Here is a 67,699-nt window from a genome sequence, read left to right as displayed (position 1 = left end):
ATATAGTGAGTAATATTCTAATAACCATGTTATGGTGTCAGATGTGTATGAGATTTATCAGGATGATCACTTACTAAGTTATGTAATCTCTAATCACTGGGGTGTACGCCTGAAACTAATATGATAATGTATGTCAATTGTCATTGAAAATAAAAAATAAAGATAAAAAAAAGAATAAGCGCAGTAACATTTAAAAAAATTTTTTTAATTGAAAGTTTTTTGGGGGGAGGACAACTTTAATGAAGATGGTAAAGTGTAATATCTATGATATGCAAAGAGTTCTTACAAATTAACAGTAAAAAAATTCACCAGAACAAAATCCCAAATATATGTAAAAATGATTAATAAAATATATACTCCAAATGGCTGACAAATGTGAAATAATATTCTCAAATTTAGCTAATAGTGAGAAATAAGAATAAAAGTAACACAGAGATATCCTTTCACATCCATCAGACTGAGAAAATGACTGAAAGATTGATAACAACGATTAAAAGAAAGAATATGGGTAAAATTTTCCATCTGCGTTTTCACGACACAAATGCATTCTGGCAATACATATTAAAATAAAAGTTATATAACCTTCTGATTCTAAAATTTCTGGGCATCTACCCTTAGAAATACAATACATATTTTGGGAGCCTTCTTTGAGAAACTCTGAACCTTCTAAAGGATAAGTAGGCAGTAAAGAAAGAACAAAGGTGAGGACAAGCGTGGCCATGCCATCAGCCTCAGGAGCAGTAATAATATAAGAGGATAGAAATTGGACTTTCAGAAATCAGTGGAACTTGGCATTTGATTTTGAGCACCCATTAAATCCTCCCCATGGCTGAATGGAATGATCCTGGTAATGAGGCTACTTAATTAAGCAAAGGAGGCAACACTAATGCTGAAGATGACGGATTTAGGCTGTGAGAAGCACCTTCCTGCCAAACCGTGAGAGTATCTGGGAGTCAGACAATCCAGCTCAGCAATCAGGTGGCAGCTTTTCCTGTCACGGTGACAGTTGCTGAGTGTTCTGACAGCCTTGGAGCAATGCTCAGGATTCCATGTTCCCTATGGGCCCGCGCCAATGGCTGCCAATACGCCCAGACAGCACGACCATTTGTTTTCTGACAACCTCTTAGCGTGGATGTAACGAGGTTTCCATGTTGTGGCTGGACATTAGAGCACAGGGGAATATGTGGGAGGTCTCTGTAAGGAGCAGGTCTTGGCAGTGCACGGGTAGCCAGCTGGACATGGGTACGCAGTGGGCCAGCAGGTGTTCAGGGATGCTCTTTCAAGAAAAGAGAGTAGTGGCTGAGCAAATATGGGGACAACATCAGCAGGCCAGAGAGGCCTGGGGTTCAGTTTATTCCATCTGTTCCTGTTGGCTTTTGATGACAACCTCTGGTTGGCCAGAATTTCTCGGTCTCTTACTAGGAACTTAGACCTAAAAATCTCAAGAGCAGGAGAGCTTATAAAAATCAGGTGTGCAGGCTGTCACCTGTTCCCAGTAAATCAGAATCTCTGGGGATTCAGGCATCAGACTATTTTAAAGCCCTGCAGGTGTTACCAAGACAGTCACTCTTGCCCAAGACAGCTCTGGCTACCACTTTTCAAAACAATTAGGAAACTGTTACATGATGTTTAACATTAAACATAATGTTGGTGTTTAAAATTATGTCTGTCACAAAAGGAGAGCGAATCTTACTTAAATAATAGGTTGCAGGCCACCTAGCTTTTCATTATAATTTTCTTGCCAAATTAAACAAAAAAAGAAGCCAAGGGCACAACACAGACCAATTAAGTCAGAATCCCAAGATGTAGGGCCTGGGTGTGCATAATTTTTTAAAGTTCTACAGGTGACTCTTAGGGGAATCTTAAGGCTGAGAACCATTGTGTTGATCAGAAGATGCTCCTCTTTGCTGAGTGTGGTGCTGCTGAACGAGTGGGTAGCCCTGTGGGCCAGATAAGCATCTTAGCAGGCTTTGGATTTGTCAAGCAAAAACTTAGCTAGGATCTTAAAGCCCTGGGCTGAACACACAATAAAGATACCACCCCAAAATTGAAAGTCTTTTTGTTCTGTTTTCTCTCCTCACCCCATGACTGTTCTGATTGTACATGTTAAGTTTTAAAAGCAACACATGGGGGATTCAAAGAAAACATCTAGAAGTATCTCCAACAAAGTTTGAAAGTGGAGAAGGGCGTGGGAGGGCTAAGGTCACAGTGGTTGGGGATTTAAATGCTTTGCTCTTTACTTCTATTCCTATGGAGCTGCCATGCTCACCACAGGCAATTAGAGCTATTAATTAAGAAGAAAAAGCATCGCTCTTCACCCCACCACCAGGAGGGAGCCTGCCCACTCTATTGGCACATTTCCTTCCATTGGCGGTTTTCTATGGGTTATATCCTAGGCTCCCCTCTCTCTCTGCGCCTGCTGAGCCTACTTCATTCAGTAAACATTAAAGCCCACAAATCTATATTTCAGAGCTATATTTTAATGTCAGGGAAATATTCCACCTTTCAATGCCTAAATAAATGCATTCCACCAATTTCCTTCTGCTGAACACTTACATTAATTCTAAATGTCGGCTATTAAAAACCCTGCTGCATTAAATCTATTTGCACATAAAGGCGGACTGCATCGTGACAACTTATTTAGGGTGGATTCCCAGCGTAGAAGTTTTGTAGAGGCCTGGTTTGGCAAGCCAGCGCCTTTTCCATCAGAGCTGGCAGTGGCCTTTGGGTGGGGTGCGGGGAGGCTGGCCCAGCTGAGGGCCGTCCTGTGCCAGGAGCTGACAGGTGGCTTGATGCCTGGCGCTTACAGAGGACACACCTGCAGTCACTCCCCTGCCTGCCTCAAGAGGAGAGTGGTTTCCTCATTTTAGCCCCAAGGAAGTTAATTCCTTCTCAGCCTGTCTCCCAGGGTCGTGTTCAAGCCCAAGCAAGATAAGGCATTTTCAAATGCTTTTTACATGGAAACGCTCCAATCAACAGAATCTACACCTCGTAAAGGTGGTATTTTTCTGATTATAAGAGTCATTCTAGCTCACTGGAGCTTTTGGAAAGTGCACAAAGTAAAACGGACTCAAGGTTCTCTTTTTTTAGAAGAAATGTTTAAAGACAAGGGCCACATTCCTGAATTGTGCACTTTCCTATGTGTGTGTTTTTACATCAAGGAAAGATGAGAGGGAGAGAGAGAGAGAAAGAGAGAGAGAGAGAGAGAGAGAGAGAGAGAGAGAGAGAGAGAGAGAAAGAATCATCTACCCTTGCAGGTCCCCCTTATTCTCTTAACGAAGCCAACCTGCTGAACACGACAAAGCGCTTTCTCCAGCCCTCTTCACCATAAGCTCAATGAATTCTAAAGGTGATCTCTATTGTTACTCCATTTTTTGGGTAGTTGACAAAGGTTCCCAGGGCATATACGACCGGTAAGTAGCACAGCTTGCCTTGTCTACCAGTCCATTGCTCAGGCCACTCTCAAGGCAAACGTGGCCTTCACATAGTGAGAGGGGTGATTGCGCAGCAGCAGGCTCTGAGGTGACCCCAGGTATTCACACCCTTGTGTAACTGGCTGCCCTTGAGTGTGGCTGAGCCCAGGGACGCTGTTCTAACTAACAGAACACTAGAACGTGGCAAAAGGGATGGGATGTCACTTCCGAGATCAGGTTACAAAAAGAAAGATCATCAAAAGGATGTCCGGTCTCTCTCCCCACCTTGCCATATTCTCTTCTCTTCTCTCTCTCTCTCTCTCTCTCTCTCTCTCTCTCTCTCTCTCTCTCTCTCTCTCTCTCTGTCTCTCTCTGTCTCTCTCTCTCTGTCTTAGCTCTGGAGGAAGCAAGCAAGCAAGCCATATCATGAGTAGTCCTATGGAGAGGTCCATGTTCCAAGGAGCTGATGTCTCCAGCCAATTGCCGATGAATGAAAACATGAGACCTGCCAACAGCCATGGGAGTGAACTTGGCAGTGGATCTCCCGCACTTCAGCCAACACCATGAATGCAGCCTTATGGAGACCCTGAGCCAGAAGTCACCTAGCTCAGTCCCATCTGGAGTCCTAACCCACAGAAACTGTGAGAAACTTGTGTCTTATTTTAAGTCCCTAAGTTCTGGTTAATTAGTTACCCAGCAACAGGTGACTAATACACTTTGCCAAGCAGTTGTTATTGGAAGTTTGCTGGGAGAAATAACATTCATGAAGACCTCTTGACTAAAGAATTTGCAGTCGGTGCATGTCCCTAGACGTTCTACTATATTGGTCTTTGTAAAGAACCAACTATTGATTTTATTTCCTTCCCTTTAGTCATTAACTTTTTCTTTTAGTATTTCTTTTATTTTATTGGTCTTTTTCTAGCTTCTCAAGATGAATGTTTAGTTCATTAATTCTTTATCCTGTCTTTTTATTAATAAATGAACTTAAGGCTATAAATTTTCCTCTGACTATCACTTTGGGCACCTCTGATAGCTTTTGGGATTTTCTCCTCAGTATTCTAAATGTTACCCTTGAATTACATCAGATGATTGCTAAGTTATTCTCAGCACATAGCAAGTACTTAATAAATAATTATTGACTGACTTACTGAAGAGCAAAAAAATAATAATAATATTAATGGTCTTTGGGGAAGAGTTGGAAAGTGAAACATCCATAATACAGGATTAGCTAAGTAATGATGCTATGAAACTATGAATGAACTATTATGCAGCCATCAAAACCCACATTTCCTGGAGACCGTCTGTGGCCATGTTTCCTTGCTCCTGGTACAGTGTTAAGTGAATAACGCAGCTACAGAAGCAGGTTCCCAGGACTTCATGACGGGCCCTCCCTGGTTGTCCATGCGGCCACCTGGCCGCCCTGAGAGGCAACAGCGAAGAGCAGCCACAGCAAAGCTGCTGGTGTGCACAGCCCTGGGGTGCCCGGAGGGACATCACCTAGCTGGCCACACAGAGTCTCCTTCATGCGACACAAGCACATATGACTTTATTCAAATGCGTGCCGCTGAGGACCACCGTAGAAGAAAAATGTAAAACACAGGCAGGCCCTAAAGAGACCAAGTCTAGCAGGGGAGACAAGCTGGGGCACAGGAAACAACTAGAAAATAATTCACTGCACCCATCAGAAGGCATCAGAAAGTCCCAGACTCCCAGGGCAGGAGGGGAGTCCTCGAATGTCATTGGAAGGACGATGTAGGACTGGAATCTTGGTTCCACCACTGACTAGCTCCATGACTACAGGCCTGGTTAGTTAACCTCTCCTCTGTGAACTGAGAACAATGAGTGTTGTGAGGATTAGGGAGATAAAGCCTGGCATTTTGTTAATAGTTAACAGATGATATTTATTATCATTATCAGGAGCCCAGTGTCCCAGCTGTGCCGGCTGTGAGGGAGGCAGCTCACCCCCACCTGGCGTGGCATCTGAGCCCTCGGTCCTGCAGGAATGTCCTTCTCTCAGCCTCCCAGGTCCTCATAATGACTTTCCTGTGCCTGAGGGACTTCTACATTAAAAAAAAATATGTATATGTTATACATAGATGTACATAAACACACATATACATGTAATTATATTTTACAACTGCATCAAATTAATCAATGTTACATATTAAAACATTTTCTTCAGCCTGAAAGTTCATTTTCTTCTTCTGATTTAATGAGACATGAGAACATTTCAGTGGCCCCTAAAGTGTCCTGGGTCTGAGGTCTTGAGTCTACCGCACCTAGTGGAGACATCAGCCCGTGGCTTCTGGTACCTTTGCCCGCTGGCCTCCTGCTGTTGGGTAACCTTGGTCCTGAGGTCTCTGAGACCCCTGCCTATCTCCTTTCCTGTCCTTTTCCTCCCAAGGAACAAACAGATCGACACATCAGACATAGCCGGCCCTGCTTCCTTCCCCGCTCACCCCTCCCCAACATCCTCTTTCAAAGATGACAGTGAGCAGGAAGGCCAGGGCGGGGTGGCACAGTGGCACGGAAAGCACTGAGGGTGAATGTCAAGCATCAGAAGGGTGAATGCCACCCTAGCCAGGTAGCTCAGTTGGTTAGAGCATCTTCCCGATACCCAAGATTGTGGGTTCAATTCCCGGTCAGGGCATATACAAGAATCAACCAATGAATGCATCAATAAGTGGAATGACAAAGCAATGTTTCTCTCTCTGTCTCTCACACTCTCCTTCCTCTCCCTCTCTAAAAATCAATAAATTAAAAAAAACTTTAAAGGGTGGATTAAGTCCTGGCTTGGTTGCCTACAAGTTGAATAGCCATGGTAAGTCACTTTGAACCTCAGTTTCTTCATCTGTGAAAGGGAGCTAATAGCACCTTCCTCACGGGGGAAGTGTGAGAACTATGTTTTTAATTAAAAAGCAACCTATGTAGCATGTGGGGCACATCATAGATGCTCAAAAAATAATTTAATTAAATGCATTATTCCTTGCTTCCTTCATCTGGGAGAGATTTCTAAATGAGTAAAGGTTTCACCTGGGATGACAAAGGCAGGTGTCCAAGCAGACACTCAAGGGGAATTTACAATGAGGAGCAGATGGGACCAGCATCCAACAGCCTGCACTCTGGTGGGTGAGCACCTTCTTCCCCCGCCCCTGGAGGACAAGTCTCCTCGGGAAGCCAGTGCCCATGTTCCCAGAGCCCGGAAGCCTGGGACCAGATCATGGGGGAGTGAGGAGAAAGATGCGGGCGTCAGGCAGATGTGCCACCCCCCATCGGGGAGGCCAGAGACTCACACCAGCAAGTGAGAGGCCCTGACTCCCCTGGACAGAGCTGGGGCTCATGATCTGTGCTTCCCAGTCTGCATGAAGATCAAAATCCGTCCTGTTCCCAACGTCTTTCTTCAGGTGCATCCGCCTTAGGCCCAGCCAGGCCTTTCTCTAGCTGTGTGACCTCGGGCAAGTCGCGTAACCTCTCTGGACTTCAGCGGGGCCACCTGTGAAATGGGAACTGGAACTGTCACACGTGACAAGGTATATGGGAACCTTAAGGGCGGATGTATGTGAAGCGCTGAACACACTGCCAACCCACGGTCAGTGCTGAATAAATATTTGCTGTTATTAACTAGTATTTTTAGGCCTGCTTGGATGTCCAGGCTGCCTGAGCGGTTGTCTGGTCCTGCTTCTCCAGCTCTGCCCAGATGGCTGTCTGTCCTTCTGTAGACATCCACAGAGCCCTTGCCTCCCCGGACCAGGTATCTTCCTTGTTTAACCTGATCGCCAGGTTCGATGGCCCCACTCTGAACCCCAGCTGCTGGCTGCACTCCCGGCTGGCGTCCCTCCAGGATTGGATAGGTCCCCTGGAGCTCTTGGGCCATCCTCACCTTACCTAGAATTGGTGAGAGGCCTTGAGGGAGGAAGGAATTTGGAGAAGTAGGAGGAAGGGATGGGCCACAGTCACTTAGCTGTCCCCCTTCTCTACTCCTGCCCCCACAATCCTTCCACCACCTGTGGAGGTCACTGTGATACGGAAATGATAACATCCTGCTGTCCTGCTCTAAACCCTCCGGTGGCTTCTTCTCACCCTTAGAACAAAATCCAAGCTCCCCTCCTTGCTGACAAGGCCCACCTGATCTGGTCCTGTCCTCCTTGCAGCCCCATCTCATCCCACGTGCCCGCTGGCTATCCTGACTTCTCTGTCCCTTAAATTCACCAAGTTTGTTCCAGCCTCAAGCCTGTGTCCTTGATGTTCTCTCCACCAAGAACTCTTCCTCAGCCCTTGGCTGAACCTGATCGTGTGGATCTTAACACTAAGATGGATGGATGGATGGATGGATGACTGGATAGATGTGTGATGGATGGATGGATGGATGGATGTGTGGATGGGTGGTTGGATGGTGGATCAGCAGCAAGAAGTGCTCATCATAGAGCCCCGAAGGACGGGCATTTTCAAAGGCTGCAGTCTAACGACACTAAGCCTCACCACTTCCTCCTCACCCCATTCTAGCCTATTATCTGGGCACTTTGAACCAGGGAGTGTCCTTCTCATGGTCACACCTCCCTGCACACATACTTGGTGCTGGGTGGGTTTACAGAAGAGACACCCGTTTGCCCTGAGGAGGATATGGTCCTGCCCTTGGGTTGTAATCCAGATGTTTCCACCCCCATGGATTCACTCCATCAACTGTGACCAGGTCACGAAGGTGTACCAGACTTGGTTTTAAACAGGAAGACTGGGCGCCTTGGGCCTCAGAGCAGGAACCAGGCTCAGGGCTGGGGTCTGCCCTCTAGAGGAAGAGCAGCCCAGGACCACCAAGTAAGAGAAAGAGCTGACTTCCCTTGTTTAATTTTTAGAGAGATGTTCTCTATGGAAAATATTCCTCTTGTCACTTATAAGAAGCAGAACACAGAATATTATGGTCTCCTCTGGGCTTGGCATACAGAATCTGATACATGGTAGGTGCACAACTATTATTATTCTGTAGTTAATAGCTAATTACTGGCATTTGGTGAATGTTTCCCAAGCATTGGGTCATTGCGAGATCCCTCACCTCTGGGCACAGAACAGCCCCAATCCTGGGTCTCCCCCACTTGCAACGGGAGGGGCTGGGCACGATGACCTTCCAGCTCAATATCTCATGATCTCTGGGTCTCGGTTACTCCCTCTGTCTCCACCACCCACCTCACAGGCTAGAGATCCCACCTGGTCTGCTTGCAGGCTTGTGAGCCCTTCTCCTGCAGAATGCTAGGGGCTCCTGCCCCTTCCTCCCATTCTTTAGACCCAATGTCCTTGGTCCAGCCTACAAGAATAAGGGATCTCACCATCTGTTCACCAGAGTAGGTCCATTTCCTGGCAAGCAGCGGACCTCTGTTTTGTTTTTCAACCCTCACATATTGCTGGTAGGGATGTAAAATGGTGCAGCCATTATGACAAATAATTTGACAGTTCCTCAAAAAGTTCAACTCACAATTATTCTTTGGCCCAGCACTTTCACTCCTGGGGGAGTTGAAAGGAATTGAAAACAGAGCCTCGAATGAGTACTTCTACACCAGTGTTCACAGCAATGTTATTCACAACAGATAGAAGATGGAGAAAGCCAAGTGTCTGTCACAGGTGAATTCATAAACAAAATGTGGTGTATATATACACAATGGACTATTACACAGCCCTGAAAAGGAATGAAGCACTGATGCATGCCGCTACATATTACGCTCAGTGAAAGAAGAGAGACACAAAAAGCCATACAGTGTATGATTCCAATTAATGAGCTATCTACAATAGATATATTCATAGAGACAGGTTACCAGAGGCTGGGGGAGTTGGAACGATGAGCTATTGTCTTACAAGCACAAGAGTTCTGTTTAGGGTGATGAAAACTTTTGGAAATAGATGGTGATGGTTGCATAGCATTGTAAGTGTAATTGATGCCACTGAATTGTGCACTTAAAATGGTTAAAACAGAAAATTTTTATGCTATATATATTTTGCTAAAAATTTTAACAATAGTGTAATAAACATACTGCTAATTACCATGTACAGATACCATGACAGTGAAGAAGACTGTTAGAATAAAATTGATTCATTTGAAATATAGTGTTGGAGGAGGGCTCTACTGATCCTCTGGCCCACCAGGAAGATGAACAAGTAGGTTGTAGAGCAAATGAGACCTGAACATTGCTGGACACAGAAATGACAGAACTGAAGCTGTCCTACTTCGGGCACATCACGAGGAGGGAGGATTCTTAGGAAACGACAATAATGCTGGGGAAAATGGAAGGCAGCAGGAAAAGAGGAAGACCAAATATGAGATGGATTGACTCCATTAGCCCTGGCTGGTACGGCTCAGTGGATTGAGTGCAACATATGAAACAAAGGGTCGCTGGTTCAATTCCCAGTCAGGGCATATGCCTGGGTTGTAGGCCAGGTCCCCAGTTGGGGGTATATGAGAGGCAACCACACACTGATGGTTCTCTCTCTTTCTCCCTCCCTTCTCTTCTCTCTAAAAATAAATAAATACAACATTTAAAAAATACCGCCATAGCCATGAGTCTAGAGGAGCTGGAAAAGGCTGTTGAGGACAGGACATGGTGGACATCAGTCATTCACTGGGTTGCCAGGAGTCAGAACCAACTCAAGGATATATAACACAAACATCCAAAAAAACATTGAATTGTACACTTTAAATAGGTGAATCCCATGCTATGTGAATTACATCTCAATAAAACTGTTTTTAAAATCAGAGCTTCCCTGGAATTAATAATGCCAACTCATTTCACTTATTGTCCTTTTAAGCTCCCTTCTGGGGTCGGGTTCCAGCCACAGTGCGTCACCACGTTTGTAGGAGGCAGTGGAAGAGGTAACCTCTCTCCAGGAGAGAGAAAGCACTTGCCTCCTCCTGCTGGCCACTAAGAGAACAATCTAAATCAGGAAGAAAAATAGCTTGTCAACTGCTAGACATCTTCCTCAAAAAAAAAAAAAAGAAAAAAGAAAAATTAAGATAGACGTGTGATTAAAAAACACTTCACAGCCCTGACCAGTGTGGCTTAGTTGGTTGAGTGTCATCACACAAATCAAAAGATCATCGGTTGGATCCCTTGTTGGGGCAAGTACAAGAGGCAACTGATCTGTTTCTCTCACATCGATGTTCCTCTCCCTCTCTGTCTCCCTCCCTTCCCCTCTCTCTAAAAAATGTAAATTTAAAAATATTTTAAAAAACACTTCACCAAAGTCAAAAAGCTTTTGCAGGAACAGCAAGTCTCCCTCCTACCCCAACTGCCAAGCCACCCAGAAGCGAGCAACCATCTTACGCTTCTTTCCAGATATGCTAAAGGCCCCACAGGGGAGAGCATGCCGTACGCACGGTTCTGTGCCTTGGTTTTATTCTTGTAACAATATATCTTGGAGAGTGTTCCATATCGGTAAAGCACTTTCCTCCTTCCGAAGGCTGGGTCTGACTCATCTAAGATCTGACTAATGAAAAATTGAGTTGGACGTACATTTAGTTTGAATTTAGTGGGTTGTGCTTATAAGGTTCACAGTCATTTCTAGGAATAGTTAGGTGGTTGCTAGCCCTAGTCCTAATCTAAAGAATGGTTTCCTTTAAAAAAAATTTTTTTTTTTTTAAATTTTTAAAGAGAGGGAAAGCGAAGGAAAAAAAGAAGGAGAGAAACATCAATGTGCAAGATACATTAATCAGTTGCCTCTCGCACGCCCCCAACTGGGGATGTGGCCCACAACCCAGGCATGTGCCCTGGCCAGGAATTGAACCAGAGGCCTTTCGGTTCACAGGCTAGCACTCAATCCACAGAGCCACACCAGCCAGGACTAAAGAAGGTTTCTTAATGCTCATATCCCCTCCACTGATTCACCTGGTGTCCTGACATAAAGGTGCAGGGACAGAGGTCACATCACTATGTCGGCACAACATACATCCTAGGCACTCAGCGTGGGAAAAATGCGACCTGAGGAGGAGAAGCAAGGTCTGCATTGTATGGAGCCACAAGCTGGTCTCAGACACATAAAATTACAAGTGGAGAAGTCAGTTCCCACTGACACCTAGTTACAACAGAACCCCACGCCATTGGGAAGACGATCATAACACAGAAAATGTAATTATAAGTGCTCCACATGCTAGGTTCTTTTTTGCTGGGAGTCATGGGCAGTACAGTTGACCAGAACACCTCTGCTAGAGGACACAAACCTGTCACAGTGCTGCAGACAGCAAATATACCTGGGTGTGACGTAGAATGTTTTCTAGATTGTGACACATGGGGCTGTGTCTCAGCAACTAACACGTTTTGTTCTGACAAAAATCGGCAGCTCCTGATGAAACCACATAGAAAATTTGGCTTTCCTAAATCTGACGACATTAAAATTTTAAGATTTACGTGACGTTATTCATGACAGATTATGAAGCTGAGAAAAACTTTTCTAAAACAAAAAACATTTTTGATCGAACATGCTAAAAGTCTGACTTTTCTTTCTCCTTATAAAAAACATAATAAAATCACCTCTATATAAAGAGTACGCAGCCCGAAATTATAGAAGAAATGTATTAGAGTGGCATGTCAAGTAGTTAAGAAAAATTTCTTATTGTTCTGATGTTCTGATTATGGTATTTGTCAGATTTTTAGTTTGTAATTTATAGGAATTTATTTCCTCACTCTAAATACATAATTTTATATGTGCAAGTGTGTGTGTGTCTTCTCACCTGAGGACATTTTTCACTGCTTTTAGAGAGAGAGAAAGGGAGAAAGAAAAACATTGATGTGAGAGAGAGACATCGACTGGCTACCTCCTGCACGAACCTGGACCAGGGACAGACCCACAATCCAGGTATGTGCTCTGACCAGGAAGCAAACCCACACCCGTTCAGTTACTAGGCAACGCTCCAACCGAGCCACACTGGCCAGAGTGAATATGACATATTTTTCAAAGAGGACTCCAAATGTTTACAAACTTCAGGCTCCATGAAACTTGAGTTCACCTGGTCCTGATGTAAAACGCATTTCTAACAATGGATATCTGTACATTGAAAAGTTCCGGACTAGATAAATGATCTCAAAAATTTCTTCTAGTTCCGGAATTCTCTTAACTGTGGGAAACACACTCTATCCCCTTCCTCCCAGCAGCTGCGACTCCAACCAAAAGACAAGGAAGTCCTTTCCTGGAGCTTATCCAAGTCTTTCCTGCTGTATTTGGAGTCCTTGTCCCTTGGGAAGACAGGAAGACAAAGCGCCAGTGTATCAAGTTCCCAGGGGAGAAGTGAAGTCAGAAGCCACGAAGGTATAAGCTTTGGGGGGAAGGGAAGATAAAAGAGTCGAACCAAAGCCCCAAACCTAGGGAATAGAATTGAGGGCTTCTCCCAATGTAACAATAGTAGTCACCACTTGGAGCTTGCTTTATTTAGCATTTATTAAGTGCTTCCTGTATGCTAGGTGTTCTACATGTTATCTGGAATCCTCCGCCAACTGGGGTTCAAGAGGTGAAGTGACTTGACCAAAGTTAGGTAACTGCCCTCTCCTGCCGTTTACACCCTTCCCTCCAGCCACGACGTAGTTCCTGGTGCCTAAAGATGTGACTTCTCACATACTGTCCCCTCATCTTAGGGAAGAAATTCCTCCTCCTTCTTCAGCTCCCTGCTCAAGCGCACCTCCTCTCTCTCACCGCTCCCTCCATCCGCACGGTCATTGATCTTGCCCCCCTCTGGAGCGCTGAGAATTTACCCGTCCAGCCCTTGTCACAGCGCTGCGGGCTCACAGCGCCCTGGGGTGTATCTTCGCCGCAACACCCGATCTGAAATTACATCGTTTGTGTTTATTAATTACTAGAATGTAAATTCCACGAGGGCAGCATCTTGCGTCACTTACTCACTCCTGTTCCCTGACACAGGACTCGGTGGGGGCTCATAAATTGTTTCCAAGTGTAACTTCTACCTCCAAATTATGCTACAAGCTCCAAGTCCCAGAGCACGTGAATGAATGGTTCATTGGTCAATTAACGAGGGCAATATTTGCATATTGCCTTCCTATTGGTGAAATCCGGGGTCTTTAGTTTTCTTCTAGCCAGTGGGGGGTCAGAGTGTAGGCCTCTACGGCCACACCCCCTGCAAACCAGATACCCGCCCTCGGAAAGCGGTGGGGGGAAGAGGTTGCTCAGACTCTTCGATCCCCAGCCCCTTATTCCTCCTTTTCCCCGACCCGAATGGCGAGCAAGTAGGACACGCTTTGTACACCCGAGCACCAGAGCAGCGAGAGGCTGATGTTAGAAGAGCCGGGTCAGAGGAAGGCCAGGGACCCGGGTCCTACTGAGCTGCAGAGATGGTCCACACTGCACAGCCAGAACTCCTGGGTGAGTCTGTATCACCCTAGTCGTGCCCATCGTGGACCTACGGTTTTTAAGGAAGCAGGGCACGCAGGAGCTGGGGGCTCGGGGAGCCAGGGGTGGACTGAGCACAGGATAAAGCTAACTTTGGATTGCGAATTCCTGGGCCACAGCCCCAGAGAATCAAAGTTGAATATGCAGTTGTCCAGGAGCCTGCATTCTTCATTAGCTCCCCAGGGGATTTTGACACAGATAAGTCAGTCACCTCAGAGAAAACCAGCAGAGTAGAGCCAGCGCAACCTTGGAAATCAAGCAGAACTTGGTTTCAGCGCCCCACTAACTTGTGACCTTGGTCAAGATTTTCTCTAACCTCTCTGGACCTCAGTTTCCTCCTCTGTAAAATGGGGAAACTAATCCCTACTTCAAAAGTATGATACATGTCACACAGCAGGTGACTATAACTGGTAGCAAATTATCTTTATCATGGAATCAGAGCAAAGAAGGTGAAACATCACAAGGGAGAGTCTCACCCATCCCCCAACTCCACCCCACCCCCAGGACGTGGAAAAGCGCAATGAACAAGTTCACTTCTCTAGTGGCCTCAGTCCTCTCCCTCCACACACAAGATGTGATCCAGTCTCCTTTGAACCGCATCTTATTTTTGCTGTCCCTTTATTTCAGGTGATCCAGATTTTCTGGGAAAGCGTTAATTGCGAACGATGAATTAGATCATCTGTAATATAGGCATTTATATTTGCCTATTTCTTTTCAGTAAAGAAAATAAACATACAGAGAAATAGGGCTAAATTTTAATATTTTGTGAGCCTTTTCATTTACGTAAATTCATAAATCAGTGCAATAATCTTTCTTATACTGTGTGACCTTGTTCTGGTTTGGAAATAGGAGCCCCTCCCTGTCCCTGCATGCATACACAAGAAGTTAATACATACATTCCATGCACTCTGCCATCTTTGTGATGTCTGCTCTCTCCTCAGTCAGCAGGGCACCTGGAATTGTAGTTCCTGGGACTAAATACAGACTTCAAATGCAGAGACTCAAGCTTGAGTTCAAATTATGACTCTGGTCTTCTCAGCTAGCTGACTTCAGGACCTTTGTACTTGCTGTTCTCTCTGCCTGGACACCCTTTCTCCAGCTGGCTCCTTCTCAGCTTAAATGTCACATGGCCTCCACTCTCCTCACACCAGCCAGTTTGGATACTTTTGTAATTATCCTGGTGTGTTTTGTTTGGTTTTGTGTTTTTTGTCCTCTTAAAGGCAAGAACTCGGTCGTATGTGGGCTCTTGTGATGGAGGCTGTTATGGGAACATTGGCCAAGCACATCCTTACACAGGGCCTCAGAATTCTCATCTGTAAAACAGAAAGAATAATAACCAACTCTGAGGTCTGTGTGAGGAGTACAGGAGACAATGACAGCCACAGGCCTTTGTGCCCTCCACCTGGAAGGGAGAGGTGAGCCAGAAACTGACTGTGGTCACAGGGGCTGGAGTGGAGGCCATGTCTCAGCTTGTTCCCTGGACCTTCTACAACTCCCCCAAGAAAGGATCACGTGCCCTCCCACGGAGCACTCCTCCAAGCTCTTTCCCCACCTCCTCTTCTTCCTCTCTTCCCCATCCTAACCAGCATTTCTAGTGGTGGAGGGGTCTTCTTAGGAAAGGTCTGAGGTGTTAAGCCATCAGAGGTCAGCCTGGGTCACTTGATTAGAGCTCTTTCAAGGACAAGTCAGTATTACTTGCCCCTTTCTTCCCAGGGGTTCCCAAGTCACTCAGAACAACACATTTGCAAATGGCGGAGATGGGGACAGGGGCCACAGGCAAAATTCCTGCATTTCCTCTTTCCTGTGTTAGTCCTCCTTCCTTTCACCAACCTCAGGCTCCTCCTTCCACACCTTCCGCCCTGACTCCCCAGTCTGGGCCAGGCCCTACCTGGACAGCCACAGCCCCTGTGTCTGCCATACCAATCCCTGTTCTCTAGGTTTCCCTGAGTCACAGCCTAGAGCCTTGGTTAAGAGCACAACCTGGAGTGTACATGAGTGCGCACACACACACACACACTCGCTGTGCACTATTGAGCACATTCCTGCAGCCCTTTATCCATAAAACTTAGAAATAATAGTTTCTACTCATTCATTTAGTCAACACGTGTTTATTGAACACCTACTATGTGGTTACTCTTTCAAACTTTGAGGATGCATCAGTGAACCAAACATTCAGTGGGCTTACATTCTGGTGGGGGAGAGAAACCAAAATACATAATGAAGAAAGTGGAAGTAAGTGCTAAGGAAAAAATTTCAGCATTGAAAAGTGAGTAGGGATTGTGTATTGGGGGCTTCACTTTGCAGACTCCTGCTCACTGAATTCTCATAGCCACGTTTCTGATAAGAAGCCTGAGAAATAGGGCAGTTGAGTGAGTTGCCCTAGGCCATGATTTAGAAAACAGTGAAGGCACGATTTGAACCCAGGTGAAATCAAATCTATGCTATCTTCAAAAAGACGCCTGACAACATGTATATGCCCCAAACCAATGCGGTACATAAACGTGGTTGTTTTATTTCTGTAATAACTCATTTCAGTAATAAAAGAAACAAACGAAAAGAGCTCTACGTTCATATTATGTTACAGCTTTTATTGAGACATGCAATAAACATACATATCACGTTCCTGTATAACTTCAATGGCCGATGGAGGAGAATTGAGAAAACCGTCCCAATTAGTTGAATGGTTGAGTTTAGGGAAGAAACTGACCCAGCACAACCCTCTCATCTCCCAGATGATGTCACTGCTGTTCTGCACGGTGACCCACGGTGCTTTAACCCTGCAGAGCACAGGGCGGCGGGAGAGTGCCGCACGGACCGGTTCTCCGGCAAGCCGCCAGGGGGCGACCGAGTGCGACAGACCCAGGTGAGCCCGGCTGGGCGTGACGGTACCGGGCGTCCGGGGCCCCGAGTGGCGCAGGTAGATGAGAAGGGTCTTCAGTAGAGCGAGAACCGGCAGGAGAAAAGGCCCCGAGGCTGGGCAGTCCGTCAGTCCGTTCTCCTTGATTTCAGTCTGGCCCCCAACCAGTAACCCCCACCCACCGTTGCCGCCTGGACCCCCAACACAAAAGCCTGGCTTTGTCAGCACCCGTGACACCTCCAACATAGCTTACATGAAAAATTAAAAAAACTAAACACAGTACCTGCGCGAGCTTGCCAGGGCCTAATTCCAGGTCAACATCCTTTGGAGCCGTACTGAAATAAGTTTTAATTCCCTGAACTCCATACTCTTTCTCTCCCGGGAGCCCTGACACGTGTGGTTCCCTTCACCTGTTATGTTGGGTAGGGTAGAGAGTAAACAAAGGCAGGGAGGAGGAGCGTGGGAGGGGGTCCACAGCGCCCAGAAAAAAAAAGCCAAAACAGCTTGGGTTAATAGTTTGCCTCTGGTCACTATCTGTTTTACAAGGGAGTCCCTAGTGCTTACAGACAGAGCCCATAAATAACTTTGGGTAGCTGCCTCAACTTTAATTAACGGCCTCCCGTCCCGTATCTGTTTTGCAACAAGATGAACAAATGTGGGCTAGAGCAAGATAAGAATTAGCGGCTAGCAACCCTCCACACATACCTACGTCTAGGTGGTCAGTCCGTCCCTGGGGGAAGCTGGCACCGCCTCTATGAAACTTCCTCACCTCTGGCAGGCGAACTACCTAAGTCATCAAGATAAAGACCTGATGCTTTTTTCCACCCAAGCCTACGCCTTTCTCGCCCACCTCGGCAAGGCCCGTTCTCTTCCACCGCAATGTATCACTAATAAACCCCGCTTACGATACTAACAGACTTGCTGATCTGTAATTCTTTACTGCGCCAGCAAGAACCTAATTTTTCCCACAACACACCAGGTTTACCTGGAGAAATCTGTCTTTCGGCTGAATATCGACTTCTCTGTGAAACCTTCCCTGACAAGACGCCCCTCATAACCCAGTTTGGGGTAGGGGCTCCTCCTGAGTTGCCAGTACCCCGTAGGCTTCCCCGATCACATTGTGTAATAAATATGTGTCCTTGCCTTTCCAGTGCCCGTCACAGAGCCAAGCAAATGCATTGTGCATTAAAGGGTTGCAGAATGAATGCAGATGTTGTGCGGGGTTCAGGCCCTGATATTTGTGCGACCTTAGGCGAACTATCTGGCTCACGGGTTTGTTGTAAGAAGTAAATGTATTAATGTGCAAAATGTGCTTAGAACAATGCCTGGACCGCTGTAAGTAATCGACAAACTTTTGACTCATGATTTTCACAGCCGACAACTGTCATCGCCCTTTTAAGGGACCCACCCACTTCGGCACCTAAACGGAAGTACACACTCAGGGGCCTTGGCGTGGCCTCACAGCCCCGGAAGTGACCTCAGAGCCCCTCAGAAACGCGGTGGCGGAGCGTCCTTTCGGATGTTGTCACAGGCGTGCCCGTGACGCAGACCGAGTTAGAGCGTCCCGTGGGGTTCCATGGTACCGCCCTCAGGCCCCAGTTCCTCCGCTTTCCTTCCAGTCTGAGCGCCTTGCGCAAGAAGTCCGGCGGCGGGGCCCGCCAGTGACGTAACGCCGCTTGCGGGAGGGGTTAGGAGTGCAGGTGACGCTCTAGACGAGTGCGTTCGTATCTCTATGGTACCGAGCGCTCGCGTGCGCCACTCCTGCGCGTCCGGGCGAACGTTGCCCCTTTAATCGGTGGAGGGCGGTACCGAGGAGGTCCCGCGAGAGCGGAGGGGGCGGGGGGCGGTGCCGAGGCTGGGGGCCCGTGGAGGATGGAGCCCGAGATGGAGCCGGAGACTCTGGAGGCACGAATCAGTGAGTGTCCGGGAGGGGCGCGGGCCGGGCCGGAACCGGAACCGGGGGCACGAGGCGGGCCCCTTCCCGGCGGGGGCGGGGTACGGGGCGCCCCCTCCTCACGCCCCGCCCCCGTCCCAGGAGGGGCGGTGCCCCGAGCAGGTTCCTCCGACCCTGGGATGAAGTGAGATCCTACCAGCTGGGTAACCCAACAGTCCGATCCCTGGGCGGCGACCCCCAGCGAAGAGTGAGCTGCGCGCAACTGTGCGCCCAGATGCTCCGGGACGGAGATAGCAGCCTCCGAACCCCTCAGGCCCAGATTTCTCCACCAAGGAGCGGACCCCCAAATCATTTCCTTGGGTCCCGAGAGGGTAGCAAGCGAGCTCAGGGCTGCACTTCAGACTCGGGAGAGACCCAGCTCTCTCCGGCCCGAATCCTCCACGGTCCGGCCCTGCATGTCGTGACTTTCTATCCCATCCTTGAGCTTGCAGCTACTCTCAGGTTTGCCCGTTCCCCCGCCCAAAAAGGCAGGACCCACTGATTCATCTGATACCCCAGCTCTGGCCACGCAGTAACAAACCCCCAAACCCTACAGACGTGAAAGGACCCATCTTTGACTTCAAAAGTAATTTCAACTTCTCTGTCTCTATACTCAGCCCGGCCGCTCAGACCGTGCACCGCCGCCCGGGACTCCTGTCCCAGCCCTTGCCGAACTTCCTCCAAAGGTCCCTGCGCCCCTTTCTCCGAAGGCTCAGACCCCGCTTCCCGCTTCTGAGCCCTCACACTGGCGCTGTCCACCTGAGCTCCCCGCCCCGCATTGCTGCCATCCTTGGCTCTCACAGCCCGGCGCCCAGCCTCTGCCTCAGAAAGCCGTGGCTTGCTTCTCCCTGGACTAGTGTCGGCCCCATGCCTGTGCCAGGGCCGCAGGGAGGCCTCCGGGGCTGCCTTCACTCAGCCCTTTAGCCCTGGGCATGCCGGGGAGCCGCGCGGGGTGCGCGGAGTTGAACCCTGAGGTTAGCCCCCAGACGGTGCCTGCTCTCGGTCCGGCCGGGGAGGGGGGGGGCGTGGAAAGGAGGCCCTCAGCGGCCATTAAGACTGGTTCACACGCCACAAGTGTCCAGGGCTCAGTAGCGAGGTGGGGGGATGGGCAGGGCCCTGGCTGACCGATATGACAGGCCCAAGGACTGGAGGTGTGGATGACACAAAACTGTGTCCGGTTTAGCAACAGTGGGGATTTTCTGAGAGACCAGGGAGTCTGATCTGAGAAACCACGGGGCATCAGGACACCTGGGTTTGGCCGTAGGTTGGACCCCAGCAAATTGGGACTGACGTCGTTTTTCTCCTTTTCTTTCCCTTTGCGCCCTAGCAAAATTGTAAGCTCTTCCCTTGGGGTGGTTAGAGGTAAAACGTAGCTCCTGATGCGTAAATGATGACATTGTCACCGCTGTGGAGTGACACACGGGAGTCGCCCCTGTTGCGAAACACCTCTCTCCCTCCGTCCCTCCCTCGGGGTGTTCTCCCCTGCTGCCTGCCAGGGAAGGTGCTCCCCTCCCCCACAGGCAAGTGGCCGGGGGTTGGGGCCAGGGCCACAGAAGTTGGTCAGATCTCCTCGGACCCGCGTGTCTCATGATCCCGCTGCTTCCTTACTGGCTTCCGTACTGGCTCCTGACTCAGGAGCTGTCTCTAGAACCAGCCTCTCTGTCTGCAGTCAGACTCACGTGTCTTTGACACTTGAAGGGACTTCCTGTTTTAGGGTCCCCCAGCTGGGTTCCATTGAGTGGGTAATATCCAGCCTCTTTCTCTCTAACCTCAGGCTGGGACTCCCCAGCCTCTGGCCAAGCTGAGGGGCTAGGAGGCAGAGTAGATGACCACACTTACGGGAGGGGGTGCCTCCTCCTGGCACCCTAGCTGGCCCAGCTGTACCAGGGAGTAGCCCCGTCCCCCCCGCCCCCCAGCCAACACTTTCTATACCTTCTCCCTGCTCTGGTTTTCTTTATAGCACTTCACCCCAGTATACAGTATTTCGTGTGGGTTTGTTTCTCTGAGTGGTCGGTGTGTCTGTGGCTGAGCTGTAAGCGCCAGGAGGGCAGGGGTTTTGCCTTGTTCACTGCTGTGGCTCCAGCACTCAGAATATTTATCAAATAAATATGAATGTACTGAACGGCAGCCAGGTGCTAGGCCCCCAGGGCTCCAGGCCTCCCGCCACAAAATAAGACCCCAATGGGCAGCTGTCATGCGCTGGGCCTCCAGCCTCTTTCTGTCCGCTGATCCTTCTCTGTCCGACCTCCACAGCCCTGGCTCGGTGCTCAGGCTGGGGCAGAACTGGCTGGGGCAGAGTGGAACTTGGAGGCAGGCTCTAGGGAAGTCGTGAAGAGCTATCTTTGGCTGCCCTCCCCCCAGCTTTATCCTGTGAAAAGTATTTCATCATCCCAAATCAGTCCATATTTCAATCCAGCTTTACAGATCGGGAAACAGAGGTTTGGGGACGTTCTGTGACCCACTTGGCTGTTGTTTAACCAATGTTGGAAATCAGGGAGGTAACTCTTTGGCCTTGTTTACCACCGCCTCCGTACCACTCCTGCCTGCCCACAACTGAGCCCTCATTCATTCGTTTGTTTACTGGGGAAGATGGGCATGTACACAGTGCTGGATGCGGCACAGTAGTCAGCTGGGCCCATGATGAAGGCCATGTCTGAGGGACACAGAAGAAAGAGCCGATGCAGCAATGTCAACCCGGGCAGGAGTGGGGGCTAGCAAAGACTTCCTGGAGGAGGTGATACCTAAGCCATACTCCTTACCAAGGCCTTCATGCTCTGCCCTGTACTCAGTTATCTACTTCTCACGCAGCCCTGGAGCTATGCAGAGGCATACATTCCGAGCCTGGTTAACTCCCTCAAGTCCCTGCTTATGTTGCCTCTTCCAGGCAGCCTTCCCTGACCCCAGGCTCAACTGAGTCCCCTCCTCCAGTTCCTGCGACTCCTTTGCCTCCCTCTGTCACATTGTATTGAGAGCCTAGATCCCTTGGCCCAGCTGGGCAGACCCTTGAGGGAGGAACCATGGATTTGTTTTTCTCCTTCTTCTGGCTCTCCTCTGAGCATAAATTCCATGAGACTTGTGGAGACACTGTTTCCAGGAGCAGAATCAGAGATGTAATCAGACATGGCAGACATACAGCTGTGAGGGTGGGGCAATGGGGAGTAGGGAAACAACCCCAGAATACAGTCTCTAAAAGTGGGGCCCTTTGGGGAGAAGCTGAAAGGGGAAGCTAGTGGCCGAGCTTCCTTATGTCCGTGGACTTGACTGAAGTGTCAACACTCAGGTCTTGAGACTGTGGCAGCATGCCCCCTCCTGAGCAATCCCTGCTGCTAGGGTAGGGAGTGAGAGAGGCAGGGGCTCCTTTGCTGGGTCACAGTGGCCCTCTCCCCTCCTACAGACAGAGCCACGAACCCCCTGAACAAGGAGCTGAACTGGGCCAGCATCAACGGCTTCTGCGAGCAACTCAACGAGGACTTTGAGGGGTAGGTGGCCTTCTCCCTCTTCTGCTCACACTCAGTGACACTCACAGTGTACCTGCTGTGCACACTCCAGCTGCTGGCCTCGAACAGAGACGTTCCCGTTCTCGATGTGCTCACAAATGACCGACAGTGGCGGGCACTCCGTACTGAGTGCTACTTGTGAACCACCCTCTGAGGTGCACCTCTCTGCGCCCATTTTACAGGTGAAGAAACTGAGGCTCTGGGGGCTCAGCAGTTGCCCCAGGACCTCACAGAGAGAAGATGGTAGTCCTGTGCTTGTGAAAATGCACACTTTTGGGGCTGCCCTCAGACCTGGAATAGACTGCCCAGCGGGAGATTGGGGTGGGCATGTGAGCAGGTTCCCCAGGGGGTGCTGAAGTTTGGGGAGCACAGCTCAATGTGCTTTACCTCCACTGCACCTCCCCCAGTGCGGGGACTTCACTCAGGGAGGCCGCGCAGACAGCATGACGTGTGTGCCCTAGAGTCGGGCTACCTGGGCACGACTCCCATCCTCTCTGTAAGGTGGGCAGGTAACTGAATGCCTCCGAGCTTCCACTCCTTCGGCTGCAAATTGGGACAGCGGTGCTGCCCCCCTCAAAGGGCTCTTGTGAAGCTTAGGCAGGAACCTGCTGTGAGGCACCTTGCACATCATAAGCACTCGGTCCACGTTAGCTATTACGGTCACTAGTGACGGATCTTTTATGATCTGATAGAGGAGATCACCACCTCCGCCACGAAGCTACTCTGATTTCCCCCAGCAGAATGTCCTGTCTACCTGGAATTCCCAGGGAGCTACGTCTGCCCATTTCTCCTGGTGCATTGTCGTGTTCTGCTTCCAGACTGGGCCCTTGAAGGCTGTGGCCATGTCTCTGTGCTTGTCTCTATGCTGGGCCAAGGACATGGCAGGTCATAGTTCTTAGTAAAGCTGGCCAAGGACTGAGCTCACACCTTTTGAAGATCTCAGCCTGTACTCGCTGCCTGGTCCTGCCCTGTCATGCCACAGTCTTCGGCCCCATCCTCGATCCAGAGAGGGAGCTGGGCCTTTGCACCTGCCCTTCAGAAGCCACTGAGGGCTACAGCCCCAGCAGGACAGGGAGGCTGCCTCCCCCACCGTGCCTGAGCTCTGTGGCTATTCTGGCTCTGTCTCTTCCTCTCACCCAGGCCTCCACTTGCCACTCGGCTGTTGGCCCACAAGATCCAGTCCCCGCAGGAATGGGAGGCATTCCAGGCCCTGATGGTGAGCAGAAGGTTGGCGGGGGGTGCTGGCTGGCTGCCGGCCACATGGGTAGCACCAGGGGAGGCCGACACTGAGGTTTTTGGGGTCCCATCAGACTCTTCAGAGCCCAAGGGAGTTGTGCCAAGATGGCTTAGAATGGGGGTCTGGGCCAGCCCCTGAGGGTCCCATGGCATTCATTGGGCTGGCCTCCCACCCCAGACCCTGCATAGGTAGGTCTCTTGTGGGGAGGAAGCCCCCTAGGGTCATCTGGCCCAGGGATTCCCTCCTCTAGCCGTGCCTCAGATCTCCAGGAGGGTAGTTAAACATACTGAATCGGGGTCCAACACCTGAGCTGCTGAATCAGAACTATAGAACCTGCATCTGGGAATCTGCATGTTTACAAAGCTCCCAGGTGCATTGTGGAGCCAGCCCAGCCCATCACTGGTCTCCAGACTCAGGGCAGCACTGTCCTTCCCGCAGGGGTGCAAGGAAGCACGCATGGGCTCAGGCCCGAGGTTTCGAAGCTGTGCTAATAGCAGAGCAGTACAGGGCATATTGTCTGTGGCCACATAGCAACTGACTGTATAGCCAAGCCGATTTTAGGTAATGGTAATGAACTGTTTTCCTTTTAATAGTTTTTTATCTATATATGTATATATTTAAGATTTTTATTTATTTTTAGAGAGAGGAGAAGGGGGAAGGGAGGGAGAAAGAGAGAGAGAGAAACATCAATGCGTGGCTGCCTCTTGTGTACCCCCAGCCAGGGACCTGGCCTACAACCCAGGCATGTGCCTTGACTGGGAATCGAACCAGCGACCCTTTGGTTCACAGGCTGGCACTCAATCCACTGAGCCACACCAGTCAGGGCTAATGGTTATATATTTATTTTTAACATGTTAATTTAAAAAATTTTTTTTCTCAAATACACACTAGTTCTATGATTTCACAGATATACAGCTTATGATAAGGCTAAGGTAGATGGTGCCCATTTAAGTTTAAAAAAACAATCAAAGGAATATAGTAATAAAATGATTTACAAGTGGTACTCATGCGGCTGAGTCATGGAGGGGCTACCGCAGTGCTGTGTTTTGGGCATTCCCCGGCTTCAGCCCCAAGGGGCAGTGATCAGTTTCAAGGGCCTCTGAACCTCTGAATCCTCCTGTCCTCACAAGTTCCTTGCTCCCTTACAAATACCTGTTCCTGGGCTTCTGGGCCCTCGCTGAGGTATGGGAGGGAAGCTGCCTCCGCTGATCCTCCCTGGGGTCCCCGCACCCCACCTCTCTCCCAGGTGCTGGAAACTTGCATGAAGAGCTGTGGCAAGAGATTCCATGACGAGGTGGGCAAGTTCCGCTTTCTCAATGAGCTCATCAAGGTTGTGTCTCCCAAGGTGGGTGCTCCCAGCCCAAACTCAGGCCCATACCGTCAGACGGGGTGACAGACTACACCTCTTCCGGGGCCTCCTGCTGGGGCTCCACTCCTACCACTGCCTCCGCCCCCTTTAGAAGTCTGGCCTGCCACAAACAGCTAAATCCAGGACAGCTGGTTTCTAGGACGAGTGCTTCCGCTGACAGGTGGAGGTGGGGGGCCAGCCCTGGAGCTGCTTGGAACCCAGGGAGGGACAGCTGCAGGGAGTGCATGCCGCTGCCCCAGCACGGGCTGCCCTAGCTCTGAGACCTTTCCCTGCAGACCTGGCCATGGTGCCCCACCTGGGTCTCTGGGTCTGTAGTGGGGGGGGTCTCCCTGTCCCCAACTCATAAGAATAGCCCCCTTGAGACCTTGAATGCTGAAGTCCCAAACCTGAGTGAGAGCCTGCTGGCTCCAGATGGGCCACACCCCCAGCTTGGCCCAAGGAGTCCTCCCATAGGTTGTGAACCTGTTTGGTGCCCTGTGGGTGCGGCCCCACCCCCTTTGCCCTTCCTCACTCAGACCTGCTGACCAGAGCGGCTAAATGGCCCCGCTGGCCTCCCCAGTCTCCTTCCAGAAGGCGACTGGTGTGAAAGCCAGGTCCCTCAGCCTGCTCGGCTGTGGGGGGCCGACAGGGGCCCAGGACCAAGCTTTTCCACAGCTGCCCCATCCCTGGTCAGTGCGGCGGCTCCTCTCTCCTGAGGCCCCAGTGTTAAGCCTCACATGAGTGGGCTCTGGGCTCTGCCTTAGCTGTGTCAGCTCTGCATCCTCACTGCAGTGCCACTGTTACCATCCACATTTAACAGTGGGGAAACTGAGGCACACAGTTTACGCAGCTGAAGCTAGGAGGTGAGCTCCATCTGTAACGAGGCTGCTTGGGTGGGATATGAGGGCCCTGGAGGCCAGCTTTCCGAGGTAGTTCTGGGGAAACAACCAGGTTGGGGCTAGGGTCGGGGTTCCAGCGAATGGGGTCAGCCAATGTCAAGGGTCTCCCCTCCCCTTGGTCTTTGAAGTACCTGGGCTCTCGGACATCAGAGAAGGTGAAGAACAAGATTATAGAGCTCCTCTATAGCTGGACAGTCAGCCTGCCCGAGGAAGTGAAGATTGCAGAGGCCTACCAGATGCTCAAGAAGCAGGGTGAGGCCCCAGAGCCTGGGGTGTGGCCCGCACGCGCCTCCTCCCCTCCTCCCTGAGCTGGGCTCCAACAACACCAGCTGCGGTCCAACAAACCAGACCCTTGCTTCTGGCCGAAAGGTCATGGGTCTGCCCTTGAACTTCTCAAGAACACATGGCCAGTGAGGCTTTTTTGTTGCTCTTCCTGAGGTTAGCTTGGGTGGAAAGAAGGTGGATTTGGGTCTGGCTTCTTATAAAGTGGCTCCCATGGAGTGGCCTCAAAATACGGGTGTCCGAAATCTCCCCCATACAATTCAGCATAGTAGGTCAGGAGCAGGCCCTGGCCCCCCGAAGTCCAGAGCCAGCATGCTGGGGAGAGACTGCCCTCCACCTTCCTTTCTGCACGTGCCTGGCATTGTCCCCATCTCACCCCCGCCCCTGGGCCTGGGCCCTTTTGACAGCCTTCCCACCACCCATCTACTCTAGGAATAGTGAAGTCCGACCCCAAGCTCCCGGATGACGCCATCTTTCCCGTTCCTCCTCCACGGCCCAAGAATGTGATCTTTGAAGATGAGGAGAAATCCAAGGTGAGACTGGGCGGATGAGGGCTCCAGGGCCCAGTGGGGGGTCAGGGGATTCCAGTCCCTGGCTGCCCTGCCCTTAGAGCAGAGGCTCATGATGAGCGTGGCCACTGTAGGGGGTGACAGGCCCCGTTTATTGAGCACTTCCTGCCTGCTGAGTCCCCCACCCCTACCCTGTACAGCGCTGCTGCAGGTGATAAACACAAGAGCGGGTCTCGTGCCCCTGAGGTTGGTTTGAGGGCATTTCATAGGCTGACCAGGAGTTTGCAGTGTCTTTATGTCTTTGACCCTTTGAACAGTAATTTCATTAGCTTTTTAAACATGTTTATGGGCAAGAAATTAAACAGCACAGAAAGAGGTAAGATAAAAAGTAAAAGCTCCTTTCTACCCGGTCCAGTCCCAGAGTACCCACTGTTGAGTGTTTTGTACATCCTTCCAGAAAGATTTTCTGATAGTAGTAGTAGAATGTTTTGCTCCATTTGTTGAGAACTTATTTCTGCTGGGCGCTATGGGGGAGCACTTATGTGCAAAGTCTCAGTTGTCCTGTGGACACCCCAGCAGGTGCCAGTAGATTCTCGCCATTTCAGAGAGCTTAGGTAACATATCCCACAGCCAGAGGTGGGGAGCCAGCACGTGACCCAAGGCCCAGGCCCTGCCGTCACGGTCACTCCCCTCTGCCTGTCTTCGCAGATGCTGGCCCGCCTGCTGAAGAGCTCCCACCCCGAGGACCTCCGAGCGGCCAACAAACTCATCAAGGAGATGGTGCAGGAGGTGATGATGGCTGAGCCCAGAGCCTGGGGAGGAGGCGGGATGGAGATGTGGAGCTGGAGGGGGGACTGTATGTGTGCATACGAGGATTTCTGTAGTGACCCAGCTAACGGGCTCTCACAGCAGTGAAACAGCTGACTGACTCTGGGGAACCCCAGTGGGCTGAGCCCGGACCGCCATGTGGAGGGAAGAATTTTCCTGTAGCCGAGCTCATCTGCCCTGGATGGGTGGGCTTCTGCAAAGCTGACTCTGTCTTCCATAAAAATTTTTATTTTATTTTATTTACTTTTAGAGAGAGTGGAAGGGAGGGAAAAAGAGAGGGAGAGAAACATCAATATGTGGTTGCCTCTCACACACACCCAACTGGGCACCTGACCCGCAACCCAGGCATGTGTCCTGACTGGGAATCATATCGGTGATCCCACTTTGGTTCATAGGCCGGCACTCAGTCTACTGAGCCACACCAGGCCAGGGCCACCTCCATAAAAATTAGAAATAAATTAGGCTTTACTGCATTTGGAGTGTGTGTGTGTGTGTGTGTGTGTGTGTGTGTGTGAGAGAGAGAGAGAGAGAACAATGTTTAAGAAGAAATACAGATGCTCCTTGACTTACAGTGGTGTTATGTCCCAGTAAATCCATTTTAAGTTGAAAATATTGGAAGTCAAAAATGTGTTTAATACACCTAACCTACAGAATGTTATAGCTTATCCTAGTCTAGCCTAGTCTGCCTTAAACATGCTCAGAACACTCCTTAGCCTAGAGTTAGGCAAAATCATCTGACACGGTCTGTTTTTGACTTTCATATAATTTATTACGCGTATCACTTTTGCACCATCATAACGTCAAAACCTCATAAGTTGGGGACCCTCTGTATACATATATCAGGGATGTGTGCTGAAACACTTATTGATAAAGGCAAGTCATCAAAAACGTTTGCAATCTAGAGATGCAGAGGGCAGTTCTGGGTCGGCTCTCAGAGGCCCCTCACAGGGAGGGCGATGTAGCAGACAGCACAGCACAAGCCCACCTTCCATTCCGCAAGGAGTGGTAAGACGGGGGGCACTTCGTACAGTGGCCTTTCAAGGCCACGGGTGCCCCACCATTTGCCAGGCACTAACAGACACTGAGAGGGGTGACCGCACTAGTTTCTATATGGCTTGTGGTGACCACTAAGGTCTTTCATGCTCAGGTACAGGAACCTCCTTTCCAGGAAGGAGGAGGTCAAGGTTCATGTAGAACCACAGGTGTAGGTCTGGGCCCTGGTCCTTCAGAATCACCGGGCTAGTGTGTTAAAAACCATGGACCTCCCCCGGCTGTAGTATCTGGTGTACTTACATTCAAATCAGCATCAACTTCGGGGATAATTAAAATAAATAAATAAACCATGGGCCATTTCTGGAGATTCTGGCTAAGGGCCCAGGGAATTCTTAGAGGCCCGTGCAGAGGCCTGGGTCCAGGGGTCATTGGCAGGAGGAGAGGAAATGAGCAGGGTTGGCCGAGGGCTTCTTGGCCCAACCTGTCCAATCCTAGGCACGGGGGGGCTCTTAGCAGTGTCTGCCCTCACACCTGCCGGCAGACGCTAGTAACCGAGTGGGGTGGGCAGAGCGTGGCTCGCGGCTGGGTGTGCCCCCAGCTCTCAGGGACATTTGCCCATGCCTCCACAGGACCAGAAGCGGATGGAGAAGATTTCAAAGCGTGTGAGTGCTATTGAGGAGGTGAACAACAACGTGAAACTGCTGACTGACATGGTGATGAGCCACAGCCAGGGTGGCGCCACAGCACAAAGCAGTGAGGACCTGATGAAGGTGCGTCTGTTTCCACCCTTCCCCAGCCCCCTCCAGGGCCCCTGCCAGCCCTGACCTCCCCCTTCCCCCACTGCCCCCAGGAACTGTACCAGCGCTGTGAGCGGATGCGGCCCACACTCTTCCGACTGGCCAGTGACACAGAGGACAATGACGAGGCCTTAGGTGAGCACCAGGCAGAGCTGGCCCATCCCTCTACCTCCTTCCCCCACCTCTCCCATGCCCTGCTGAGTCCCTGCAGTTGGAAGGAGCTACCGCCAGGGGGCCCCTTTCTCTAGCACTGACCTTGGTTTCTCTGAGTTGAGGAGGAAGGAAGCTGAGAGCAGGGGCTGACATGGTTGAGGGACCCTCTGGGCCAAGCTGCTTCACAGACACCTCATTTACTGCCCACAAGCTGCACCAGAGGGAAGATTGTCCCCATTTCACAGCAGAGGCTAAGGGAGGGGGTGACTTGTTCAGATCACGGAGTAGAGCAGCGGCAGAAGCCGGATGGAGCTGCAGCACTCCCTCCCTGCAGACACTGCCTCCCTGGTAAGGGCTACACACTGAGAGTGAATCCCATAGGCCTGGGGCATTCCAGAGCCTGGCCCTGCGGCTTCTGCAAGGGCCCCACATCAGGTTCTCATCCTGTTCTCTGCTACCACATCAGCAAGGCCTCTTGGGCAGCAGTCTGGGTGCCATCTCAGCCTCTCATTCAGCAGGAGCTCACTGAGCACTTCCCATGGGCCAGGGACCTGCTCCCCACCCAAGAGGCTCACTGTTCAGGTCCCCCTAAGCCTTGGCTCCCCAGGAGGTGATATTAGCAAGCACCAGACATGTTTCTAGGCTCTTGGGGACATGACAGTGATCAAAATCAACAAAAGCCATAACCTCATGGAGCTTGTAGCCTAATGAGAGGACATAGACAGTAATCCCAGGATGTGAGCAGTGGCAGTCTGCCAGGTGGTACAAGGTGACATGGAGAAAGACAAGCAGGGAGGGGGCAGCGTAGTGTAGGGCCTCTCCAAAGTGACTTCTGGGTGAACACCTGAAGGCAGGAAGGGGCGAAGCCATGCAGGGATCTGGGGGTTATCTAGACATCGGGGCTGTGAGGAGGCTTGGAGCAGGGAGCAGGCAGTGTGGAGGAAACAGTAGACAAGGGGAGACAGAGGGGTCTAAGTCTGAGTAGATGAGATGGGACACCTGCCATCCTGCCCCCTGACAAGGACTGGGATGGATGAGGGGTGCTCATCTCCCTCCAGAGGCCCCCACACTCCTTCACACTGGCCTCTCCTGCCCATTCCAGCGGAGATCCTGCAGGCCAACGACAACCTCACCCAAGTGATCAACCTGTACAAGCAGCTGGTACGGGGCGAGGAGGTCAACGGTGAGGCCACTGCCGGCTCCATCCCTGGTGAGGAGGTGGCAGGAGAGCTGGGGAGGGGCCCACCAGGCTGGAGGGGCACAGAGGGTCCCGGGTGGTGCAGCGGTCCCAGAGCTGGTAGCTGTCACTGCCAGGGACACCCGGGCCCTTTAAGATGGAAGGCCCTCAGGGAGAGAGTCTGTGCCAAGCCTGCAGCTGCGGGGGGCGAAGTCTGGATGTGGGACAGAGGGGAGCCAAGGACAGGCAGCAGAAGGGAGGCCTTTCATTGGACAGCCCCGCACCTGTTGTGCAGGGATCGATGACACCCCCAGGCTTAGTTTAATTATCAGAAGGTGGGAGGGAGGGTTTGACACATAAGCGTTCAGGCTCAGTTTTAATAAGGGTAAAATGACAGCTCGGGGAACCCCAGAAGAGGTTAGAATCTGCCTTTGGGGCAGGGGTGGGGGTGGGGCGCTCCACAGGAGCAGCAGTTTAAGCAGGGCATAGAGGACGGGAGGCAATTCCCCAAGTAGAAGAAGTCCATTCCAGACGGAAGGAATGGCATGTGCTAAAGAAGGGGCTTGGTGGACAGATTTAGGGGCAAGGACTGTGTGGCCAGGGAGGGGGAAACAGGAGAGTTGTCAGGGGTCAGGGGACAGTTTGCTGCCCCTCAACTCCCAAGGACTCTGAGAACCTGAGTGTCCTCCCCACTAAGCCTTGCCTGACATTCCTGTTCCACCCCAGGCAGCACTTCCGCCCTGCTGGACCTCTCAGGCCTGGATCTGCCTCCTGTGGGCGCTACCCCCCCAGCCGCGCCCACCTGCCCTGGCGACCAGGCCGGCCCTGAGCAGCCCAGCGCCTCCGTCTCCCTGCTGGATGATGAGCTCATGTCTCTGGGTGAGGATGGGGCCGGGCCCTGAGCAGGGCGGGCTCAGCTGCAGGTGGGGGTGACGCCCAGGGCTCGCTGGCTGCTCGCAGACCCTGCTCAGGTCAGCGTGTTGCCGCTCCTCCCGTGAGTGCTCTGGAGCGCGAGGGATGGACTTGAGGCCCCTTTGACAGCCGAGGAAGCTGGGGGTCAAGGAAATCGAGGTGCTTGCGCAAGGTCAGGCAGTCAGAGGTTGAGACTAGCCAGCCCTGAACCTGATACGCCAGCAGCGCCCAGACTCCGACGGAAAACACACTTAGAGATTTCCCTGCGGCAGGTTAGAGCCTGGACCTGGGTGCTCCCGGGCAAAAGTTGAGCGGCTTCCCCACCCCCTGAGAGGAAGAGAGCGAGAACGCCACCCCGCGGGGCCCCGACGCTCCGGGAAGCTTGCGCCGGAGCACACCACGCTCCAGCTCCGTAACCCAAGCTGGGCCTGGGCCAGGCCTGTGCCGCGGCCGCGTGGGGCCAGGGCTCCGGAGCCCGCCGGGGGACCAGGCTCAGCCCTGGGGAAGACGCAGAAGGCACCCAGCCAGCCACGCGGCTGGGGGTTTCCAGCTTTTGGAGCTTACAAGTAGGAGAGTATAGTAGCAGCTTTTTCTTAATACCCTGAAGACATAAAAATAGAGCAGTGGTCAGCATCTGTCAAAGGGATCTTGAAGGATGTGTAGGGAAGCTAACGTGGAAGCCCCGTCACACCGCGTTCTCCTGAGCCACGTCCGCAGTGAAAACCAGCCCCGACGGACCCGCAGAAGCCACGGATGTGGGGGTCCCGGTGCTCACAGGGCGCCGCTCTGACCACAGCTGCTGCGCTGCTTTGTGCTAGACCACGCCCCCTGCCCCGTCGCACGTGATGGGTGCTGCCAGCGTCCCGTTTGACAGATGCCAGAGCAGGGCTTGGGAAGGCTGGGTGACCTGCCCGAGGGGCGCACCAGGGTTTGGACCAGGCGTTCCGACCCTGAAGCCTCACGCGGAGCCTGTCCACAGCTCTGCCTCAGCTCCCCGCCAGTAAAGGGGCGTCAGTGAGGGCTGGGAGCGAAGAGAGACGAGCGGGTAGTGGACCAGGCTCAGTGCTGCTCTGCGGGTCCCTCAGCCAGCGCCCTCCTAGGGGGCTCCGCGCACGGGGTCGCCTGTGAGTCCCACCCACGGCCCCGCCTCACTCAAAGCCAGGGCCCATGCAGGCAGAGGGGCCCCGCCCCTGCTTTACAGACAGGTGGGGGGTGGCCATGACAAGAAAGTGCACAGCGTCCGTCTGTCTCCCCTCGCAGAGCCAGGGCTGGGCAGAGCCAGGGCTGGGCGGCAGCTACCCAGCTGGGCGTTTGTCGGGTGTGGCCTGCCCACGTGAGTGGCTGTGGCCCAGCCACCTCCTCACAGAAGGTGGTGTGCTATGCACTTCCTGTCCCCGCGTTGCTTCAGCAGAGGCTGAGCCTCCAGCTTCCTCTGGTGGTTTCTTCTCAAAGGCAAAGAAAATGTGGGAACAGGAACCAGAAGGGCCAGGGCAGCACCCCCCCCCCCCAGCTCTGTGGAGGGGAGGAAGCCTTGGGACCCCAAAGGGGGCTTTTCCTAGGCGGCCCTCCCCTCTGCGGCAGGAAGGGTGAGGGGTGGGGGCAGGGGGGCAAGAGGACTTCCTGTCTGTCAGAGAGGGCGCGCCAGCACTGCTCCCCGCACTGTTCGGGCACTTCACCCGGCCTGGTGACTTATTACAACAGTCCTCTGATGTGGGTGCTGCTGCTGTCGTCATCTTACAGATGGGCCACAGTGGGGCTGTCGCCAAGGGGAGTCACCCAGCTAGTGGCAGAGCTGTCTTCAAACTCCAGCCATGAGGCCATGCTCTGTCCAAGTCCAGGCTCTGCCACTTTCCAGCTCTGTGACCTTGACAGGTTATTTAACCCCTCTGAGTGTCTCTTTACTCATCTCTGAAAGAGGAACAAGCGAGGCCCAGGTCTGGGGTGTCTGGCACGTCAGGGGGTGTAAGGAGTGTTGGCAGCTACCACCTGTATCCCTGGTGTCAGCGTGGTCTGTCCGGAGGGAGAGACCAGTAGGCACTGCTCTCTGTGCCTTGCCTTTGCCTTTCACGCAACACTTTAGGCTGGACTTATTCAAGGTTTGCTAGAAGCAGGATAACTTGTCTTCTCTAGGTAAAAACTTGGCTGGGGTTGTGCTTCAGGACAAGCGGAGGTCAGACTGGTTGGTGCCCTACTGCTTTCTGCCCATCAGCAGCTTCCAAAGGGCTCACAGCTCTCTCTGGCACCGGTGAGCCAGCCTTGGCACATGCCAGAGTGGATGGGGCCTCACGGTCTGCCCCAGTCCACCCTGCATCGTGCACGTGGGGCCACCACAGCCCAGCCAGCACCTTGCCTCTGGCTGCTCCGATTCTGGGCCAGCCCTGAGCCCAGGGCCCCATTCACTGTACACAGTGCCCTTCTGACACTCAGAGGGCGACCCTCTGGTCAGTCATTGGCTGGCAGGATGCTGACCCCCCCCCCCACCTGGATCTGTGAGGTTAGGAACCTCACTTGGTGTCCCCCGCTCCCTCACACCCTTCCCCCAGCAGCTTCCAGCTGATGAACAAAAATGAAAGTCCTCACATCTGTAGTTGCGTTGGCCTCTGAGCAGCAGGAGAGGAAGCAAGTGTGAGCCTAGAGAATGGGCTGTCAGGATTTTTGCTTTCTAATTCTGCTCTGGCTGGTTCCCTCTGGAAGTGCTGAAGTGGGGGGTGGGGTTCCCCTTTGAGCCGAGTCTCTCAGAGGAAGGGGTGCAGGACGGGTAGGAGCCAGGGACCCCAAGCCAGCACACAGTACCTCAGCTCTCTCGCCTCTGCTCCAGGATCCAGCTCCTTTACCTCTGTCTTGCTTCCCCGCAGGCCTAAGTGACCCCACACCCCCTCCGGGCCCAAGCTGGGATGGCACTGGATGGAACAGCTTCCAGGTAGGAGGGCCAGGAGCTGGCCTGACCCATTCCGGCGGCAGAGCCCAGAACAGGCAGCCTGAGGGAGCAATGAGGAGAGATGAGCGGAATGGCCTGGGGCAGGGGGCGGCCCAGAGGGCTAAGGCACCCATCCCAGGGTGGAGAAAGGCAAGTGTTCCTCTTACCTCCGGGCGCATCTTCCTGCCAGCTGAGACCTCCCTTGGGTTGAGATGGGGGCTCCTCGTTCCTTTTCTCCTAAGGATGACTTCAGGGTCCCTGGAATATGACGGTTTCTAGAGTAGAACCCCAGACCAACCTGACCCGCCAATGGCCCTGGAATAAGAGGGGTCAGGCCTGGCAAGAATGTGGTCCCCATCCCTGCTGCTTGTCCCCAGAAGCCACCTGCACGGAGGGGAAGGGGCCCCCTTTTCAGCACAGGACAAAGGACATCCTTTCAGCACCGCCTCACCCACCTGCACCCTTTGTATACCCAACAGTCATCTGACAGCACAGAACCCTCAGCCCCTGCTCCGGGACCCAGCGTGGACACTTGGTCCCCAGTAAAGACATCCCTGCCGGTGAGCAGTGGTCTGGATGACCTGGACCTCCTGGGAAAGACCCTGCTGCAGCAGTCGCTGCCCCCGGAGTCCCAACAAGTGCGGTGGTGAGGGCACACCTGGCTGGCATGGGGGGCGCCCTCCCTGTCCCCGCAGCCGTAGGCTTTCCCTGGCCCGGACCCAGCGCTGGGTCGTTCCTGTGAGCGGTGGCTGCAGAGCACACCTGTGCCAAGCACTGCCCTGGGCTAGAGGGAGGCACAGGGCCCGGCCCCCAGAGCACAGTGCGTGAGAGAAAGGGGACCTGCGCCCCACTCCCATGCCCTCCCCCAGGCGTCCTGGCACCTGAGAAGGGTGGAAGGCCCAGAAGGCCAGCAGTGGGGGGGACACAGAGCCCAAATGGGCGCAGAGACCGGGGGAAGGAGGCAAAGAGCTGCTCATTTCAAGGTGAGGAAACCAGGGCCAGAGAGACAGGGAGGTGTCAGGGACAGTCAGGAAGCCTAGCCTTTCCTGTGCCCCAGATGTCTTGGCCACCGAGGAGTCACCTGTCAATGCACTGTCCCCCAATAAGGGAGAAGCAGCAGCCAGCCCCCCGGCTCACGCTCCGGGACCTGCAGAATAAAAGCAGCTGCAGCCCGCCCAGCTCCAGTGCCACCAGCCTCCACAACGTGTCCCCCGAGCCCTCTGGGCCCCCGCAGCAGCCCGCACAGACTGAGCTCTCGCTGGCCAACATCACTGTGCCCCTGGAGTCCATCAAACCCAGTGAGTAGGGCGGGGGCACGAGTGGGTACAGGCTGGGCTGGGTCAGCTCACTGCGCAGCAGCACCACCTAGCTCCTCGTCCCTTCAGGAGCTCTTCCTGGGGGAGCAGGTGGGAAAGTGGGGCTTTCTTCCTGGCCCTGCCACTGCCTGACTCGGTGGGGAGCTCTGGGCAAGACCCTTCCCCTCCCCGCACTCAGTTTCCCCATCTATCCCAGAGTGGCTGCAAAACTGCTGTAGAAACTCCAGGGTTACACAGGCAAGAGGTCTTGCCGATGGCCCCTGGCCCCTCCCCCCCTGGGGGTGCAGGGCCAGGACACAGATTTAGGGCCTCTCCAAGATCACAAAACCAAACCAGGATAAAGATCCAGGTCTACATCTGGGCTTCAGCCACCCAGGAGCAGTAGGGAAGCCCCGGCAGCACCAGGCCCTGCACGGACAGGCCCGTCTTCTCAGCCTCATCCACCTGGGGAGCTGGCTGGGACCAGGGGCATCATACCCTCTGTGTTCCCGCCAGGCGTAGGGAGTGGTGTCCCTATCTTACCAGGAAGGTGGCCCTGAGAAGCAGAGTGACTGGCCCAGGGTCACCAAGTAAGAACGGGACCCCAACTTACCCACAGTCCCGCACTGAAGCACGCCAGGAAGCAGCGCGTGTGTGGCTCTGGCAGAGCCCCACATGGGGCTCAGGTCCTGGCTGGGGGTCCTGCCTCCGCCATCACACTTCAGGGTCACTGGCCCCGCCTGGGCGCCTGTATATACGCCTGGGAGCACTGCTGCCCAGGGCCGAGGCAAGGACCCGTTTCTGGGTCTGTCCTTTCGTTCCCAGCCGAGCGGCAAGCACCTGATGTGAACCGGGTGCGGGGCTGGTTAGGTGTGCGGGGCTGGGGCTGGCCCACCAAGCCTCCCCTCCTCCCCTCCAGGCAGCATCTTGCCGGTGACCGTGTACGACCAGCACGGCTTCCGTGTCCTGTTCCACTTCGCCCGCGACCCGCTGCCCGGGCGCTCCGACGTGCTGGTCGTGGTGGTTTCCATGCTGAGCACCGCGCCCCAGCCCATCCGCAACATCGTCTTCCAGTCAGCTGTCCCCAAGGTGACATGGTCATGCCTTGCTCTTCTCAAGGCTGGGTGACTCGGGGACGGATTGGGGGCCAGCTGGGAGCAGGGTCTCTCTCTCCCTGGGGGACATAGGGAGCAGAGGGACAGAGCCCCAGGATCCCAGAAGAGGAGCTGGCGGGCGGGCTGGGCCTGGTTCCTCAGGGGATGGGGAAGGGAAGCCAGGGCTAGCCGGGCCCCCTGCCTTCCTGTCCGCAGGTCATGAAAGTGAAGCTGCAACCACCCTCAGGCACAGAGCTGCCCGCGTTCAACCCCATCGTCCACCCGTCAGCCATCACGCAGGTCCTACTCCTCGCCAATCCCCAGAAGGTGAGGGGCCCCGCCATGACAGGGCACTGCTGTGGGGTGGGGGCAGCCTCTTCTCTACCTCTGACCCTCTGACTTCACCGTCTCTGCCCCAGGAGAAGGTTCGCCTTCGCTACAAGCTCCTCTTCACCATGGGCGACCAGACCTACAACGAGATGGGGGATGTGGACCAGTTCCCCCCACCCGAGACCTGGGGGAGCCTCTAGAACAAAGAGGGGAGGGGAGAGGAGGAGAGGACAACAGGACCGGACACTGGTTAGCCCGGGTAGGAGGCTATGGTGGCCCAGGATGCCCTTTGTCCCCGCGGCCATATCCCCTGTGCCTGGTGCTTCTCCCCTCACCCCTGTGGCCCCCTCCTTCTTTAACCCCTCCCCTGCTGAGCCAAACCCAGCAGGAGGCTGGGCCTGGGTTTGCACTACGGGGGACGTCACCACAGGTGGGAGCCTGGGGCCGGGAAGGGCTGCATGGCCCTGGAAGGACTTGGGGTCATTGGAAGAAGTATGGCTGCCAGGCGAGGGCCAGGACCTCAGGCCCAGCCCCAACCCCAGCCTGGGGTGGGGTTGTCCCCGCCTGTCTCTTATGCCTTATGGGAAGGCCCAGCCATAACTTGGGGCCATGCTGGAGCCAGGGACCAGCTCAGGCCTCCTCTGCAGGAACTGGGTGACTGTGGGGGTGATGCCTGCACCCCCAGATGTTTGCACTCTCTGGTGTGTGGTTTGACTCTCAGCTTTTCTTTCTGATTGACCCTGGGGTTGCCGTCTCAGGGGCCCAGTTGGGGGAGCCCCACCTGTCCTCCTGGGGTCTCCTTCCACCCATCTGGCCCCTTTGCTCTCAGGCCTCCTGAGGAGCTGGGGGGCTGTGTGACTGCTGGCCAAGGGCAATGTCCGCAGCAGGGGCCCCAGCTGGGGGCTGCAGGCCTCTGGCCAGGGGAGGTCCTGCACTGGTGTTCTCAGTGTCTCCTAGTCCATTGGCCTCTGCCGGGCCTCCTTTGGGCATCTCACCTCTGTCCATCCATCTGTCCATGGGCAGAAGTGGGGTCAGTGTGTGAGTGAGAGCAGGAATATTTATGGAAATAAAATGTCCTTTTTCCTGGACCGGCTGCTCTCATGGCCCTTCTGAAGTGGAGGGAGAAAGGAGGTGTCCAGGAGTGGGAGGCCCCGGGGCTCCCCTGCAGACCTTGCTGCCTCTGTCTTTGGAGATCAGGCATGGTTCCTCTCCCCAGCACCCCTGAGCCCTGCACAGGAAGAGGCCCTGTGTGGGGGCCTGTGGCCAGTGCTGAGTCACCGGAGCGCTCAGAGCTGCGGCGGGCCCAGAGCCATCCCAGCTGGAAGTGAGCAGCGGCCTGCTCCGGGCCTGCCGGGAGCCCTGGCTGCTCCCAACTTCCTCCTGCTGTGCTCAGCCCTCACAACAACTGGGCTGCAGCACCCCACCCTGGGGGTCTATGCCTCAGCTTCTCCCTTTCCCCAGAGGCTGCTCCCAGGGAGCAGGGTGCCAATTGCAGCTTGTTTCTGGAGAGGCCGGAGGACCCTGCACTGCACCCCTGGCACTCCCAGCTGCAGCCCCCTGGTGTTATCAGTGTTTTCTCTTAACTGGGGGGCTGGGGTTCAGGCCCAGGGAGTGGCTTAGAGGTTCGGCAGCTGAGAGAGCCAACCAGTGCTGAGCTGAGCCCAGGGGCATTAGTACAGGGATCTGCCCGAGGGTGTGGCGCCAGCCCTCCGTGCTGTTCTGCAGGAGAGGGCTCCTGCTCAGATAAGTCGGGACAGCTGCCGTCATTTCTGCTCCCTAGCAGGCGATGGGAAGTCCTGCAACTAAGAAACAGGTTTCACTTTGTCTAACCTATTGGTCCCTGGTCTGCACTTTGCCGCAGAGTCCCTTTTCTCAGATACTATTGAGATGTGCTGGGGGACAGCCCAGCCTGCAGGTCTCCCCAGAGCCCAGCCCATCCGACTCCCAAGCTTCCATTCGGCAAATGAGGGGTGCTTCCTTGCGCCAGGCCACACTGGAGGGCAGGGGTAAAGCTTCTCCATGTTACTGTGCTGCCAAGGGGACAAGAGTGGCACTTCCAGCTCCTCACCAGCTGAACCCCTGGACACTGCCCTCCCAGCTCCTGTCCCCTCACTCCAGGCAGAACTGAACACTTGTGATGTCTCCAAGAGACAGTGTAGTTGGAAGGTTCTTCCTTTTAAATGAAACAACCCTATTCCCCATAAAGTACCCCTGGGGTCCCAGAAGCACCATCTGGAGCAGTCACATGCTGGCCACCGAAGGGCTGCGGGGTGGTGTGGGGATGTGTGTGAGTGGCTGCCCACTAGGAGTCGGACTGTTTCCGGTGGGGTCCCTGGCTTGCTGTGTAACTTTGAGCAAGGTCCTTCCTTTTCTGGCCTTTAGGTTCATTGCTTGAAAAGGTGGGAGGGATCCCATGAGCTGCAAGGATCCTCTGAAGACTAGGCAAAAGGGTCCCCCAGGCGGTCAGCTTGGAGTGACCAGATGTCACAGGGACAGGGAGATCCCTTTGGTCTTTCAGACCTCTTGTCTTCCCTTGTTCTTAGTCTGTACCTCCAGGTGTCCCTGCTGCAGGTGCCTCTTGAGCAGCCTCTGTGGCAGGCATGGCCCTGTCCTCAGAGAGCTCACAGCCTGGCATGGAACCTGTGAGCCAGGAGCTCAGCATGACACACTGACAGCTGGCGGGGAGGGGGCATTAGGTGCCCAGCGAGGCCTGCATCTGTGAGGGGCTGCGTCGGGGCTGGGTCTGGTCCAAGGAGGAGACCCTTGGCTTCCCCCTGGAGGAGTCATTCCCCAAATAGTGTGTGTCAATGCAGACAGGAGGTCCAGAGCCTCTGGAGTCCATGGGCGGGAATGGGGGGCACAGGGAAGGGGTGTGCTCTGCCTCTCGAAGGGCAACCCCCCACCACTACCCCAGAAGCACTGGGACTTCCCAGAGCTTGAAGCCACACTTCCACTTACTATTTGTGCGGCCCGAGACAGCCGCCTGTTTTTTGGTTTTTTTTTTTTTTTTTTAGCAACCGCAGCACACTGCTCGTCTGTTCATGGCAAGCCAAGAGAAACAGGCCACTGCTTGCCTGGGGAGCCTGTCCTCCTGTCCTCTTGATGCCCCTGCCCCCAGTCTCTGTGGGCCTCTTGGCTAGGGCACAGGCACAGCCAGGCAGGTGCCAGGAGCCAGCCCTGGGCCTGACAGTGTACTGGACCTGCTGCATCCAACTTCTCCCTTAATGCTCGCAACTGCCCTGTGGAAGGGGAACCTGAGGCTCAGGGAGTGAGGGAGTGTATTGAATATAAAGGCCACTTATTGTCATGTATTTTAGCACATCCTCCAGTGACATTGGTATTGTCCCCATTTTAGGGCCCAAACAGTTGCCACCAGCCTCTTGAGCTTACTCACGCGTGTATATGCGTGAACACACACACACTGAGCCCTCTGTTGGCTGCCGCGCTCTGCCACTGGGGTTAAGGGCACAGGTCCTTTAGGGCCATGAAGATTGTGCCTCAGCCCCACCGCAGGGTTTCCCGGGAAGGACTTTTGACTTGAATAGGAGGCAAGGAAGTCTTCAGGGCCCCAGAAATCACACTGCACACTGGCAGGCCACAAACAAGCAACATGTCAAAGTGTCTAAAAAGGGATATTCTTGCTCAGCCCTGAGGCCCCACAGCTGACCCCTGCTACCACGGCTTGACCCCCAGCCACTGGCCTCCCTGCCACATCCTGCTACAGCCTCACCAGCAGACACTTAGCAGACTGTCAGGATTTCTCAGACAACCTGTACTGAGGCCTCTGGACTCCTCGGCAGCCACGGGGGATGTAGGCGGTGGCAGGGACCAGCATTCCTGGGTCTCCAGGCAGTGCCCTCGGGCACAGCAAGAGAGCACATGGGGGCTTCAGAGATCTGCTTTCTAACTTGGCCTTGACCACTTAGGCAGCTAGGAACCCTGGGCCAGGAACCTCAGTCTGTTCACCTGTTAAATAGAAACAACAATACCAACCTGGCTGGAGGATGTGCTAAATAAAGCACCTGACACTCCGTGCCATTGTCCCAAGGCAGCAGGACACATCTAGAGGGCAGCTGAGGCAGGAATGGGGGTAAAGGGTTTTTGCATTCCTGACTTTGCAGGCTGAATAAGAAACAGGGCCAGGCACTGTTCTTAGTATTTTACATATTAACTCATTCAACCCTCACAACAGGTAGATGCTATTATTAGTCCCACTTCCCCAAAGAGGACACTGAGGCTCAGAGAGGTAAACTGCCTCACCCAAGGTCACCCTGCTAGTGAGAGGCTGAGGCTGGCAAGCTGGCTCCATCCACACCCTTCAGCTCCGTGCTTGCTGTCTTCGGGGCTAGAAATAAGTGTGCATTGATCTTTACTTGTGATTCAAGTGAGCTGCGTTTTTTGAGCTCCTGTGACAGTGGCACATTGCTAGGCCCCAGAGGCTTCGGCATGAGTCACACAGGACCCAGGCCCTCCTTAAGAGGGGACCCAGCAAGGTCAACAAGCCTTTGCAGTGCAGTGTGAAATGCCTTGTGATTGAAATAGGGTTGACAGGTGGCTTCTGAGGTCCCCCTTCTGTGTTTGCTATTCTAACACTACAATCTTAATGTCCACTGATAGAAACTTGTAAGTCCAAAAATCTCAGGTTACAATATCTTTTGAAGGAACAGCTTATGATCCAACCTTTGGGGCTTCCAGCCTTTTATGATTCAACATTGAAGTGTGCTTGAGCTTAACTACAGTCTAATATGTACCCCCCGCCTACCCAGGCCAGACAGAAGAGCCAGGTGCCTTTCTTGCAGAGACTCTTAAGTCTGACTGTTAGGGAGCCTGGAGCTCAAGTGGCTTGATTACGTGGCTCAGGGTGTCTCCACAGCGGCTGTTGCTACAACCCACATGGACTGACCCCTCCCCAGGCTAGAGCTGGAACTCAGGCCTGGGCAAATCTGGGAGGGACAGCAGTATTCAATAGAAGCTGGGCCCTATCCTGAGGGACCTTCAGAACAGCTGGGAGGGAAAGTGGACAAGCTTAGACCCAGTGTAGTGTGGGCTGCAGGTGGGGCTGAAACGGGGTGGAGACACCATGCAGCCTGTAGATTTCCCAGATGGCAGGATGGTGGTAACCTGGTGTCAAGCTGCTGGCTTGGGAGTCTGCCGTTTCCTAATTGTGCACTTACGTTGTTCCCGTTGCAGAGACGGGAAACAGCCACCACAAAGTTCCGGGTTCTGGTCAGTGAGGAAAGAGGAGAGGACAGGACTGGACCCCAGGCTTTGCAACCCCAGCCCCACATTTTAAGAAGCCAGGTCTACACTGGACTCTGGTGTCTCCCTCCATGGAGGCATTCTTCAAGCCCTGCCCCATTTCTAGAATCCCCCCTAGGAGCCTTCCAGTTGCAGGGAGGGAGGTAGGCAAGGGCACCTTGCCTGGGATCTCCTCACCCTGGCCTGAGCCTTCAATCCAGGAGCTCCCCAACTTCTGGCCAGGATTCCGCTCAGGTGGGAACCTCTGGTTTAAGCAGCTGGGGGTTTCATTCTCCACCCTTCCCCACCCCTCTGGGGCCTGCCTGGCTCTCCCTCTGGGGAGCGGAGAGGCAGTCAGAGTCCAGCAAGTGCCCACTGTGAGCCAGGCCCTGAGCTGGGCAGTGGAACCCTGAGATGCCTGCGGCTGAGGTCCTGCCCTAGCGCAGTGCCTGGTCTGCCCACCAACACAAGTAAGCGCTCAAGTAATCCTCAGACTGAACTGAAACTCCAGCAAGCCCAGTGTAGTGCATGTAGCAGGACCCCACCCTACGCCCCTCCCTCTTCCCCGGTCCCTGGGGCTCCTGGTGCCGAAGGGGTGCAGATGCTCAGAGTAAGGAGAGCCTACTGTTTCCCAAAGGCTCTCATCTTGCATTAACTAGCAGTTATGGAGCACCGACTGTATAGAGAACCGAAGAGAACTACTGCTGAGTTTGGGGAAACAGCAGCACCCACATCACAGACTTAAAAGAAGGAAGGGCAGAGACTGGGGAGGTTTCCCGGGAGAAGGGGCTTGGCAGATGGAGGGAAATGCCAGTGCTGGGGCTGGGGGAGAGCAGGGTGACAGGGAACTGCTCTGGAAGCGTTTGCTGTGGCTGGAGAGTGGCGGACACCCCCTTTAAAGGGGTGATGGAGCAGGAGCGTGGATGCTAGAGGAACAGGCAGAGAGGTGTCGCGTCTGCTCTTTGGGTCAGACAGGGCCAGGGCAGCTGCCCCATCAGGCCATTAAAGGCAAGTCCAGAGTTCCAGGGACTTGTCCAAGGGCACACAGCAGAGTGGCTGCAGAAAGTCAAAGCCCCAGCCAATAGTCCAGCAGGGAGCAGGCCAAGAGGAAGGGAGTCCAGGGCAGCATCCTTTGGCAGACCCAGATGCGCCAGTACGGGTCAGGAGGGCCTGTCCTTGGCCTCTGTGTCAAGCACGGAGCCCTCTTTCGCCTTGGAGAGGGGTGCAAAGGTTATTTGTACCCAGGTCAGGCAGGCCGGTGGGTGGGGCAGGAACCTGGGGCAGGCGCGGTGGCAGGGCTTACCTGCTTCCCGCCACCACAGCTGGGCGAGGCGGACAGGGAGGAGCCGCGCACACCACCTGTGGCCGGCCCGCGGCCCGCGGCCCTACACTCTCCGGGACGGCCAGCAGCCCGCGGGGAGCCCGGAAGACGGGGAGAGCAAGAACCCAAACTTGGGAGAGAGGAGTGACCTGGGGTCCGGGGGCGGAGCCGCGAGCGGGAGGCGGGCGCGAGCGCGAGCGGGAGCGCGCTGGCCCAGGAAGCAGAGAGCGCCGCCCACCCAACCCGGGGGAGAGCGCTGCGGGCAGAGGCAGGCTGGGCCGGGGGCTGCCGACCCTCGACCCCCACCGTGACCCCGCAGCCGCCAGCCCGCTCCCAAGATGATGAAGAGGCAGCTGTATCGCATGCGGCAGCTGGCCCACACGGGCAGCTTGGGACGGTGAGTGTCCACCCCGTTCCTTCCAGCTCCACGCTCACCCCCGCATGACCCGAGGGAAGGTGGAGGAGTGGGGGAGGCTGGAGATAGCTGGACAGCCACCCTCTGACTAGAGTCCTACCGCTCTTCCTCCCCTCTGAATGCCACCCTCGCCTCCCAGCCAGAGCAGGGGGGAGAGGCGCTGGCTTTGGGGGGAAGGAGCACCCGCCACCCCTGATTGGAGTGGGGTGTGGGGAGGATCAAAGATGCTGAGTCTTCTCTGCCTCCTTGGGCCTCAGAGTGAATGCTCCTCTCTGGCCTCACTTGTCCCCTCTGTACAATGGGGACAGTTAACCATCTCTGGTTGTCTGGGGGGAGAGGGTCAGTCCGGGCCCCAGATCTTGCGGGAGGAGAGACTGGTTCCTGGCATGGTGGGAGGGGCCTGTTCCCGTCCCGTTGTGTGCCCCGCTCCCCCCAGCGCAGAGGCCTGCTTCTCTGTCCTGCTTCTGCTTTCCCAGACTCAGGTGGAAACATCCCCAGGCCTCCCTGTTCCCACGCCCAGCCCCCGAGTTGGTGGAGTGGAGGCCGGAAGTTAGGGGAGCTCCCCCAGCTCTCCTCTCTTCTCTTACCCCTGCCTTGGGAGTTTCCCATCTCTGGGCCCAGGAGAACCTGGTTCTAGTCTCACACTGGCACAGATGCCTTTGTGGGCCTGGGCAGTCAGGCTACCTTGCTCTGGGCCCGTGTCCCCACGTGTCCCTGGGCAGGGGCCCAGGGCCTCTCCACCGCTACAGTCCAGAGTCCTGTGTGACTGACAGCCCCAGAGCCTGAGCTCACACACTTCCCGTTCTCAGGGCCAGCCCAGGCCTCCTCTCCTCAGGTCCGCAGAAGAGAGAGGCTGGACGCTGGGGTGCTCCCCCCCACCCCAGTCTTCTCTTTGGTTTCATCCACTCTCCTTTGGGACTCAGCCCTGGGTGGAGGAGGAAAAGCCATTCATGTATCCTATTGCCATCCCCATGGAATGTGCTCCGACTGGGATGAGGCAGGCGGGCCACCCAGGGCGGGCCCCAACTGGGAGGGGTGCTGGAAGCACCTGGGGTCCAGGCACCTTGTTGGGGGGCAGGGGGTTTCCTAACCTGGGCCAACTCAACAGAAGCTCTCCCCCCTCCAACCCATCCCCCTCACAGCACCCCGGAGACTGCCGAGTTCCTGGGTGAGGACCTCCAGCAGGTACATGCCTGGGCCAGCTGTGGGTGGCAAGGCAGGTCTATGCAGGCTGTCAACAGAGGGCCGGGCGGGGATGCCAGTTAGGGGCCTCCGTTGAGTCATTCCCCAAGCGGTTGGCCATAGGGTCCCCAGGAGGGGGGAAGAGAAAGGTGAGGGAGAAAGGGCAGTGGGAGGGACGACGACAGCCTTCTGGGATCCCTAATCCCCATGCCCCTCCCAGGTGGAGCAGCGGCTGGAGCCAGCCAAGCGAGCAGCCCACAGTGTCCACAAGCGACTGCAGGCCTGTCTGCAGGGCCAGAGCGGGACTGATATGGACAAGCGAGTGGTGAGTGGGGGTCCCAGGCAGGAGCGGACCTGGGCAGGACACCTCCATCCAATGGGAAATAATGTCAGGACTGGGTCTCCCTTCCAGTCTGAACTTCTGGCCCCAAGCTGGTAAAGACTGCTCTGTCCCAAGGCACCCGGGCACCCTACTCATGAGGCCCTATGTCTTCCCCATTCTCTTCTTGACCACACCCCCTTCTCTGCACCAATCTCCTGAGCCAAGGCCAGGCCTCTGACTACACTTGAACTTTTCTGTCCAGCAGCTCTTAGAATGGAGTAGGCCCTCTCAACTGGAGCAGTCTGTGAGGGCTTCCTGAAGGAAGTGGCATTAGAGCTAAATTTTGAGTGATACTCACTGGTATTAATCAACAGGCAGGGTTTATGTACTGTTAGTCTGTTGCTAAGATGTGTCAATGCATTGCCTCACTCAGTGCTGACAACAATGCTAGGAGGAGACTGCCTTTATTAGCACTTGTACTTAAGAGGTAAAGTGACTCATTCAAGGTCACACAAGCTAATAAGTGGCAAAACTGAGATTTGAGCCTTGATCCATCTGACCAAAGCTGGTGCTCTCTGTAACTCTAGGTGGGAATGAGTTGGGCATGTTTTGGAATCAGTCGGCAATTCCGTGTGGCCAGAGCTCTGGTGGAAAAGGGGGAGTAGTAGCAGCCATGGAGCTTTTGAGCTTCACAGTGGCTATATCAGCTACATGTGCCCTGGGGCAGGGAGGAGCCCACTTTGAGGCCTATTCCCAGCTCCTCCATTTTCCTTTCAGCTGTGTGACCTTGGTCAACTCCATGCCTTTCTATTTTAGTTTTCTAGTGTGGGATTTCATTTGGTCATTCCTTCCCCCCAATCAGGTGGCTTCTGGGAGTGGGAAAGGGGGCCTCAGAGGGATAGGAGCTCTTTACATGGTCTCAGGAAGAGGTCACCCCCACCCTGCCTTGTCATCATCCTGGTTCCACTCTCACCTGCCACTGTGACCCACCTGGGTTCCCTCCCCACCTGTCCACACCCAGTACCTTGGTGGGGTTCTGCCTCCAAGGGACGCACCAAGAGCGGGTGAAAGGAGGCCCAGCAGGCAAGTAAGGGCTCTCATGCTCACAGTTGGCCCTGCCCCTCCCTGCAGAAGAAGCTGCCTCTCATGGCTCTGTCCACCACGATGGCCGAGAGCTTCAAGGAGCTGGACCCCGATTCCAGCATGGGGTGAGCACGGACAGGGGCCTCAGCCTTCACCTGGAGAGGCCAGGGAGGGATCTGGATTGGAAGGGGGTCCAGGGCAGGAAGGGCGGCCACAGTGGAAGGATGGCCAGGCTGGGGAGAGCGTCTGGGCTGGCTGGGGTCAGTGTCCCGGTCAGTGAGGGCAGCCAGGCCTGGGAGGGTGTCGGTCTTAGCAAGGGCAAAGGATTGATAAAAAGAGCAGGAGGTGATGGGGAGTGAGGAAGCTGCGCCCAGCCTTTCCAGATTGGGGCCAGGGGCTCTGGGAGCCTGGGTCCACAGGGTTCTCTGTCCACAGGAAGGCCCTGGAGATGAGCTGTGCCATTCAGAACCAGCTGGCTCGCATCCTAGCTGAGTTTGAGATGAACTTGGAGAGGGAAGTCCTGCAGCCTCTCAGCAGGCTGAGTGAGGTGACCCTGGCCCCTGCCCCCAGCTCCCCCAGTCCCTAGTTCCCACCACCCCAGCCCACTCACCCCTCCCTTCCCATGCCTGCCCTTAGGAGGAGCTGCCAGCCATCCTCAAGCACAAGAAAAGCCTGCAGAAGCTGGTGTCAGACTGGAATGCCCTCAAGAGCAGGTGGGAGCCACAGCACCTGGGTGGGGTCTATGCCTGGGTCAGACCACAGAGGTGGCCAGAGCGCTTCAAGGCCCTTCCCACACTGGGACACTGCAGGGCCCCCTGGGTACAGAATGTGTACTTGTGCACACATCCGGTCCTTGGGAACACATATGTTAGGGCACATGTGTGTGCACGTGCTTATGCCAGCTGGGGGTGACCCCAAAACCTAAAATAGCCATAAAAAGTCCTCCCAAGCTCTTACTCTGGATTGGGTGGTTGTGACCACCAAGCCCACCACCAGGTGGCGCCCCCAAAGCACTCAGGGCCCAGGCCCCCAGAACTCTGGGATTTGCATCTATAAATCCCAGAATCCTGTGTGGTCAGGGATTCGCATCTCTAAACCCCAGAGTCCTGTGTGGTTAGGCTTGTGGAGGGGGCACCTGACTTTGGACATACAATGCAAGCAGTGACCACCCCACTTTGGGATCATCCCCAGGCTCAGCCAGGCAGCTAAGAACTCAGACAGCCATACAGCAACAGCCAACAAGGTGGACATGCTGAAGGAGGAGGAGGAGGAGCTGAAGCGGAAGGTGCAACAGTGCAAGGTGACGGGGCACCTGGGGTTCCCTGGATGTGTGGGGGTGGTGAGGTGGGGACTGTTCTCACTTCATAGATAAGGAACCTGAAGCTCATCGAGGTGGCATTCACCAGGGTCTTGATGTACTTGCTAAGTGAATGAATGAAGTGTGAGTGAATGAATGGTATATAACCCAAGACACTGTGCAAAGGACATGGGGACACGGAGGTGAGGACTAGAGGCCAAGTCGCAGAAACCCCCCAAGTTCAGATGGGCTTCCTGTGGGCTGTCCCCAAGTGCAGACCTTGGCAGAGAGAGCAGAGCTGGCTGAGACCCCTCACATGCAGCTTGGGCAAGTCATAACCTCTCTGGGCCTCAGCTTACCCTCTGGGTCCCAGCCTCATTGATACAAGCCCTCCTTCCTCTCTTCCCCAAGGATGAGTATTTGGCCGACCTGTACCACTTTGCCACTAAAGAGGACACATATGCCAACTACTTCATAAACGTGAGTCTAAGACTGGACTCCAGCCACCCAGAGTTCAGGGGTAGACACCAGAGCCAGAGGGTCTCTGTGAGATGGTGGGAGGGAAGGCTCAGTTTCCCTCACTTTCCCCGGGGGTGTCCCCTTGTCCCCTCAGCTCATGGAGATTCAGGCCGATTACCATCGCAAGTCTCTGAGCTCGCTGGACGCAGCCCTGGTTGAGCTGAGGGAGAACCACAGCCAAGCAGGTGGGGACGCAGATGGGCCCCCGACCCCACATTCCTGCCCCCCACGTGCTCAGGCATGTTTAGAAGCTTGCGCTCCATCCTGAAACGCAGTAGGGAGCCACAGCTGAGTTCTGAGCAGGGGAGGGGCCGATGAGATCGGTGGCAGAGAGATTGCTCCGGCTGCTGCACGGGGTGGGGGAGGACAGGACTGGAGCCAGGAGACCTCTTAGGAGGCCAAAGAAAGGTGATGGTGGCCTGAACTGGGGTGGAAGCCGTGGGACTGGGCCGACTCGAGAGATGGGTTGGATGATCTCAGGATGTGAGGCATGGGTGGTCGGTGGGGAGGCAGTACCATTGGCCAAAGCAGTAGTTCCTTGAGGATGTCAGGGGTGTGCCCCTGGCTGCTCATGGGTGGGAAGACCTTGGGCCGCTGACCTGTCTCATCCCTGCAGACCCCTCCCCCTCGATGACGGCCACCCCCTTCTCCAGGGTGTATGGGGTGTCACTGGGAGTTCACCTGCAAGAGCTGGGCCAGGACATCGCCCTGCCCATCGAGGCCTGCGTCCTGATGCTGCTTTCTGAGGGCGTGAAGGAGGAGGTGGGACCCCTGGGGGCTGGAAGGGAAGGAGCAACGTGGCCCTCAGTCGGTCCCAAACCTGCCCCATGCTGCCCTTGCTGTGCCGTAACCCCTCCCTTAGCGCACAGGTCCCAGGTGAAGGCATGGCCTCCCGCTGCTGACGTGACACCTCCTCCCACTTAGTGATGCCCCTGTGGGCCAGGCACTGTGCTGTAAACCCTTTGCATTGAGGAGTTTAGTTATCCCAGTAACCCTTGGAGGGAGCCCTCAGTGGCTCCATTTTATAAGGGGAGACGGAGGTCAAGAGGTAGATGGACCCAGTGGCACATGAGAAGGTGGCGGTGAAGCCAGGGACTCAGGTGCAGTCACTGCTGCATGCTGCCCTCACCTGTCCTTTGCACCTCAGTGTTCCTAGTCCATCGGCCCCTTGCCCAAGGACAGACCCCTAGGAGGTGGAACAACTCAAAGACTGAGGCTTCTCCACAGTCCCCTTTCTCCCATCCTTTCCAAACCAGATGCCTGGTGCCCCATGACTTTTCACAACCCCTCCCAGACACCCCCCTGTACTCGGAATTCAAGACCCTGTGAGTTGAGAGGATCCGTGGACCCTGGTGTCCCCTCTACCAGCCAGACTGGTGGGGACACAGGCCCAGTGAGGGCCAGCTGCCTGCCCCAAGCCCTGAGTGAGGCGGGGCCTTCTGGCCAGGGTGTCCTGTCCCACCCACCCCTCTATGACCCCACCTGGTCCCTCTCGCACTCCAGGGCCTCTTCCGTCTGGCCGCTGGGGCCTCAGTTCTGAAGCGCCTCAAGCAGACGATGGCCTCGGACCCCCGCAGCCTGCAGGAGTTTTCCTCTGACCCCCATGCCGTGGCAGGTGCCTGCTCCAAGGTGCCCTGGGTGGGGGTGGGGGGTCACCCCTCAGATCTCTTCACCACAGCTGCCTGAAATGATGCCATGAGTTTGATTTAAGGCCTGATAATCTGCTGAGGAGACATAGGAGTCCTTAAAGTGGGGCTTGTGATGAACCCCCGGATATGTGTGTACGCTTTTCTGAGAACGAGATCACTGGCCTTCATCATTTCCTCTAAAGGGCCCACGGCCCAGGAATGATAGACCTGGACACGTTAGTGTGAACAAGGGCCAGGGGCTCCTGGCGGGTGGAGAGAACCGGCACTGGGGTGACGGTGCAGGCTTGGGCTGCTACGTCTGAGCCACACCACCACCTCAGGTGCCCTCAAGTCCTATCTGCGGGAGCTGCCGGAGCCCCTGATGACCTTTGACCTCTATGACGATTGGATGAGGGCAGCCAGGTGAGGTTGGGGGTTGGGGGTCCTGGGAAGAGGAGGCTGTAGAGGCGCTACCCTGGGCTGGCTCACCAGGTCTGTCCCCCTCTCCAGCCTGAAGGAGCCCGGAGCCCGGCTGGAGGCTCTCCAAGAGGTGTGCAGCCGCCTGCCCCAAGAGAACTTCAATAACCTCAGGTGAGCCCCAAGCTTGCCCCCAGGCCGCCTCGAAACCAGGCCCTGACAGGATCTGGGGTCTGGGTTTGAGTCCTGCCTCCCTGTGGTAAGCGATATTTCTGAAGACAGAGCTTAGATGTACTAGTCTATTTTTATTCTTTATTATTATTTTTGTTTTAAATATGGAACGCTTCATAAATGTGCGTGTCATCCTTGCGCAAGGGCCATGCTGCCGTGCTAATTTCTGTATCATTTCCATTTTAGTATATGTGCTGCCAAAGCAAGCTCTGTGCAGTCATGTTTTTTAATACCAGACATTGAACTAGACACATACCTTGAATCCTTGAAGCCACACCACCTGGCTTCAAATCCCACCTGTGCCTTCCTGTTGCCCTGAGCAGGCGAACTGACCTCTCTGTGCCTAGGCTAGAACATGCAGACAATCCCTACCCCGTAGGGTGGCTGGGAGAGTCTCACCTGGCTCAGTGTCTGATAAATAGGTGCACTCAGTAGGTCAGCTAATTTAACTATTTTAGCTAATTTAAAATTTTCAAACTAGCCTGTGTGCTGTCTTGGCCTCATTTTGGAAGCCCTGAGCCAGGAAAGCCTTGGGCCTCAGGGGGGCATTGATGCGTGTTTGTGGCCTGATGCCTCGCCCATGGCCCAAGCCCACCTCTCGCCTCCGCAGGTACCTGCTGAAGTTCCTGGCTCGTCTGGCTGAGGAGCAAGAGGTGAACAAAATGACACCTAGCAACATCGCCATCGTCCTGGGGCCCAACCTGCTGTGGCCACCTGAGAAAGAAGGGTGAGGGGTCACAGGTGGGAGGAGGTGGCAGTCCCCACCCCGACTCTCTGTTCTTTGTCTTTCTCCTGGGCCTCGGTTCCCTCATCCTTGGGATGGGCTGAGCAGCTCGTATCCTCAAGGCTGCCGTGAAGGGCGGCCCAAAGAGATCATGGGCCCACAGGACTTTGGGGACAGTATTCTGGGTAATGGAGATAATGGGGTGCTTGGAAGGCTGGGAGCCCAGGATCTGGCTCTAGCCCCTCCTCCACCTTCCAGCGATGAGCCTGGGGAAGTCCTCTTTCACCCTCTGTTTCCTCATCTGTAAATCAGGAATTATACCAAGTCTGAGGATTTCTGCTTTGGGAATTAAATGAGAGAATGAATGGAAGAATGCTTTATAAACTGTAGAGTGCTGTCGCACGTGAGGGGTCAGTACCATTCATCTGGCCATGGATGGCAAAAGGATATCATACATTTGCTGAGTGCAGTTACTTGGTAGAGGCCGCCTAGATCCAGAGCTGTGAGGGAAGGCGCCATGACCCACTGGTGATGCCTGTCATGTGTGAAGGAAGGGAACACTCGGTGTGTGCGCAATGTGTCTGCCATGCACGCGGAGTCTGTGAGCTTTGAAGAACAGGGACTTGATGTCATTGATCCTTGTGTTCCCTGTGGCCAGCACAGGGCCAGACAGAGTGGGGGCCACTAAGGTATTGCTCAGTGGTGACTCACTGTCTCTCCCTGTGTCCCAGGGACCAGGCCCAGCTGGATGCAGCCTCGGTGTCGTCCATCCAGGTGGTGGGCGTGGTGGAGGCTCTGATACAGAACGCAGACACCCTCTTCCCCGAAGGTGAAGCTCCTGCCCGCATGCCCCTCCGTGCCCTCGGTGCCCGACTCGGTCCCCGGCAGCCCTCCACACGCCCCATGAGGCCTAGAGGAAGTCACTTCTCCACTTTGAGCTTCAGTCTCTCCCCTGTAAAATGGGGGTGATCCTGCCCGCTTCGCGGGATTGTTGTGAGGCTCCTATGGCAGTGGGGAGGTGAAACGGGGTCCAGATAATGTCAGGGAAAAGGGAACGTGACCCTGGCACTGACCGAGCAGGGGAGGCTGGCAGGGACTCTGACAGCAAGGCCTCCTCCCTTCCGTCTGCAGACGTCACCTTCAACGTGTCAGGCCTGTTCTCAGCCCCTGCCCCCCAGGACAAGGTCAGCGACAGGCCGGCCTCTGAGGAGCTTTCAGCCACGGCCGTGCCCACCCCAGCCATGGCCTCGGCCCTGGCCCCAGCCTCAGTGGCTGCCAAGGAAAGGTAAGGACTCATAGATATGAATGGCCCCTGTCCTGACCCCAGGATGCCCAGCCTGAGGCACCATCTCTCAGGGCTTCCAACAGCATGTTAGGAAATATAAGGATTGTACCTTCATCCCAAATACCAGGTTTCCCACTTTGGAGCAGGTGGAGTGGAGGCTCTGAGGTGCTGTCCCTCTCAGCCTCTGATGTGTTTCCTGTTCCATCATATGGTTGTTTACTGACCACCTACTATGTGCCAGGCACTGTTTCAGGCTCTGAGGACAGAGGGAAGTAGAGAGCTGATTATTTGGGAACTTGTAAATACCTTCCAGGATCTCTTGGGTCTTTGAAATCTGGAAAGGCTGCCGTGTACTGTGCTGCCTCCACACCAAGCAAGTGTTCAGTTGTCAAAGGCTGCTGGGGTCCAAACCATGTACTTCCTCAGATGAGCACGACAGACAAATGCTGCCCTTTGAGGCTGTGTTCCGGGGGTGGGGAGAGAGTCAATAAGGACACCAAAGACAGGTCAATATAAAGGCAGGCAGGGTGCGTGCTGCAAAGGAGAACAGAGCAGGACAGGGGACGAGGGGGAACAGCTTTAGCCATGGGGTCTGGAAAGGCCTTCTGAAGAGGAGCCAACTGGGCAGAGACCTGGAGGAAGCCAGGGAGTCTCCCCCTCTGCTTCTGCTGCTGCTTCTTTTTTTTTTTTTTTAATTGATTTGAGAGATAGAAAAATATATATCACTTTTTGTTCTACTCATTCATGCATTCATTGGTTGTTGCTTGTATGTGCCCTGACCGGGGATCAAACCCACAACCTTGACATATCAAGACGATGCTCTAACAAACTCAGCTAGCGGGCCAGGGCAGCCCCTCTGTTTCTTGTCCACTCTCTGGCTTCTAGTGGCCGGGCATCCTGGAATGAACATAAGGAGGCTGAGAGCTGAGGCAGAGGGGAGGTCCCGCCTCCTACCCCCGCCCTGGCCCCATCGGGAACCACAGACACTGTCACAGCATCACACAGCAGCCAAGGGCTCAGTAGAAGCAAACCTTGAACAATGCCAAAAGTGTTTTGGGGGCAGGGGGGCAGCCTGGGGACAGATCCCAGGCCTAGCCACAAAGGAGAGGACCTAAACTCAGTCTGTTGGCTGGGAGTCTCCCCAAGATTCCAGGAGACATCTGGGAGATGGTCAAGCTTGACCCTGACCCTCTCCTTCCCTCACAGGACAGAGTCCGAGGCGCCCCCCAGACCGGCCTCCCCCAAGGTCAGCAGGAGTCCCCCAGAGGCAGCTGCCCCAGCAGAAGACATGGCTCGGAAGAGTGAGTTGGCTGTGGGAGGACGGGGTGCAGAGGGCGGGCGGGGTGGGCACTCCAGGCCATCTCATGTTTTCAGGCAGACAGGGGAGGCCAGGAATCCACGTGGCTGAGAGCCAGGTCTGCAGCCCAACACTCTGGGTTCAGAGTCCAGCTCTGTGACCTTGGCAGGTGACTTCACCGCCTTGCCTCAGCTTCCCCCTCTGTGGACAATAACTGCATCTACCTTGTAGGACTGTTTAGACAATTAAATGCTGCTGTCTGGCTCAGGCTCATGGCGCAGGGGTCAAGAAGCCCAGAGGTCACAAAGTAAAGAGGGAGAACAGAGTCCTCACAGGACAACGAGGGCATAGAGCTGGTAGTGCTGGTAGTGCTGCGGCCTCCTTCTGAGCCCTTCCAAGCTCTCACCTGTTGAGTTGCCCAAAAGCCAGGTAGATGAAAAGGCCGGGGATTCAGGTGCAGGGTCGGCCTGGGTGACTAGGACCCTTGGGAGGCCCCACCCAGCCCAGGAGGCTCTGGTTTTACACCTGGGAGAACAGTGTAGAGCCCGCAGTAGACGGAGCAGCTGCAGGAGCCTCCAGACCAGCAGGAGCTGGCGGGTTGCACGGGAACCTTCCTGTAGGATGGTTCACCTTTCTCGGATGAGGGACAAGTGAGACATTTGCTCAGTTGAGCATAAGTCGAAGGACTGTCACAGCGTCCCCTGAGCTGGTCCTTACCTCAGCCCTAGGAGGTTCATCCCATCTTACTGATGAGAAAACTGAGTTCCCAGGAGGCAAGTGATTTGTGCAAATCCCCCAGTGGGTAGAGGCAGAGCTAGGACCAGAGTCCAGACCTCCTGGCCCCACCCAGCCCTTTGACTGCCTCTGGACATCAGAATTGTTCAGTGGGATCTCTGAGCTGGGGCGGGGTGGTTCTGGTGGGCTTCTGAAAGCAGCTGAGCAAGACCCAAGTGTCGGGAGAATGGGCAGCATTTCTTTATTCGATAGGAGTGTGCTGAACACCTGCTCCGTGCCCAGCACTGTGCTAGCCAGCTGCACATAAGATAGCTGCACTTAGTTTACATTCTAGTGGGGGAGACAAGCAATATTCAAGCAAAATAAAACCTGGCAAGATCTTTTCAGAGGGCACAGAGTCCTGTGAAGAAAGTAGAACTGGAAGCTGTGACAGGGCAGGGGAGTACTCTAGCTGAGGGGGTGAAGAGACATGTAGAGAGGCTTGAGTGATGAGGAGCCAGCCATGGAAACTGTTCCTGGCAGCAGGAACAGCAGGTGCAAAGGTCCCGTGGTAGGAACGAGCTTGGTGGATTTGCTGCAGGCTATATGGATACCTTACTGCCCCTTTCCTTCCTCTACAGCCAAACGCCCAGCACCAGCCCGACCCACCATGCCACCCCCCCAGGTCTCCAGCACCCGCTCCTCCCCTCCAGCCCCAACCCTGCCCCCTGGCTCTGACAGCCCTGTGACCCCCCGGGCTCTGCCCCGCCGTATGGTTGGCAGCAACCTCCGGGCCCCCACAGTGCCACCCCCATTGCCCCCCACTCCTCCTCAGCCTGCCCGGCGCCAGAGCCGGCGTTCACCAGCCTCCCCCAGCCAGACCTCCCCAGGTCCAGCATCCCCCAACCCAGTCTGTCTGAGCACGCCTGCGCAGGTGGACCTGGGCGTGGCCACAGAGGATGGAGGGGCCCCTGAGGCTGTAGGCAGGAGCCCCACTCCCGCAGCTGTGCCCCCTCAGCCTCGGCCCAGGAGCCTTGCCTCAGAGACCGACTGAGCTGGTAGCTCCTCCCTGACAGCCCTCAGTGTCCCCTACCTCCTACCTTGTCCTCCCAGGACAGAGCCCTCACCCCTCTGCCTACAGCCTTTGCTTCCAAGTGCCTTGGTGCCCGCTGGGTCGGCCCCCACGGCAAGGAGGACTCAGGACAGTCCTCCACTTCCAGTCCTTTTCCTCTAGGATTCACCCTGGGCTTGGGGTGCTCAGCCAACTCCCTACTCTCTGGCAAGGTCCCAGGGGAGCCATCAGAAGGGAGGAGAGTTTGCCTGCTCCGACAGGACTTTGATTTTTCTCTTGCCAATGTATTTTTCGTAAGGCAGATAAATAAATTATTTTGGACAAAACTGGAGCAGCTGCCCAAGAGATAGCTTTTATTTTCTGAACTCAAAATAAAGAGGGGAAAATTAACCTATTCTTTGCCTTTCCTTCTTCCTGTCTTAAATGGTAACAGCTGAAGTTTTTAGGCACTAGGCCACACATTGCTTTTTGGTGCATGATTTCCCTTTAATCCTCACCCTGGGAAGTAAATCCCATGACCTCTTATAGGTGAGCAGATGAGGCTGAGAACATGACCTGCCAAGGCCACATGGTGAGTGAAGCATGGACCTGGGATTAGGACCTGATTCCAGAGCCTGGGCCTGTACCTCTCATCCTGGGCAGTTTACTTAATTTCTTCGTATTCTGGTTTCCTCATCTGGGAAACTGGGTAACAACTTCCATGCCAGGAGTGTTCTGGTGATTAAATGAGCCGCTCCTGTAAAGACCAAAGCACCACCCTTGCACACGAAATTACCCTACAAGTGATGGCTGCTCGATACCGGGTCCCCGAATCTGCACTGTTCTTATGGAAGGCAGGGGAGGCTTCCCCCAGGTGCAAGCATGGATCTCTCTGCAAACCTTCCCTGAGGCTGCTCTGTCAAACCCTGGACTAGGTCCCTGACTCAGCCGTACACCCAAGCTGCTCCTGGGAACAGGCAGGCAGGACTCAAGTGTCATGACACTGGGAGCTCATATTGGCCCAGTTAGGGTAAAACCATCTAACCCAGACTGGTGATGTGTGTAGAGATCTCTGGAGAGTATAGATCAAGGAAAGCTTCCTGGAGGAGGTGATATTCAAGGGTAGTCTTTCAGGAGCTGTCCAGGTGAAAAAAGGAAAAAGGAAGATCATTCTAAGCCATAGAAACCACCTATGCACCCATGAAGAGGCCAGAGTGTTGGCAAGTGGAAAGTATCTCCACTTAAAGCCTGGGTTATAGGATGCTCTTTGGAGCTCCATTTGCTCCTGGAAGTCAAGCGGGTCTTCGGAGCCTTCTAAGAGGTTGGCAGACAACCTCAAGATTGTGATACATCTCTCCCAAGGGAGGGCCTTGGCAGCTGGGTCACCCCATCACTGTCCTGGGCAACTGGCCGCTGCTGCTCTGGTTTCTTCCCTCCCAGGGGTCCTTGGTGACAGACTGCCTCTAACCCAGTGCCTCACAGCAGAATCCTTGGTAATTATAAACAAACAAACAAACAAAAAAGCCAGGCTACACCCAAAACAATCTCTGGGGTCCTACCACGCATTGGTATTTTTTAAATATATTTTTTAAGATTTTATTTATTTTTAGAGAGGGGAAGGGAGGGAGAAAGAGAGAGGCAGAAACATCACTGTGTGGTTGCTTCTCGTACCCTAACCCAACCAGGGACCTGGCCCGCAACCCAGGAATGTGCCCTGACCAGGAATCGAAAAGGCGACCTTCTGTTCATAGGCCGGCGCTCGATCCGCTGAGCCACACCCGGGGGGCAGACGACTGGTTTTTAAAAACATCAATGCCGATTCAGCCCTGTCAGGGCACGTGCCCGGGTTGCGGGCCAGGTCCCTGGCTGGGGGTGTATCAGAGGCAACCAACTGATGTTTCTCTCGCGCATCGATGTTCCTCTCCCTCTCTTTCTCTCTCTGAAAAGAAATAAAATCTTTTAAAAATTAAAATAAAAACCAGTTGTCAAAAGTCATCAAACTTTACACTTAAGATTTACACATCTTACTGTATGTAAATTTTATATCTAAAAATAATGAGTGTTCCAGGGAACCCTATACAGTACAGCTAGCACGGAGAACCACTGGTGTAGGTCAAGAGCCCCAGCGCACAGGAAGACACCATGCGCCTGTCTCGCCATCATACCCACAAAGTTTCTCAGGACTTCACTCACACCTACATCGTCCACTGTTCAGAGGGCAAGGAGATGGACCCAAAGCCATCTCCCTCAGCATCTGTTTTCCTCTCAGCAACCAGCTCAACTAAGCTTCTGATTGGCTGAGTGGTGCAGGGCGGCTATTCGCGCCACAGTTTCTACTCGTAGCTCGTTATTGGTCAAAAGAACGTCAGTCACCCAGGCTCCCACCCCTGTAAGAGGCTAATCGGAGTTAAAACTCAGCAGTGACTGGCCCAGCAGAGCCTGGAGGCGGAGCGAAGGGTCAAGAGAGGTCTTTATTGGTCACTTCCCCTTGGTGCCAGCCGCGATTCCGCCCTTTTCTCCAAGCTCGGTTTGCTTGAGGCCTTGCTCCTTTCCGAGATTTTCGCCTCCATTGGCCCCAGGCCAGGTCATAACCCCGCCCCCTGGCCCTTACGGCGTGCCGATTGGCGGGTGCTGGGGACGAGTGGTATGCGGATGAGCGCACCGTTCCCGCGGAGAGAAAGCGGCGCGGCGCGGGCGTGCGGGCAGCCAGCTGGCTGCATGGCGCGCTGCGAGCGGCTGCGCGGCGCGGCCCTGCGCGAGGTGCTGGGCCGGGCGCAGGGGGTCCTGTTCGACTGCGACGGGGTGCTGTGGAACGGCGAGCGCGCCGTGCCGGGAGCCCCGGAGCTGGTGGAGCGGCTGGCGCGTGCCGGCAAGGCGGCGTTGTTCGTGAGCAACAACAGCCGGCGCGCGCGGCCGGAGCTGGCTCTCCGCTTCGCGCGCCTCGGCTTCGGGGGGCTGCGCGCCGAGCAGGTCTTCAGCTCTGCGCTGTGCGCCGCGCGCCTGCTGCGCCAGCGCCTGCCCGGGCCGCCGGACGCTCCGGGCTCAGTGTTCGTGCTGGGCGGTGAGGGGCTGCGCGCCGAGCTGCGCACCGCGGGGCTGCGCTTGGCCGGGGACCCCAGCGAGGACCCGGGCGCGACCCCGCGCGTGCGTGCCGTGCTCGTGGGCTACGACGAGCACTTTTCCTTCGCCAAGCTGAGCGAGGCGTGCGCGTACCTGCGCAACCCCGACTGCCTGCTGGTGGTCACTGACCGCGACCCTTGGCACCCGCTCAGCGACGGCAGCCGGACTCCTGGTGAGCGCGGGGGTGGCCGGAAAAGCGAGGTGGCGGGGGCGACCTGGAGGTGAGGGTCGGGGAAGGGGCGTCTCCAGGTGACTGACAGGTAGGGAACAGCAGAGTTGCTAGCGCGTCTACCACCCAGCAAAAGCCCACGGGGCCTTTGTGTCAAGGTCTGGTAATTCTTTCAGCCGTCACACTGGAAGGGGCAGCAGTGGTGTCCCCGACTGACAGATGAAGAAACCGAGGCGCATGGTGGCCCTTGGGATTGCAGGCAGAATCCAGGCTCCCCGACTCTCAGCCCTAACCTTCCCGAACCAGCCTCAAGGACTCCTGTCATTTTGTCTCCCCCGCTGTTGGGGTGCGGTCGGGAATTTGGGGACAAAGCCCGGAAGGGTCGTTTTCCGGTCGGAGAGTTCGGATAGCATGTCGGCTTACAAGCAGGTGTGCATGAGCACAGGAGGTGGTTGGAGTTTGACCTGAGTCCATTTCCAGCTCCAGGGCTCTGTAATCTTGTTCCGTTACATAACCTCAGAGCATCCCTGTGCTTGCTGCAAAATGGGGATGCTAACCATGCCGGTTTCATCAGTGTGGAGAGTGATCTGTGTGCGTCCATGCTCAAATGATGTAAGTTGTATCCAGAACCCTGTCATGTTACAGCGCCTTGGTAATAATCTGTTCTTATTTAGTTTCCAAATTACTCTGGCGATGGGGGTTATTGTCCCATTTCTCAGTTAAAGGAACTGAGGATAAGAGAGGGGGAATGAGCTGCCCAAGAGTACAGGGACCTGAACTCGGATCCTGTGGCCACCCATCCCCTGTCTCCTCCACCCAAGGCACTCTTCACTGCTGTCATCTGGTTATTCAGACCTGCAGAGGAAGCAGGAGCAGGTCGAGGCTCCTACGTCTTGAAGAGTTCGAGGTAGTCAAGAGCAGATGGTAGCAGAGTCTACCTGACAGTCATCAGTGTGTGTGGACAAATTAGTACTCCAGTCAGTAGGCTGAGGGCAGGGACCGATCTCCCATCACTCCATCCTTGCTGGTGACTGACTCAGACAGTCGTTGATACCAAATCCTGGCAGGGCAGTTGGGTATTCATTGAGGATTAGACACGGTGTTATGATGTGGTGGCAGGGAGGGCCTAGAGTTCAGGAGATCTGGGAAGGCTTCCTAGAGGAGACATCGTGCAGAACAGGGCCCTAGGGGAGGAAACACAGAACAGGGCTTGGGCCGTGGCAGAACCAGCTCCGGTCTGGGAATCTGTAGTTCTAGCCCTGCCCTGGCTTTGTTGCATGCCTACGTGCTGCTGGACCACTTCAGCTTCAGTTTTCCCATAAACCCAAGGTGAGGGCTGCCCCGGCTGCAGCGGCTGCTGCCTGCCCTAGGCCGCGCTATGAAGAGTTTCTCCCTGGAGGCCTCAGGTTAAGAGGCCCCCAGGACTCAGGAACGGTGGTGTGAAGGAGCCGGGGAGAGACCAGGCCCTGCCCACGCCTGCCCCTTCCGTCTCGGCACGCACTTGGCTGTGCCTGCGGCCCTGCTGGTCATTCCCACAGCCTAGAGGGGGAGGCAGAGGCTTAACAAACAGAAACACAGCACTGCCATCCCGTCTGTACACTGAGTGGTGCAGAGACAGTGGTATGCAAGTAGTAATAAAGACCGCCATTGTGCATCAAACCTGAAATAAGGCACCTCTCTCGCTCCACTCCCCCTCCGCCTGCAGGGCTCCTAAATTGGGTGCCGCTTGAGCTGGCAAATGAAATGCCTGCTGTCTTAGGAATATGTCACCATCAAAACATGACAGTCTTGGGTTATAGAATATTGAGAGAAGGAAGTCATAGTAGTCTGAGGGCAGAAGGAAGTTCATAGACTCCCCTGCTGGGAAGCTCGCTCCCCCAGAGCAGAGGGCTCTTTGTTGTGTCCACTGGTCTATCCCAGTGCCTGGTGTGTAGCTGGGCCTCATTAAATATTAGCTGAGTGGGTAAATGGGACATGGGAGTCAAGGATCAGCTCTGTCCTGGTGGGAAAGGAAGGAGCTGAGAGCTGAGAGAAACACTCTGGGGTGACTCGGCTGAGCCCTTCCCAAGCTAGAAGGAATCTCTCCCCAGAGGGGCAAGTGGCCTTCCTTTCCTATCCACTTATTAGGAAAACAAGTAGGCGAGTTCTAAGTCAGATGTCAGGGAGGACCTCCCAGTGGTGTTGCTCTGAGCCAGCTCTGCCCTGGTCCTGTGACCTGGGGGAGGTTCCTCCTCCGCTTCTGGGGCCACTTGACCCTTCCGAGACTCTGGCTTAACTATGCTGTGGGAAAGGAGATACAAAGCCAGAGCCCTTGGGGTCAGACCAGCTGTGCACTGATAAATGTGTGATACTCTGGGGAGCCCTGACTTACAGCATTTGCCACTGTCCATGGTATAAATATTTCCACCATGGCAGTTTTCAAGCTAGCAACGTGAAGTCACTGAACATGGGACTGGTAAGCGGTGTGCACACCATTATATAGTATTTCCATTGGTACAGGTACAAATCATCTTTAAGAGCATAGATAATGGTAAAATCTTTAGGAAGTGATGAGTTTTGAGATTTATTACCTTTGTTTTAAACATAATTCATTTGATCGTAAGTTTATGGAAGTGGACTTTAAATAGTGGCTTTGTTTAACCACCAGCACAGAATTCCTGAAAATGAAACCCTCAGCACTCCCAAACGAGTACAAGCTGGCCCAGCACGTGAGTGGGTCACACCTACCTGAATAGTTTATCTGCCACTTTTTACGCTGTGCAACCCTGGACAAGTTACTTCACATCCCTGGGCATCAGCTTTCTTCTCTATAAAATGGGCTTCCATGAGCACCCAGCAAAACCCTTGGCACTTCAGAATGTGCTTAGTAAATTGTGATTATCATCATCATCATCGTTTGCTCAGGGACATTAGTGTGAAGGCAGAACATTCTGTCACAAAGATGTGCCTGGAGGACGGGCACTGTACTCATTGGGGCAAGTGCCCAGGAGTCGGAACAGTCCTCCTGTTGTTAAACACTTGGGCGTGGTCCCCAATTTTGGGTATTACAGTTACTGTGGCCACAGACATCTTCAAATGTGTAGCTTTTTGTCTCCAATCTGAATTCTCTTCTTGTGACCACTGTCCCGGCAGAGGCCAACTGGGTCAGAGGTGCAGACATTTCTGTGCCCTGCCACGTTCTGAAACGGCTGTGCCTGGTTCCAGTGCCAGGAACGCACATTCTTGTAGCAATAACCCCAACTGCTGTCTGGGAGCTGCTTTTCCGCGGCCAGAGCACTTGCCTCTGTGGTGTCTGCGGCGCCTCTTCGGAGGCAGGCGGTGCTTGGAGCCACCTTTCCCAGCGGGTCCCAGGAAAATCAGGCAGGCGGCGTGGCTCACCCGCAGGCACACAGCTGCCAGACTGAAACAGTGAACCTCGGGCAGGACTGACGGAGCCAGACCCAGTCACATGCAGTGGCTTCTCCAGTCCTTACAGCACCCCCATGAGATAAGGGCCATGTTAGGGACGGGGAAGGAGACCCAGAGGTTAAACAGGCTGCCTGAGAAAGGGGAAGATGGAGTCTGAATTTGGGCATCTGGTGACTCCAGCGCCCCATGCACTGACTGGGTCTCCGTCTCCCTGCAGGCACGGGGAGCCTGGCTGCTGCCGTGGAGACAGCCTCGGGACGCCAGGCCCTGGTGGTGGGCAAGCCCAGCCCTTACATGTTCGAGTGCATCACGGAGCACTTCAGCGTGGACCCTGCCCGCATGCTCATGGTGGGCGACCGCCTGGAGACCGACATCCTCTTCGGCCACCGCTGTGGCATGACCACCGTGCTCACGCTCACGGGTGTCTCCCGCCTGGAGGAGGCCCAGGCCTACCTGGCAGCCGGCCAGCAGGACCTGGTGCCCCATTACTATGTGGAGAGCGTCGCGGACTTAATGGAAGGGCTGGAGGACTGAGCCCCACCCCTTCCCCACCCTGACCCCGCAGATGGAGGGGGTGGGCCAGGCGCTGCATTAAGTGCCACTGGCTCTCCGGCCCCAGCTCCTACCCCTTGGTGGGTCTGGGACCCAGGAAAGCTTTGAGGGCCCTTGAACCCCCTCCCAGGGTGGCTGAGCACTCTTTGCTATACCAAAAGCTGCCCCCCCTTGTCCCACTGGTTTGCCCTGGCCCAACCCAGCCAAGGTGGCCTTTTTCCTGCCCTTGTTGAAATCTGGGCCCAGATGCCCACTGAAGATTTCCCCCAACCCTGAGCACTTAACTTCCTCACCCCTCCCTGAGGTATCTAGAGCTCTACCTGCTCCCCAGGTCCTGACCTTGGGTTCCTGTTGACCAATCAGAGGTCTAGGTAACCACAAGCCACTATTGTCCTGAGCCCTGAATGGACCAACCAGAAGGCTAAGTCATAGTGATTCACTGATGTTGGGTCCTGAGTGGACCAGTTGGGAGCCTCAGTAAAAATGACCCTTTCATGTCCTAGATCCTGGGCAGACCAGTCAGGACAGCAGGTTGTGACCCATTGGTCTTTTAGATCCTGAATAGAAGTCTGAGTGACAGTGGCCTCTTCACAGTCTGGGTCTCACTGGATAAGCCAGGGGTCCAGATATCTGTCAGTCAACAAGGTCTACATACTGAAGACACCCCTCCACCAAGGTTGCTGTCCAGGAGGCCACTCAGATGGCTCTGGGGGTTGCCATAGCCAAGAGCCCCGCCCTCCCCGACCATGGTACCAGTCCAGTGTTGATGGTGGCAACAGCTCAGAAGGGGGACATTCATGTCCCTCCATGTGCCATCAGTGTTTGCTGTGCCACTTGTCCCTTGTGCCAGTCCCAGCTATTTATTTATTACTGTGTGCCAGTGATGGTGGGGGTGGGGTTGGGCCTTCCCTGCCACCTCCACCCTGTTGTAACTAGTCCTCCCGTACTTAATAAAGTGCGAGTGGGAGCGCCTGTGTGGTCGAAGTCTGTCCAAGGTGGGCAGGAAAGGGAGCCGCTGGCTGAGCCTGGTCTCCCCAGAGCTGGCCCACCACGACCTTCCCCTGCGGGAAGTGATCCGTCCCAGTTCCAGGGTATTCTCTGCAGTAGTACCTAACTCAGTCACACGGTGGGTGTCCCTCGCCAGTCTTTTTCTTCTTTCAACATTGTGTCTTTTATTGGAGCATACATAATGTACCTATAAAGTGAGCACTTGGCAAATGTCTGCTGAATGACCTGACCACATGAGTCCCAGGATGAATCAGCCAGCTGAAAGTCCAAATCTGGCAGGTGACCTAGGCTTTGATATAGCAGCTACCCCTGGAAGTTTTACATTAGAATAATAATCCCACATGTCAGATTCTGTGGCACGTATGAGTTCCCCTCCCCACCACGATCACAGCAGTCGAATAAAGTTGAGTTCGTTAGTGAAATGTCAGAGGCAGACACCCGCAAGTGACAGAAAACTGAAAATGTCCGTTCAAGCCAAGTGGGGGCCTGGCCTGGACCTCCCCAGGAGGACAAAATAGGTTAACATTCTCTGGCAGCCACCTTATCAGGGCTGTGTCACCCCCCAACGAAGGTGGGGAGGAGAGAAAGACTATAGAAGGAAGCAGAGAGGAGAGGCGGGCAGGACCTTAAGGAAGAGTCCCAGGCTTTTGCCTCTGAGCACCTCAAATACATTGACCAGTAGTTTTAGAAAATGTTACTGAAAAGGTAAAATGCCTGATGTTTTCAATGGTTCCCCGGACTTGTCCCCACAAGCCATATCACTGTCAGATGTGCGGGGCAGAGCCCAAAGGCTGCATTATTGAAGAATGAATAAGAATAAGCCCTGTTTTTCTTTACTGAGAGCGGAAGGGATGAAGGCTGCTGGGACCTTTCCCACGGAGGCCTGTGTGCTGCAAAGCAACCTCCCAGCAGGAGCCTGGCCCAGTTCTGGGTGAGGGTCCCACCTTTTGTCACCTGTGCTTCAGTGTACTCCTCTCCGTTCAAGGGCTGTCAACGTCTCATTTAGTGTTTGTTGCAAGTCTTGAACGGCAAGACCTACAGAAAGCCCAGGTTTTCTCGCTGCTGGTGATGAGTCCAATGTACTGTACGCCCGATTCACCCAGTCCTGGTGCATTTCCCGCTGCTCCGGATCCTGCTGTCCCACCACGGCTGCCATGTCCTCGCTGAGCCTTTGTGCACTGATTTGTCTCAGAGAACCCAGCAAGCTTGTATCACTCGTCCCATTTTAGGGAGGTCCTTGCAGAATAAAGTCCGGAAATGCAGCACTAACTTCCACACGGGCACACAGCTACAAAGTGTGATCACCTGAGGCAGGATTTGAATTTGCGTTGGCTGACTCCAGGAGGCTGCGGCCCCTTCTCCGGACATGCCGAGGGTCGGGGAGACAGTTCCCAGCCTCTGGGAGCTCAGGTGAGATGCTGCGGCACCCCCGTGGGGTACTGTGACCGCCCTGCTGGGCTTGAGCTCCTCCAGGCCGGACATGTGTCGCGGACTCCCCAGCACCTGGTGCAGGGGGTGTGCTCAGCTATGAGCTGGCCACGGGGCAGCCCCAGATGGCCTACAGATGCTGAGCGGGGAGATACCGTGCCTGTTCCAGGCCTGGCTGTCACTGATTTACTTGTCACGTGAGCTTGCACAAGCCCCTTCCTGCTCAGCCTGCTTCCTCATTTGCAGAGTGAGGGGAGGGTCTTGGAGGTCTGGGGGAATTCTCTCCCGTGTGCTGCTTCTCCTGAAGAGGGAACGCTTGACTGAGCCTGGCTGCATCATTGCACTCCCGGGACATGGGGCTGGGACAGAACCGCTCAGCCCGGCTCAGGCGTGAGGGAGCTCAGAGCTGCCCCGCGCTCTCCAAGTGCATCCCTTGGCCGGCCGTGCTGCGGCCCAAACGGTGGGCCCCTCTCACCCGACCCACATCCCAGGCAGACTCTAGGGCCTGGCTTGGGTTCCATGCCCATCTTAGAACCTGTGCCCAAGGGGATAGCGCATAGCTGCTGACCAGCCCAAGTTATGTGCCCCGCAGAGGAAGGCAGCACTTGCCTCAGTGGCCTCACTCTGGACCCAGCAGCCACTCCCCACCTTCCTTGCCGACAGAATCCTAATTTCCTTCGGGGCAGCACTCGGTGGCATGTGAGTCACGGGGGGTGGGCATCTCAGTTCCAGGTAATGAATCTTGATTGTTTAAAGCTTGAGTCTAAGCTGATCATGGTTAGTTACTTGATTGCCTCTGGCCAGTGATTGGGTTAGCCGTGGACTTGTGATGCACTTCTTTTTGATTGTTCATTTTTAATTTTTGTCTACATTATTATTTTTATTATTATTTTTTTAACCTCTGGAACAACTTTATTTATACTTACTGATTTTTATTAATTCTTTTTTAAAAAATATGTTTTATTAATTATGCTGTTACAGTTGTCCCAATTTCCCTTCCCTCTGCTCCCCTCCACCCGGTGGCCCCCCTCTCTCCAGTTGTCCCCCCCTTTTAGTCCATGTCCATTGGTTGTGCATATAGTTCTCAACCTCTTCCCGTCTATTCCATTCCCTCCTACTATGCTTCTTAATTCCTATACCATCTCCCCCTCTCTCCCCTTTCCCCCTCCCTGCTGACCTCCCCCTTATTATTTCTTTTTGGTGGTGCACTTCTGACCAGTAAGACATGAGGGGAGGTTCTAGGAATGTTTGTGTCACTTTTAAAGAAGCACATGGGTAAGGACTCACTCTTGTGGCTTTGGGCATAGAAGCTGCTGCCCCCATTCTGTGATCACCAGGCGTGACCGACATATGTCTCCGCTTGGTGGCTGTAGAGCAAAAAAAGATGGGAAGGACTTGCTGGGGTTGCTTTCTCCTCAACTTTTAATTGAGGAAAATTAGGAAGGACAAGAACGGCAGGATGAAAGCCCTTCGCTTGGCTCCCCAGTTGCTAGTATTTCAGGCAGCGGGCGACACCGGTCCACAAAGCGCAACACCTCCTTCACACCAGGCCCCTGGTTTCCGTGGTTTCCTCGGTTTGCCTTCTCCCCGTGGTGACTGCTTTCTTGGTGGCCAGAGACCTTAGAGGTACTTTCTGTTGCCCCTTTGAGGCTCGTGGCCCAAGTCAGACTCACTGAAATCTGAGCTTGGTCTAGCATCAGAGTAACCCCCGCCGCTCTCTTTTGATTTCATTTTAGCTGTCTCCAATAACCATAACCAAGGGGCTATGTATTTTGCTTTTTTTTTTTTTTTTTTTTTGCATTTCCATATGCATCCAGGAAACTAGTTCCCCAAGAGTTAGAGCCATCCCAGTAGCTAAAGCTTCCTCATGCCTGCCCTTTCTTCCTTTCCCTTCTCAAACCACAGGTTTCCATGAACCAGGGCCATTTTAGCAAATCCCACTCTGACGCCAACTAAAAGGGAAAACTGTTTCCTCTCCCCACAGAATACTTCTGACACCAAACGTGTGGGTTTTCTCCATCAAGCAATTCTCCAGTTTTCTGCGGACACCAACTGGGTGTCCTATAATTTAATTCAATTCTGACACTAACAGAGTTAGTGCAGAACCCTCAGGTTAAGGGCTCAGTCCCACAAGACTTTCCACCACTTCAAAGGCTGGTCACAAGGCCCAGGTTGTCACCTGTACTTCTGACCAACTGGCTATAAAGTGGAGGTTCCCATGATCCCCTTCTCAGGTTGGATAATTTGCTATAATGGTTCACAGAACTCAGGAACATTTACATTTGTCAGTTTATTATGGAATGAATGATTAAGGATACAGATGAACAGCTAGACAAGGACATACACAGGGTGGGGTCCAGGAGCATCCCAGATGCAAAAGCTTCTTCCACCCTCTGAGCATGCAGATGTGTTCACTGACCCAGAAGCTCACCCAGCCGGTACTTC

General features: G+C 54.4%; 3 protein-coding genes, 1 non-coding gene and 1 pseudogene across 6 annotated transcripts; 3 read left to right on the top strand and 2 right to left on the bottom strand.

Moving 5' to 3' along the window:
• The first annotated feature begins 18,167 nt into the window (after positions 1–18,167).
• GGA1 (golgi associated, gamma adaptin ear containing, ARF binding protein 1) lies at positions 18,168–37,933 on the top strand. 3 transcript variants are annotated; one of them, XM_090272471.1, is made up of 17 exons: positions 18,168–18,559; positions 21,972–22,056; positions 23,215–23,290; positions 24,558–24,656; positions 25,687–25,810; positions 26,273–26,373; positions 27,058–27,138; positions 28,800–28,940; positions 29,021–29,102; positions 30,223–30,330; positions 31,024–31,176; positions 34,065–34,129; positions 34,606–34,686; positions 35,184–35,424; positions 36,341–36,510; positions 36,732–36,842; positions 36,935–37,933. In XM_090272471.1, exons 1-17 carry the CDS (start codon positions 18,517–18,519, stop codon positions 37,043–37,045), a joined length of 1,872 nt encoding a protein of 623 aa, XP_090128597.1. In that variant the 5' UTR covers positions 18,168–18,516; the 3' UTR covers positions 37,046–37,933. The 3 variants fall into 3 exon arrangements, with proteins under 3 accessions (XP_090128597.1, XP_090128596.1, XP_090128598.1); XM_090272470.1 differs by having other exon boundaries at positions 18,171–18,559; positions 34,606–34,772; positions 35,234–35,424; XM_090272472.1 differs by lacking the exons at positions 18,168–18,559; positions 21,972–22,056 and adding an exon at positions 22,066–22,256 and having other exon boundaries at positions 34,606–34,772; positions 35,234–35,424.
• A 3,821-nt stretch (positions 37,934–41,754) lies between these two features.
• On the top strand, positions 41,755–55,656 carry SH3BP1 (SH3 domain binding protein 1). Its single transcript, XM_090272469.1, has 18 exons — positions 41,755–43,801; positions 44,962–45,004; positions 45,222–45,326; positions 46,455–46,531; positions 46,842–46,953; positions 47,043–47,119; positions 47,598–47,706; positions 48,115–48,183; positions 48,317–48,407; positions 48,839–48,984; positions 49,726–49,837; positions 50,192–50,273; positions 50,361–50,441; positions 51,109–51,225; positions 51,954–52,051; positions 52,354–52,507; positions 53,714–53,808; positions 55,160–55,656. The coding sequence occupies exons 1-18, from the start codon at positions 43,743–43,745 to the stop codon at positions 55,570–55,572; spliced, it is 2,040 nt and encodes a 679-aa protein (XP_090128595.1). The 5' UTR covers positions 41,755–43,742; the 3' UTR covers positions 55,573–55,656.
• LOC150011055 (U6 spliceosomal RNA) lies at positions 50,597–50,708 on the bottom strand. Its single transcript, XR_016510921.1, has one exon. It is a non-coding gene; the product is annotated as a U6 spliceosomal RNA (small nuclear RNA).
• Positions 55,657–58,094: 2,438 nt separating the features above from the next.
• PDXP (pyridoxal phosphatase) lies at positions 58,095–63,790 on the top strand. Its single transcript, XM_090272468.1, has 2 exons — positions 58,095–58,861; positions 62,484–63,790. Exons 1-2 carry the CDS (start codon positions 58,216–58,218, stop codon positions 62,798–62,800), a joined length of 963 nt encoding a protein of 320 aa, XP_090128594.1. The 5' UTR covers positions 58,095–58,215; the 3' UTR covers positions 62,801–63,790.
• LOC150011052 (protein BRICK1 pseudogene) lies at positions 63,311–64,982 on the bottom strand (annotated as a pseudogene).
• Positions 64,983–67,699: the final 2,717 nt, after the last annotated feature.

Source organism: Furipterus horrens, unplaced genomic scaffold, assembly GCF_987537825.1.
Source record: "Furipterus horrens unplaced genomic scaffold, mFurHor1.1.pri manual_scaffold_4, whole genome shotgun sequence".
Classification (NCBI taxonomy): Eukaryota; Metazoa; Chordata; class Mammalia; order Chiroptera; family Furipteridae; genus Furipterus; species Furipterus horrens.
This window is presented reverse-complemented; position numbering and strand designations above follow the sequence as displayed.

What these genes read in the sequence shown, in the direction of transcription:
- GGA1 (XM_090272470.1), top strand. Translation starts at nt 18,517, where the DNA reads ATGGAGCCCGAGATGGAGCCGGAGACTCTGGAGGCACGAATCA. An exon ending in CCAGATGCTCAAGAAGCAGG is followed by an intron (nt 25,811 to 26,272) that starts GTGAGGCCCCAG and finishes CATCTACTCTAG; the next exon opens with GAATAGTGAAGTCCGACCCC. An exon ending in CTGGATGGAACAGCTTCCAG is followed by an intron (nt 34,130 to 34,605) that starts GTAGGAGGGCCA and finishes TATACCCAACAG; the next exon opens with TCATCTGACAGCACAGAACC.
- SH3BP1 (XM_090272469.1), top strand. Translation starts at nt 43,743, where the DNA reads ATGATGAAGAGGCAGCTGTATCGCATGCGGCAGCTGGCCCACACGGGC. An exon ending in TGGGTGAGGACCTCCAGCAG is followed by an intron (nt 45,005 to 45,221) that starts GTACATGCCTGG and finishes TGCCCCTCCCAG; the next exon opens with GTGGAGCAGCGGCTGGAGCC. An exon ending in GGAGAACCACAGCCAAGCAG is followed by an intron (nt 48,408 to 48,838) that starts GTGGGGACGCAG and finishes TCATCCCTGCAG; the next exon opens with ACCCCTCCCCCTCGATGACG.
- PDXP (XM_090272468.1), top strand. Translation starts at nt 58,216, where the DNA reads ATGCGGATGAGCGCACCGTTCCCGCGGAGAGAAAGCGGCGCGGCGCGG. An exon ending in CGACGGCAGCCGGACTCCTG is followed by an intron (nt 58,862 to 62,483) that starts GTGAGCGCGGGG and finishes GTCTCCCTGCAG; the next exon opens with GCACGGGGAGCCTGGCTGCT.